We start from the raw sequence: 72089 nt of genomic DNA on the forward strand, positions 1-72089 counted from the left end.
GAGAGAGAGAGAGAGAGAGAGAGAGAGAGAGAGAGAGAGAGAGAGAGAGAGAGACCGAGAGGGGGAGAGAGAGAGAGGGCAAACAGAGCGAGGTCAAACGAAGGAAAGAACGAATGAAGGAGTGAAAGGGGGTCACCTCGGTGTGTCCGATCTGACACAGTGACACTGCTGGAGAGACCCACTCATCACACAGGGTAATTAACCACAACAGAAGGGGCTCCACGGATGCTGCTAACACCCCCGTCAACACCCACACAACTAGGCCACACACGACGAGTACGAGGGGTCTGGGTGGAGGGAGGAGTGGAGGGTGGAGGGTGGAGGGTGGAGGGGGAGTCAAGGTGCCCTCTCCAATGTGTACTTCTGTACATTTCTCTCCCTGTTAAGGACGTATTTTCTGTTTCGTAATAGATGAAAATATACTACGGCAAGAGTGTCAAGGTCCGCAGCACTGCTGGTTTTCATCAGTCATCTCTTCCTCTCTCAGGGACTGATCCAGTTCTGTGATTCAATATAACTCAATCAGCTACCAGTGACAAATGAAAACCTGGGACTTGAAGGCCCATATTTGAAACCCACCATAGCCATTTGAGAGTGAAACTGCTTCTTCCATAGCCTTTCTGTGCTCCACACAAAATACAGATCCACCTCTCCTCCCCGGTGGCCCTACTGCATCATCATTAATGCTGTGATCCCCGCTCTGTGTCTCTGACTGTGGGAGCAAATGTCATCACTCCAGACTGGATCCTGCCCACCGGCCTTTCTACTGCTACATCAATAATCTACTGTACTACACCATCATATTACAGACAGATCGGTACAGTCCCTTATTCGGGTTAGGAAATGGAGAAAGAGAGAGAGAGAGAAGAAGAGGAAAAATAAGGAGGTGTGAGGTGGGGTAGAGAGAGAAATATAAGGCTTTAAAGGGAAATTGAGTCTATCAAGCATTTTTGTGCAACGAATCTCCCCTCAATCTCATGTACAGTCCAGGGAGGCAGGAATAGTGTCAGTGCATTAGTCAGTGCAGCATGCAAGAGGATCTAGTTTAATACCATTGAGATGATGGATACACAGAGGCAGGCAGAAAGGGAGAAACTGTCTATTAAGCATTTCTTGGGCTTAGGAAACAGGAATTTCTAGTGTTGTAAATGAAAAGGTATGGAGAACAGTGGCTGTACATTAGCTCAACATCCATAAGGATATGGTAATAACCACTGAGCTGATGAATAGAGGATTACTGGAGATGATTAATGTGCTAGATGTCTGCAAGGGAGGGTGTTCATCATACGGCACTATGGGTGAAACCTTGAGGCTGCACACACACATGCATGGGAGAAGAACACACACACACATGCATACATGCACGCTTGCATACACGCATGCACACACACAAACAGACACACCAGTGTTGTAGTCCTCGAGACCACATATTGAGTGTCTTGGTTTTCTCTCGGTGTCATTTGTACTCGGTCTTGACTCGATCTCGGACAGTGAGGACTAGTCATTTCTTCCCGAGACCAGCCGAGACCAGCAAGGGAACAAAACTCATAATTATCAGCTTCCATTCAGTCAGCACATAAAACCGCTTCGCCAGGCCAAATATATACACTCCTTTCTTGAAACAGTAATATCTTAACAGCCTTCATATCTATTATAGACATGTTTGCGCAGTGGCAAATTTATAGGCCTTCAGTGTGTGACAGGTTCGTGATTCTGAAAGGACAGCAACCATAATACCAGCGCACTCATGCAGGAGAGTGCACTTTTTGTAAAACACAAAGGGCCAGTGGTGTAGTAATATATAATACATGCCATTTAGCAGACACTTTTATCCAAAGCGACTTACAGTCATGCGTGCATTCATTTTTACGTATGGGTGGTCCCGGGGATCGAACCCACTACCCTGGCGTTACAAGCGCCATGCTCTACCAATTGAGCTACAGAGGACCACCCATGGAGGGTATACGCAGGTATAAACCGTAAACACACTTTTCTTTCAGTGGGCATTGCTTATACTCACTTCTTAATCCCTACAGATGCGTATCGAAGTAGTGTATACGATTGATCAATTATGTATTACAATAGAGAAATCATGCACAAAGTAGCCTACACAATTGCAAAGCAGGTGAAATATATTCACATGAGCGCCGCACACATAGCCTAGTTTCATCGGAATATCATCTGCAGGCAGCAAGAGTGTTCAGCTCTCAACTGGTTTTGGCATGGAGCAGCTCACAGAAGAAGGACATCGGTAGCGGGTAGGGTAGGAAAGACGTTTCAATTTATGATATCTACCAGTAAATGCTAACTAAGGCAACAATGGGTATGCAAACCAGGTGTTGAAAAAGTTTAGTCCGAAGTGTTGGGGAGTGAGGCCCTGACTGGCCCACCCAATCAGATTGATGTGGTTTAAGCATGGTTGTGGATTTAGACCATCACATTTTTGTATTTTTTCTATTAAAAAAAGAATGATTTTGAAAAATCTATAAGAAAACTCATAAAAAAACATAGGAAAACATAGGATCTTTCACACAGAGTGCCTTTCCTTCGCTGGGCGGGCCGTTTTGGGAACTTTTTGGCAAAATTAGAGTACCCACTTCTCCAGGTACCACTACACCACTACATAGGGCGGATGGATTCTACGGTATCTTAGACACTTTAATCATGTTTACATATCTGCATTACTCATCTCATATGTATATACTGTTTTCTATACTATTCTACTGTATCTTAGTCCATGCCGCTCTAACATCGCTCGTCCATATATGTATATATTCTTAATTTATTCCTTACTTAGATTTGTGTCTATTGGGTAATTGTTGTGAAATTGTTAGATATTACTTGTTAGATATTACTGCACTGCCGGAGCTAGAATCACAAGCATTTCGCTACACTCGCAATAACATCTGCTAAACACCTGTATGTGACCAATAACATTTGATTTAATTTGATTTGGAAAGACAGCGGTCACACACAGCATGATGTTAAAGAATAAGCAGTCCATAAACTCGGACATAATAAGCCAGTAGGTCCCAATCATGACAATACAAAAACACAACCATTAAGTGGAACTGACAGCGTTTTAACTACTTTGCAGATATGAAACAAACAGACAATCATAATATCAGTAAAAAATATCAAATTCCCAGTTTATGCTACAAAACCTACCTTATAGGAGGTTTTAAAAATAGGTTCTACTTGACTCAACATTCCATGACATACACTAAGGCATTGCTGGCAGAATAGATGGATGCAGTTCAATGCATGATTAATATAATTCACCAATACATTTCTTGGTAGTCCAAAAAATATTGCTATCAGGTTGCAAATGACAGCTGGCCTGGTACATTGTTTGCTGCCTCCCTTCGGGATGCACTGTTTCAGTTTCAATGACTCGATATTCTGGACAAAAACAAACAAATGTAACTAAGGCTGGGAATGTCAATACAATCAAACTAGCAAGGGCAATGATCACAAGTCAGTCATAACATGGCTAATAGGCTAGCGTATCTATTTATGTAGCAAGCTAAAAACAAGGAGCCTAACGTTAGCTAGATAGCTAGTCATGTCATGCCATTGGAGGAGTGGGTGAGTGACTGACTTTTTCATATCATTTTTCGGTGGCTATACACAGCTAGGGATGAAGGTGTCATTTGGTTAGCTAGCATGAACTTGAACGACTGTTATACAGTTAGCATATCTCTTGCGTTCGCAAATTCACTCTGGCTATCTACTCCGATTTCAGAGCACTCTCGTCTGAGTGTGCAGAACAACTGATTAATTTACGAACGCGAACACCCGTTGAATATGACCGGTGTCAGTAAATGTAGGCAAAAAAAGTAATAGTTAGTCAAGAACGCTCCAGATAACATGCAAACAGCCTAACCAGCTCTGCTACGGCGAGTAAAATGGTCAGAGTGAAGTGTTCTCTCATTTGTGTCAGGAAGTAGCTAGCTAGCAAGCTAGACAACTTTAGCCAGTTAGCTTGGGTGCTTGGTTGGGACAAGCATGCATTGGCAGGCCAGCTGCAGAAGGACGAGGAGGCTACAATGCCCCATCGTTTATCAGTGCAATTTTGACGGCCAACTAGCTGAAAAGTTTGAGAGGGTTTATCTTATATTCCTTTGTTAGATTTGAGCTCATCTTGCTCTGGCTAGCATTGGTTTTTGATCTTGTTGTTGTTGATGTGCATAACTGAGGGACAGAGAGCCTACCTTTTCATGGTTGTTTGATCAATAGGACTGTAAAGTTCCCAAATGTAAGAGGACTCCTGTGGTGTTTACATATTTTCAGAAATCCATTCAGGTGTATTTTGTGGCTTTTGGCAAATGCGTTCTAATGATTTAAAGTCACGCTGTTGCAACTGCCTGTAAACACACAGTTCAGTTCAAAGTGAATGATGGCAGGCCCATGTGGCAAATTGCTTGTTTGTATAAAGGTCTACTGTAACTCTGATTGCTATAGTGCACCGGTCTGTGTAGACTCCGGTCCTGGACAAGACAGATGTTTTTATTCAGTTTTATTTACTGCAGTGTCTATTAATTGTCCAAACACACGGCCGCTTTCCCACTCTATATTGCTATATAATTTTCACAAATGCCTTAGTATTCGTAATTCCCCAAAATTCTAAGAATGAATGAAAACGTGAAAATGACCATATCTAACTGGTCGCTTGTCAGATATAAAAACATGAACAGATGTTAATAAGATTTAATGTTGCTAAAATGCTGTCAGTTCCACGTTAAATGCGAAAAATTCACACACATAAGTTATTTTCAAAGAGATGGCTAACAACAGCAAGCGCTGCAGCAGGTGTTATCAAAGTCGATGTTCAAATCAAATCAAATCGAATTTTATTGGCCACATGCGCCAAATACAACAGGTGCAGACATTACAGTGAAATGCTTACCTACAGCCCTTAACCAACAGTGCATTTATTTTTTAATAAAAAAGTAAAATAAAACAACAACAAAAAAGTGTTGCTCATTTGTTACCTTCTCCCTTTTCAAGAATAACTTCCATCAAGATAAAAACCCTGTTCCACTCACCAGATGATGATAATTTGAAACGTAACTTCTTGTTGAAAGTTATTCTTGAAACAAAAATAACAAATTAGCAACAACATCTTATTTGATAACACCTGCTGCAGCCCCTGCAAACTAGCCGACAGCAAAAGCTAGCTAGCTAGACCGTGTGAAAACTCCTGCTCACTATTGCGCAGTGACCTGTTGGCCTTCAAGAAGGCACAAGTTTCCATACATTTTGGTAAAAATAGTCCCATTGTCACTCCAAAACGTTGCCCTAATACAGTTGAATGGCATATGCCTTTATCTAGCTTCTGATGGCCTAGCCAATGGCTGATTTAGCTAGCTAGATTTATCTCCACAGAGACCAGCTAAAGAAAATCCTGATTGGATCTTTTTTTCTCTTTAGTGTTAACCCTTTCCTTTCCAACAAAAACTGAAGAGATTAAATCAGAACATCATTGAAAATAATAATATAATTAGCATTATTTTTATGTTATTATAATAATTATTTTATAAATCCTTAGCCCTTCTCTGAAGGCGTAGAAGGCCCATTGTTCCCCATTGTGTTTGGGTTAGTAATAATTTGTAGAGTGGCTCTATTTTCCCTCAGCATGCATTTTTTCACTGTTCTGAATGTCTAAAGAATCCATATGTTGTTCTGAAATATGAACACAGAAATACTGGGCATTTTGAACTCTTATTATGGTGGTGATTTGACAAAATTACAATCATGGTCTTGAATTGGACTCGCATTTTTCTGGTCTCGGTTTTGACTCGGTCTCGGACCCCTTGTCCCCCTCCCGGTCTTGACTCGGTCTCGCCCCCCCTCCGGTCTTGGTCTTGACTCGGACTCGATTTGCTCCGGTCTTGGTCTTGAATCGGTCTCGCTTCAGGTGGTCTCGAACACAACACTGACACACACACACACACACACACACACACACACACACACACACACACACACACACACACACACACACAAACATGAATCAACTTCATGCTACTGATATATGCTACTGTTGTGAGGCAGAGCCTACTGTGTGTTGGGCCTGGTCTTGTCTCAGCAGGACTGTTGTGAGAACATTTAACATGAGGTTACTGGCGACTAGGGTCATACGATACAGTACAGGCCAATGGCACAGACAGAACCTACACTCAAAACAATCACATTGCAATAGGAAAAACAAGTAATTGATAATCAGATCACAGAGAGAGAGAGATGTCTTGGAGTATATGTCCCTCAGTGAGACAAATACACAAATGAACAGTAGTGCTGTGGCCTTGATCAATGTTTCAGTGTGTGACCTGCCTGGCCTCAGTGATCCTCCTCCATGGTCTGTCCTGAGAGGCATGGATCTGAGAAAGTAGTTATAGCTCTGTTAGCTGATAACCATGCTGGTGCAGAGAATAACCCCCACTGAGCTATTGACACAAAGCTCTCTGTGGGGGGCTGGGAGTGATCTGGAGGACAGGAGGGGAGAGTGGGAGGACAGGAGGGGAGAGGAAAGAGTTGAGAGGGGAAAGAGGGGAAGAAAGGAGGGGAGAGGAGAGTGGGAGGACAGGAGGGTAAACAGGGAGGCAAGAAGGGGAGAGTGGAAGCAAGGAAGGGAGAGGGGGAGGCAAAAAGGAAGGTCCAAGGGGTTATTGAGGGTCTGGGATGATAATATTTGTGGCCACAAGAGAGACATCCTAGCAGGAACCCAGTTTCCAGAATGACCAATTTGAAGGTTTGTTAGTCTCAGTATAGAGATGGATTGTGGGAGGAGGAACAGTGGATCTGGTACTGAGCTAAACTACAGGGACTGCAGTATCACAGACTAACAGCTACATTTACTTCAGAGGCAATTTGTAAGTGATAAAAGTGCTAAAGATGGATGTAGAGATGGAGAGAGTTAGAGAGAGAGAGAGAGCATTTGTACCGGCGCTGTGATTGTTTTGGGGAATAATCGTTGATGCTTCTGCTTGGAAATGTATGTTTCCTGTCTTCTCACTCTTCCTCTATGGCAGTTTGCCAGCTGCGAAGAACTCCCTGACCAGTGTCTCTGGTTGCCATGGTGATATGACTGCTTCTGTTGAGTAGTTCTGAGACTGAGGGTGAGACATAATAACCGTTATTTGAGTGAGTGGGACGGTTCAATAACTAATTGTTACTTCTTTTATCCACCTTCCCTCCCGCAACGTTCTCCATTTTACCAGAAACGAAACTATCAAAAGACTTATATGGCTGTCAGCTGTTTGTGTGGGGAAAAAACTGGGAAGAGATTCTAACACACACACACACACAACACACCATCCCTTCTTTGGGAATAATTTATATCTGTATGCAATATTGATCTGATTGAGTCAATATACAGTATCTGATTGCATTGCTACCCCGACTCCTTGCTCCGGCTAAACGCTACGCCACACCCACGGATATTAGTTTCTTCGCCACAATGAGTCTGGATCTGAGTACCTCCCTGACCCTTCAACGAATGCGAACACATTCGGGGCCGTCTGATTGGTCTAAAAACGGATGGGTTGGGCCAGAGCCAGAACACACGTGGGTAAAGCGGCAGTTTGAAAATTCCTCATTCGTTGGCTTTGATACTCTGATTAGTTAGAGACGATCCAATCGCTGATTACTTTGTTTGGTACAAAGCCCCTCATGCTCCTCAGCACCACAGACGACTTCAATGATGGCACTCAGACTAAAGTATGCAGCGAACGGCAGAGCAGCGTAGTCATTTAGTGTGAGCCGTCAGGCTATATACAGTATCTCCCAATGTGGCTGCATTCTGTTGTTCTACGATTGAACGATTTCTATAAATCAGTAAACCGTTCATCTCAAATGCTCCCTATTCATGGAATACACAACCCCGACAACTTTTTGTTACCTGATGCAAAGAAAAAAAACAGAAAACTTGAGCGTGCATATGTCACAACTTCCTCCGAAGCTGCCTCCTCTCCTTATTCGGGCAGGCTTCGGCGTTCGTCGTCACCGGCCTGCTAGCCACTGCCGCTCCTCATCTCATCATTCCATTTGTTTTGTCTTGTTAATTACACACACCTGGTTCATATCCCCTCATCAGTACCTGTATAAGTGTTCCCTCTGCCCCCTTGTCTTTGTGTGTGATTGTTTATTGCGTCCTCCGCTGGAGGTGGACCTGAGCAGCGTTCCACGTCTCCTCCGCGCGCCGAAACCAGTCATCCAATGCAGGAGCTTCGGTCTGGCTCTGATGCCACGGTGCCAGAACCGGCTGATAACCTAAAACACTTTGAAATGGCGATAGGTTAGAGGAGGAGTGGCGGAGAGAGTTCTGGGCATATTCTGCCCATGGCAAGACCACTGACCACTCCCCCGGCCGGTCCTGGCAGTAGGACCACAGGAAACTACCCACATCCTGATTCACCCGTTCCACCTGCCCATTACTCTCAAGGTGAAACCCAGAGGTCAGGCTGACCGAGACCCCCAGACATTCCATGAATGCCTTCCAGACCCTGGACGTAAACTGGGGACCCCGGTCAGACACTATGTCCTCTGGCACCCCGTAGTGCCAGAAGACGTGAGTAAACAGGGCTTCCGCAGTCTGCAGGGCCGTGGGGAGACCGGGCAGAGGAAGGAGGCAGCAGGCTTTTGAAAAGCAGTCCACAACGACCAGGATGGTGGTGTTACCCTGAGAGAGGGGAAGATCAGTGAGAAAGTCAATACACAGGTGGGACCATGGCCGTTTATATTATTATTTATTGTGGAGGTTAGAGAAGCTCGGTGGAGCTCCTTGTATTTTGTGTCTCCGGGTAATTCCCTGTGTGCCTTGTTGTTTCCAGTGCACCTGTTTTGCTCACTGAAGTGTTTTGACGCATTACTGCATAACTCTGTGTTTCTGAATAAATCCTGTTATTCTGTGATTTACCCTCCTGCGCCTGACTCCTTAGAAACCACTCATAACAGCAAAACTATTCACCCCTCCAAAGTCAATACTTTGTAGAGCCACCTTTTGCAGCAATTACAGCTGCAAGTCTCTTGGGGTATGTCTCTATAAGCTTGGCACATCTAGCCACTGGGATTTTTGCCCATTCTTCAAGGCAAAACTGCTCCAGCTCCTTCAAGTTGGATGGGTTCCGCTGGCGAACAGCAATCTTTAAGTCATACCACAGATTCTCAATTGGATGGAGGTCTGGGCTTTGACTAGGCCATTCCAAGACATTTAAATGTTTCCCCTTAAACCACTTAAGTGTTGCTTTAGCAGTTTGCTTAGGGTCATTGTCCTGCTGGAAGGTGAACCTCCGTCCCAGTCTCAAATCTCTGGAAGACTGAAACAGGTTTCCCTCAAGAATTTCCCTGTATTTAGCGCCATCCATCATTCCTTCAATTCTGACCAGTTTCCCAGTCCCTGCCGATGAAAAACATCCCCACAGCATGATGCTGCCACCACCATGCTTCACTGTGGTGATGGTGTTCTCGGGGTGATGAGAGGTGTTGGGTTTGCACCAGACATGGCCAAAAAGCTCAATTTTAGTCTCATCTGACCAGAGTACCTTCTTCCATATGTTTGGGGAGTCTCTCACATGCCATTTGGCAAATTCCAAACCTGTTTGCTTATTTTTTTCTTTAAGCAATGGCTTTTTTCTGGCCACTCTATCTGTAAAGCCCAGCTCTGTGGCGTGTATGGCTTAAAGTGGTCCTATGGACAGATACTCCAATCTCCGCTGTGGAGCTTTGCAGCTCCTTCAGGGTTATCTTTGGTCTCTTTGTTGCATCTCTGATTAATTCCCTCCTTGCCTGGTCCGTGAGTTTTGGTGGGCGGCCCTCTCTTGGCAGGTTTGTTGTGGTGCCATATTCTTTCCATTTTTTTATAATGGATTTAATGGTGCTCTGTGGGATGTTCAAAGTTTCAGATATTTTTTTATAACCCAACCCTGATCTGTACTTTATAATAATAATAATATGCCATTTAGCAGACGCTTTTATCCAAAGCGACTTACAGTCATGCGTGCATAAATTTTTTGTGTATGGGTGGTCCCGGGGATCGAACCCACTACCCTGGCGTGACAAGCGCCGTGCTCTACCAGCTGAGCTACAGAGCACCACCGTACTCTCCACAACTTTGTCCCTGACCTGTTTGGAGAGCTCCTTGGTCTTCATGGTGCCACTTGCTTGGTGGTGCCCCTTGCTTAGTGGTGTTGCAGACTCTGGGGCCTTTCAGAACAGGTGTATATATACTGAGATAATGTGACAGATCATGTGACACTTAGATTGCACACAGGTGGACTTTATTATGTAACTTTTGAAGGTAATTGGTTGCACCAGATCTTATTTAGGGGTTTCATAGCAAAGGGGGTGAATACATATGCACGCACCACTTTTCCGTTATTTTTATTTTTTTGAATTTTTTGAAACAAGTAATTTTTTTCACCAATTTGGACTATTTTGTGTATGTCCATTACATGAAATCCAAATAAAAATCCATTTAAATTACAGGTTTTAATGCAACAAAATAGGAAAAATGTCAAGGGGGATGAATACTTTTGCAAGGCACTGTATCTTACATATCAACTAGGTGATGATGGCCAAGTAAATCTCACTATCTGCTTGTTTTATGAAGCCTCCATTTTGTGATGAGTCTACTTTGTGAGTCTACTAGTCTCCCTCATCAGATGTGTTCTGTCTATATTCTGTATATTTTACAGTGCGCACGTGCATGTGTGTGTACACTGTGCAGTAGGCAGGTTGTTTTCAGTTTAAACACTCTCAAGGGGGAAGCTGATATCTGCTGTGAGATGTGTTAATGTCCCATGAAATTACTCTGGTTCTGTCCTGATAAATGTCTCCTCTTTACAGGGATAGGTTTTTAAGGGTGGAGAAGGACACACTTCGTTGGAGAAATCTCAGTTGTTCTAGTTCCCTGCGCAGGGAAAACACTGGTCACTCTCTGAAACACACTCCCACTGTTAAATGGACCTCGCACTCATCATCATTACATTCAGCTTAAAGTAGAACTGACAGCGTTTTAACTACACAGATATGAAACAAACAGACAATCATAATACCAGTAAAAAATGTCAAATTCCCAGTTTATGCTACAAAAACAACTTTATAAGAGGCTTTAAAAATAGGTTATATTTGACTAAAAATTCCATGACGTTGAGTAAGGTATAATTCACCAATAAATGTCTTGGTAGTCCAACAAATATTGTTATCAGGTTTTAAATCACATTGTTTGCTTCCTCCAGCCATTCAGGATGCACTGTTTCAGTATCAATTACTCAATATTTTGGACAAAACGGACGAATGTAACTAAGGCTGGGAATGTCAATACAATCAAACTAGCAAGGGCAATGATCACAAGTCAGTCATAACGTAGCTAATAGGCTAGCTTATCTTTTAATGTAGCTATTCATTTACCAAGCTAAAAACACAGAGCCTAACGTTAGCTAGCTAGCTATCGTTTTTCTGTGGCTACAGCTAGAGATGCAGGTGTCATTTGGTTAGCCAGCAAGAAATGTGAATCACTTTGCTGAGACTGGTCTCATAGACTAGACGTAACATGTCTTATTTGTATATACAGTAGGCCTACTGTAGCTATGATTAGCTACGGTGCACGGGTATGTGTAGACTCCAGTCCTGGACAAGACAGATGTTTTTATTAGGTTTTATTTACTGCAGTGTCTATTAATTGTCCAAACTCATGCCCGCTTTCCCACTCTATATTGCCATTGAATTTTCACAAATGCCTTAGTATTCGTAATTCCCATGAATGTATGAAAACGTGAAAATGACCATATCTAAGAGCTCACTTGTCAGTAAATGTACAAAAGGTGTCATATTCTTCCTGGGGGTGTATATGAACATATTTTAATAAGAGTTAATGTTCCTAAAACGCTGTCAGTTCCACTTTAACAGCTTTTAATTAGCAAGTAATGATGCAATGTTAAGCCTCCTGCTTCTGTCTGTGAATGGGAATTCATGCTTTTTGAGCTGTGGGATAGGATTGTATTGTGTCATTATGTTACCATCTAGTAAATGTCCCATATACAGTATATTCAAACACAGGACCACCTTTAAAGCTTGTGATTCCTAGATTTTGAAAGCTGTGAGTTAGACTGTAACTCTTGAAGGACTGCTTAGATTAAAATTGTCAAGGCAAATCACCTGTGAAGCTTTGTCCTCATTTGAGACTCCCTTGTGACACAGTACAAAACCGGATAAAGGTTGTTCCTTTACCACACAGGACAGACATTACAGGAACCTATGCCTTCTGAAACACAACCTCTGAGAAACCCAACATCTGAGGACGTATACATCTCAACATACTGTACCACGGAAATGACAGGAAACCAAATGACAGGTGCAACCGACTTCCCCTACACAAATGAAGAAATGTCTACACAGTCTTGCCAAACAGTGCAACAAAAGCTTTGCTGTGTGTGTGTCTGTCTGTCTGTCTGTGTGACACAGGAAATGCTAGCTTTGTGTGTACACCCACTCACAAACAGACACTGGTGAGAGGCTTACGTTCCAATGGCCTTAAAAAACATCCACATCTACAGTACCAGTCAAAAGTTTGGAAACACCTATTCATTCAAGGGTTTTTCTTTATTTTTACTATTTTCTACCTTGTAGAATAATAGTGAAGACATCAAAACCATGAAATAACACATATGGAATCATGTAGTAACCAAAGCTGTCATCAAGGCAAAGGGTGGCTACTTTGAAGAAACTCAAATATAAAATATATGTTGATTTGTTTAATAGTTTTTATGATTCCATACGTGTTATTTCATAGTTTTGATGTCTTCACTTCTATTCTACAATGTAGAAAATAGTAAAAATGAAGAATAACCCTTTGATGAGTAGGTGTGTCCAAACTTTTGACTGGTACTGTACATTAAAAACATTCTCATCAGCTGTGTTTGGGGAATATTAGAGATCCAGTCCAACCCTGTAGCCCGGTACCCAGACTGCCCTGCTCAGTGTGTACAAATATTGCTTGGCACGGGATGGTAAGATATCTCACAGCAGAATTAAGGCTGTTTGGAAATGTGTGTTCTTTGACCTCACTTAAAGCGGTTCTCTATTGAGGTGCTGGCAATGATAGCAGCCATGTTGGACCTAGTCTGTTGTGTTGATGAGAGCAGGTCTGTGGCCTTGATGAATTAAGTCATTAAGACAAGCCTTGAGGCTCCTGGTAGAGGCCAAAGGAACAAACCCTATACAACCTTGGTGGATCTGACCGTACACAGAAAAACTGGGTTGGGTACTCTGTCTTTCTCTTTCGGTGCTATTTTCTAATGCACACACACACGAACACGTGCACACATACACATGTTATAAGCCAGTCAGCTGGTGCCTACAGGGAGGAGCAGGAGAAACAGAGTAGAATTCCTAATACACGAGAAAAACAAAAAGGCAATTATGAACAATTAGGGAAAGACAAAACAGCTCTGCTGCTTTACTTCAAAAGCCCCAGCATCCAGACACTGCCTCTGCTGCCTGGGGAGATATGCTGCTCAAAATCTGGCTTTGCTACCAACCAAAAAGTTGAAAAAACAAACATTGAAAGTGAGTTTTCTTTTGAAGGGAGAAACGATAAGAGTTTCTCAGCATGGTCTCTGTTTGGCAGTGACACAATGCACCCAGCTCTCAGTTCGAACTGCATGTAAACTATGACAGTCAGGAAGTAACCGTCAGCATTTTAGGGACTATCTCTGCACCACAGCACCCAGTTTGGGAGAGGGCGCATTTTTAATACATCACTTTGGCAGCTCAAATTGCTTTAAAAAGACGGGGTTCACACAATCTATCTATAACTGTCCCTCTTCATCACACACAGCACACATACACATATTGACGTGTTAACACACAACAATCTACATTTTGTATCACAGAAAGTCATTGCAGGTGGAAAACAAAGGTGAGAAAAGGTATAAGAGTTTGTGGAATGTGTGTGTAAGAGCAGCCCTGATATTCCCCACTACTCTCTTGCTGTGGTTGAACCCTCCTACCATACCTGTGTGTGTAAGAGCAGCCCTGTTATTCCCCACTGCTCTCTTGCTGTGATTGAACCCTCCTACCATACCTGTGTGTGTAAGAGCAGCCCTGTTATTCCCCACTGCTCTCTTGCTGTGGTTGAACCCTCCTACCATACCTGTGTGTGTAAGAGCAGCCCATTTATTCCCCGCTGCTCTCTTGCTGTGGTTGAACCCTCCTACCATACCTGTGTGTGTAAGAGCAGCCCATTTATTCCCCACTGCTCTCTTGCTGTGGTTGAACCCTACTACTATTCCTGTGTGTGTAAGAGCAGCCCTGATATTCCCCACTGCTCTTTTGCTGTGGTTGAACCCTCTTACTGTACATGTGTGTGTAAGAGCAGCCCTGATATTCCCCACTGCTCTCTTGCTGTGGTTGACACTGGCTTCCAGTTGAAGCTCGCATCTGCTACAAGACCATGGTGCTTGCCTACGGAGCTGTGAGGGGAACGGCACCTCCGTACCTTCAGGCTCTGATCAGTCCCTACACCCAAACGAGGGCACTGCGTTCATCCACTTCTGGCCTGCTGGCTCCCCTACCTCTGCGGAAGCATAGTTCCCGCTCAGCCCAGTCAAAACTGTTCGCTGCTCTGGCACCCCAATGGTGGAACAAGCTCCCTCACGACGCCAGGACAGCGGAGTCACTCACCACCTTCCGGAGACATTTGAAACCCCACCTCTTTAAGGAATACCTGGGATAGGATAAAGTAATCCTTCTACCCCCCCCTTTACTCCAACCCCCCCCCCCAAAAAAAAAAAAAAAAAAACTTTGTAAAGTGGTTATCCCACTGGCTATAAGGTGAATGCACCTATATGTAAGTCGCTCTGGATAAGAGCGTCTGCTAAATGACGTAAATGTAAATGTAATGTAAATGTTGAACCCTCTTACTATACCTGTGTTTCACTATTCCCCTCCTTTCTGACCAAAACCAGATCCCCCCATCTCAGTCTGTGTGGTAATTTCAGACACAGACACTTGTCCTCTGGTACGAAAGCAGAGGCACGTACGTCCTGGAGACAGCCAGCGAGACAGTCAAAGACATTCTACAATAACTGACCATCACATACAGTACTGTAATACAATGACCAAAGGACATGCAGAAAGCACACGGACAAAACTCACATTATCAGTGATGTCATTCATAACGTTCTACTCTCTAGTACACATAACCCTTCTCAGGGACACACTCAGATAAGCTCAGAGGCTCTGTGGCTTTATGACTACTTGTGTTGTATTATAAAATGTTCTGACTTACCAACCTGAGAAGCTTTTGTTTTCATAGTGTAATGTAGATACGTATTGTTCTGTTCTCATGGAGAGATGTGACTAGAGCTGGGGAATGATGGTATAACATGGTCCCATAGTACTATGGGCCTTTAGTTAACATGGTCCCACAGTACTATGGGCCTTTAGTTAACATGGTCCCACAGCACTATGGGCCTTTAGTTAACATGGTCCCACAGCACTATGGGCCTTTAGTTAACATGGTCCCACAGTACTATGGGCCTTTAGTTAACATGGTCCCACAGTACTATGGGCCTTTAGTTAACATGGTCCCACAGCACTATGGGCCTTTAGTTAACATGGTCCCACAGTACTATGGGCCTTTAGTTAACATGGTCCCACAGTACTATGGGCCTTTAGTTAACATGGTCCCACAGTACTATGGGCCTTTAGTTAACATGGTCCCACAGTACTATGGGCCTTTAGTTAACATGGTCCCACAGTACTATGGGCCTTTAGTTAACATGGTCCCACAGTACTATGGGCCTTTAGTTAACATGGTCCCACAGTACTATGGGCCTTTAGTTAACATGGTCCCACAGTACTATGGGCCTTTAGTTAACATGGTCCCACAGTACTATGGGCCTTTAGTTAACATGGTCCCACAGTACTATGGGCCTTTAGTTAACATGGTCCTACAGTACTATGGGCCTTTAGTTAACATGGTCCCACAGTACTATGGGCCTTTAGTTAACATGGTCCCACAGTACTATGGGCCTTTAGTTAACATGGTCCCACAGTACTATGGGCCTTTAGTTAACATGGTCCCACAGTACTATGGGCCTTTAGTTAACATGGTCCCACAGTACTATGGGCCTTTAGTTAACATGGTCCCACAGTACTATGGGCCTTTAGTTAACATGGTCCCACAGTACTATGGGCCTTTAGTTAACATGGTCCCACAGTACTATGGGCCTTTAGTTAACATGGTCCTACAGTACTATGGGCCTTTAGTTAACATGGTCCCACAGTACTATGGGCCTTTAGTTAACATGGTCCCACAGTACTATGGGCCTTTAGTTAACATGGTCCTACAGTACTATGGGCCTTTAGTTAACATGGTCCCACAGTACTATGGGCCTTTAGTTAATTCAGCTAGGTTTCCTTTCTCTTGATGGGATGGAGTTATTCATCCTGTCTATCTATCTCTCTCGCTCTCCCATACGCACACACGCACGCACGCACACACACACACACACACCACACACACAATGATCCTTAATCCTAATGCACCCTATCCAAAGGTAAGATCAAATATCTGCTGGCATTTTATATCTGATGGATGTTTGATGTGCGATATCACTGATAGAAGAGACTGTCAATCCAGTCAATGGAGGATCTAATTTAAGTTACCTGGTAACCGTCCAAGAGGATTGGTCCATCACTTTACATTCACGATAAACTAAATCTTAAATCCATAGACATTGCATTTACATTTTAGTCATTTAGCAGATGCTTTTATCCAGAGCGACTTGAAGTTAGTGCATTCATCTTAAGATAGCTGGGTTAGACAACCACATATCACAGTCACAGTAAGTAAATGTTACCCTCAATAAAGTAGCTATCAGCAAAGTCAGTGCTATTAAGATAAGACAAGTGCGAGTGTTAGTTCAAGAAGTCACTTACACGTCAAGTATGCATCGTTTGCAAGTAAGCATTCAGTACCTATCTCCATCTATTATTGTAGTGTAGGACTACTTGACAAACGTAGCATGAGATCCGATATTCATACCTGATTAAACACTGCCATCAACTTGGGGAATAGAAATAGCAGAAGAAAGAGACTTATTTACAGAGAGAGATAGAAGGAAGGAGACAGAGAGAGAGAGAGAGAGAGAGAGAGAGAGAGAGAGAGAGAGAGAGAGAGAGAGAGAGAGAGAGAGAGAGAGAGAGAGAGAGAGAGAGAGAGAGAGAGAGAGAGAGAGAGAGAGAGAGAGAGAGAGAGAGAGAGAGAGAGAGAGAGAGAGAGAGAGAGAGAGAGAGAGAGAGGGAAGGAAGGATTTAGAGAGAGTGAGAATTGAGAGAGAACACAAACCGACAGGACACTAGAAGGATCATGTTGGACAGTATGACACTGAGTGAGCCATATGTCTCTTTATTGATGAAATGCTTGACTGCTTATCCACAGCGCACAATCTGGGGTTAAAACACGCAATACTGAGTCTGCTCACTTTACAGTACGACAAAGAGGAAAGAGGGGCACTGGGGTTTTCAGAGTACGGTACATAAATATGAGTGAGTTTATACTTGCACATAGAGAGCCACTGAACAGTCCTCTGGTTATTTACAAGTTGCTGCCAGAGGGGTTGGGGGGCAAGGCAAAACACACAGTCTTGAAGGCTCTGCATGGTCAATCTGACATCTGAGGTGGCTGCGATGCAGCCTCTGCAGACGTCAATGCTTTCATACTTCTTGCGTTTAGCGGAGCAGGGCAGAGTTATTGTGAAGGAAGTTGTCAAGGAAGTGAGTTTGTATTTATACAGGATGTACCGCCCCAACCTACCATCATCCAATCATGTCAATGTGGAGCTATACGGAGCCCTCCGCGTTGTTACACAATTTGATAGGCGCAGGGCGATGCGGTAGGGAGCTTGATTTGGCCTCTGCATGGAAACAGGAAGTGGGAGTATCCTCCTGGCCGCTGAGGGCAGAGTTTATAGAAAGGAGAGGGAGGGACCAAGGCCATACAGGAGCCAGGGACTAGCTATACATTGTCTGTAGACACTGATTTAAGGCCAGTTTTGCGTTGTTTCCCAACATGGTGATTTGGGGAGGGGAAGCTGATCCTAGATCTGTGGTAAGTAATGTCCTGATACTCTACAGTGGCTTCCTCTCCTCAGCTACTGGACAGGTCAAAACAACATTGGCAGGAACTCCACCCAGTCTACTAGTGGAAAAGGGACAAATTCCACCATATTAAATCGACTATCCAGTCAGATAAATGGTTTACAAAGGAGAGAGAGCAAAGAAAGAAAGTATTTTTTAAAACACTGGGACACAGCAAGGGAGTAAGGTGTGTCTGGGGGGTGAGGAGTTGGGGGGCTGATAGTGGGAGCATCAGGTGGCCAGCCACAAGCGTTCGTTCACGTCTCTTAAGTTAAAATGGAGCTCTTTTAGCTAATGACACACTATAGTATACACACTGTACAATCACCACTGAGCTGCCACTGGGTCCACAGGGGTGGGGAGAGGGGCATCTGCATGTGGGGTTCAATACGCTAACATTCAATATTGAAATAAAACACAGGAGCAACACATACACAGACACAGACACAGACAGACCGACAGGGGTTAATGGTTCACAGTCACACAATGTACAAGGAACTTCACCTTTTTATAAAATCATACAGGATCCATATTATAAATGCCTTCGGCTATAATTCAAAACATGTTAAGTCAAAGAGTATTCTGTTCTTCTTGAACTGCAGAGAACACTGAGAGAAATAAAATGTAACCACGCATACAATGGTGGCGGAGTTGGTGGCACAGTTGTGTGTGTGTGTGTGTGTAATGTGTGTGTGTGTGTAATGTGTGTGTGAGAGAGAGCGATAGAGAGAGCGATAGAGAGAGCGAAGGAAAGAGCGAGCGAGTCTGTGTGTAAATGTGTGTGTCTGGTGGAGGAAAGGGTGAAGTGGGAGCAGAGGGGGGAAATCTTGCCTCCCTTCAAAGAAAACAAAATAAAAAGTGCAAAGGTAAAAGTGAATTCAAGTAATGTGTGCTCTGTCCACAGGAGAGGGGTGAAAGGTGGGAAGGAGGGGAGGGTCCTGTGGCCTCAGCGGAGCCGTCCTATTGGCTTTCCCTGTGCTCCGTCAGGCTGACGGGCGTGTCTGTGGGCGTTTCCCCACGGGCGGCTCTAGAGAGAAGCTCCACCCACTTGGCCTGTACTTCTGCATCCTGGGCGCTGAACAGCAAAGCCTGCTGGGAGTGACTCAGCTGGAACGTGTGCTTGAGCTCTGATTTCTCTGTTGCCGATGGCGCTGCCACGCTCACCTCAAACCCTGGAAGGGGTATGGCCCGTGCCCCGCGAGAGTCCTGAAAAGACACAACAAACAGGACAATCAGTCAAGAAGAAGCATACCAGTGCAGTTTTAATAATAATAATAATATGCCATTTAGCAGATGCTTTTATCCAAAGCGACTTACAGTCATGCGTGCATACATTTTTGTGTATGGGTGGTCCCGGGGATCGAACCCACTACCCTGGCGTTACAAGCGCCGTGTTCTACCAGCTGAGCTGTTTTCCCCTCTTTAATGCAGGGGCCTAGATTGTATTTCATAAGGCACTTTCATAAGCTCCCTCCCCCTCCTCGTTCCCCAGTTTCTATCAAATCATAAAAAAATGCTCATCTAACAATCATTAATCACTGATTTCTGAAGCCTTTGGGGCTTTCACCAAATTGTGCCAAAAAACGGTTCATTACGCTTTTAGTGACATCTACTGGTCAGCAATGAAAAACAGTGTTTTATGTTCATATACGATTTTTCCACAATATTCATCAAATCTCTGTGGCGCGGCGGTTAGTCTCAGGTCTTAGTAGCCTACTATCAGTTACCATACAGGTTTGCACCTTCCATCATGCTTCCATTTTTTGCTGTGAATCCCTTTTTTTGCTGGCAAAAACTGTAAATCTATGGCATAATTTTAGATGCTTAAGACAGAAGCTTATGCTTTACTAAATAAAACTAATTTTTTGCACAACAATGTGCAGAAAGTGTGGTTTCACATAAAACTATTTTATAAATAATATGACTTCTACGGTATTCGATCCCATTCCCTGTCGTCTGAGTTTTCTGGTCCCAGAGACCCCGACTCTACCTGATGAATTACCGTTCAGGTAACGTTCCATGAAAAAATCCTAACTACATTTTAAGTAGGGTGTCAAGTAGAGGTCGGTGTTTGAAAGCAGCTTGGAATCAAAGAATGCACCGGAACCATGGCGAAATCAGTGGGATCTCGCATTTAGCAACACAATTTGAATAACCATGTGATCAAACTAAGCTTCGGACGTCATTTGATAATATTACTTTGAAACGAGCATCGGTACATTGTGTCGGATCAGTAGTGCTTTGAAAACTGCATCGGAGCATTGGCGCTCCGGTATCAATCATCCCTTCACTAGCTTTCAGCCCCGGATATGTCTGCATACTGTACCTATACTATACAGGACAGTGGTGAAGCACCCTCAGGAGGGGGGGGGGGGGGGGGTTAGAAGGATAAAGTAATCCTTCTAACCCCCCCCCTTACCCCACCCCACCAAAAAAAAAAAAAAAAAGGTGAATGCACCAATTTGTAAGTCGTCTGCTAAATGACGGAAATGTAAATGTAAGTACTGTAGTTAGAGGTTTCCCCTAACAATTGACACAGGTTCAGTTATTTTCCATCCCATCAAGGGTTAAAATTCCACCTGGTGAGTCCCACCCACCTTTTGGAAGAGGCCCTCTGGTCACCTCTGGTCACACAGTGCAATAATATAGTAATACCACCATGGTGATGACTGTGTAATAATAGAGTAATACCACCATGGTAATGACTGTGTAATAATAGAGTAATACCACCATGGTAATGACTGTGTAATAATAGAGTAATACCACCATGGTAATGACTGTGTAATAATAGAGTAATACCACCATGGTAATGACTGTGTAATAATAGAGTAATACCACCATGGTAATTACTGTGTAATAATAGAGTAAGACCACCATGGTAATGACTGTGTAATAATAGAGTAATACCACCATGGTAATGACTGTGTAATAATAGAGTAATACCACCATGGTAATGACTGTGTAATAATAGAGTAATACCACCATGGTAATGACTGTGTAATAATAGAGTAATACCACCATGGTAATTACTGTGTAATAATAGAGTAATACCACCATGGTAATGACTGTGTAATAATAGAGTAATACCACCATGGTAATGACTGTGTAATAATAGAGTAAGACCACCATGGTAATGACTGTGTAATAATAGAGTAATACCACCATGGTAATTACTGTGTAATAATAGAGTAAGACCACCATGGTAATGACTGTGTAATAATAGAGTAAGACCACCATGGTAATGACTGTGTAATAATAGAGTAATACCACCATGGTAATGACTGTGTAATAATAGAGTAAGACCACCATGGTAATGACTGTGTAATAATAGAGTAATACCACCATGGTAATTACTGTGTAATAATAGAGTAATACCACCATGGTAATTACTGTGTAATAATAGAGTAATAACACCACGGTAATTACTGTGTAATAATAGAGTAATACCACCATGGTAATTACTGTGTAATAATAGAGTAATAACACCACGGTAATTATTGTGTAATAATAGAGTAATAGCACCACGGTAATTACTGTGTAATAATAGAGTAATAGCACCATGGTAATAATTGCTGTGTAATAATAGAGTAATACCACCATGGTAATGACTGTGTAATAATAGAGTAAGACCACCATGGTAATGACTGTGTAATAATAGAGTAATACCACCATGGTAATTACTGTGTAATAATAGAGTAATACCACCACGGTAATTATTGTGTAATAATAGAGTAATAGCACCATGGTAATTACTGTGTAATAATAGAGTAATACCACCATGGTAATGACTGTGTAATAATAGAGTAAGACCACCATGGTAATGACTGTGTAATAATAGAGTAATACCACCATGGTAATTACTGTGTAATAATAGAGTAATACCACCATGGTAATTACTGTGTAATAATAGAGTAATACCACCATGGTAATTACTGTGTAATAATAGAGTAATACCACCACGGTAATTACTGTGTAATAATAGAGTAATAACACCACGGTAATGACTGTGTAATAATAGAGTAATAACACCACGGTAATGACTGTGTAATAATAGAGTAATACCACCACGGTAATGACTGTGTAATAATAGAGTAATACCACCATGGTAATGACTGTGTAATAATAGAGTAAGACCACCATGGTAATGACTGTGTAATAATAGAGTAATACCACCATGGTAATTACTGTGTAATAATAGAGTAATACCACCACGGTAATTACTGTGTAATAATAGAGTAATAGCACCACGGTAATTACTGTGTAATAGTAGAGTAATAACACCACGGTAATTACTGTGTAATAATAGAGTAATAGCACCACGGTAATTACTGTGTAATAATAGAGTAATAACACCACGGTAATTACTGTGTAATAATAGAGTAATACCACCACGGTAATTACTGTGTAATAATAGAGTAATAACACCACAGTAATTACTGTGTAATAGTAGAGTAATAACACCACGGTAATTACTGTGTAATAATAGAGTAATAACACCACAGTAATTACTGTGTAATAATAGAGTAATAACACCACGGTAATTACTGTGTAATAATAGAGTAATACCACCACGGTAATTACTGTGTAATAATAGAGTAATACCACCACGGTAATTACTGTGTAATAATAGAGTAATACCACCATGGTAATTACTGTGTAATAATAGAGTAATACCACCATGATAATTACTGTGTAATAATAGAGTAATACCACCATGTAATTAGTGTAATAACAGCTTAATAGCACCAAGGTAATTAGTGTAATAATAGAGTAACACCATGGTAATTACAGTGTAATAGAGTAATAACACCATTGTAATTACAGTGTAATAACAGAGTAATCACACATGGTAATTATTGTAATAACAGTGTAATACCGCCATGGTAATTACAGTGTAATAATAGAGTAATAACACCATGGTAATTACAATGTAGTAATATAGTAATAATGCCATGGTAATTACAGTGTAGTAACAGAGTAATAATGCCATGTAAAAACAGTGTAGTAATAACATAGTAATAACACCATGGTAATAACAGTGTAGTAATAATCTAGTAATAACACCATGGTAATAACAGTGTAGTAATAATCTAGTAATAACAGTGTAGTAATAATCTAGTAATAACACCATGGTAATAACAGTGTAGTAATAATCTAGTATAAACACCATGGCAGTAACAGTGTAGTAATAATCTAGTAATAACACCATGGTAATAACAGTATAGTAATAATCTAGTAATAACACCATGGTAATAGCAGTGTAGTAATAATCTAGTAATAACACCATGGTAATAACAGTGTAGTAATAATCTAGTAATAACACCATGGTAATAACAGTGTAGTAATAATCTAGTAATAACACCATGGTAATAACAGTGTAGTAATAATCTCGTAATAACACCATGGTAATAGCAGTGTAGTAATAATCTAGTAATAACACCATGGTAATAGCAGTGTAGTAATAATCTAGTAATAACACCATGGTAATAACAGTGTAGTAATAATCTAGTAATAACACCATGGTAGTAACAGTGTAGTAATAATCTAGTATAAACACCATGGTAGTAACAGTGTAGTAATAATCTAGTAATAACACCATGGTAGTAACAGTGTAGTAATAATCTAGTATAAACACCATGGTAATAACAGTGTAGTAATAATCTAGTAATAACACCATGGTAGTAACAGTGTAGTAATAATCTAGTATAAACACCATGGTAGTAACAGTGTGAGCTGCAGCAGCCCCATCTGAGATCGGAGTGAGGACAGACAAATCCTGCTGACCCAAATCTACTGAGTACAGACAGTGGGAACACACATGACAAGGACACAGACTGTACAGTACAGGAGGTGTAAAGCACACTGACACACAGAATATCATTGATAGGATGAAAAATAACTGACCCTGTGTCAGTTGTTAGGGGAAACCTCTACCTACATATACAGGTGGCCTGGGCATTGAGACAGGATGTAGACAAGACAGTGGTACAAAGACACAAATAAACAGACAGACAGACTGGTACATAGACACAGATATAGACAGACATGGGTGTGTGTGAGGTTAACCCTTACCTGTCCGCTGGTCTGCAGGTAGAGCACTAGAGGATCAGTCTTGGTGACAGCCACCCAGGTCTTGTTCCAGGTCTTGCCCTTCTCCTGCACCTGCAGCTGGCCACACAGCAGACAGTTGTCCCCCGACAGAGACACCTGCTTCTGGAGAGACAGAAACACACACAGGAGGCAGAGTTAAAGGCACAATCCCAAAGTTGATCTACTGCAGTGGGTGCCAATACTCAAATAATATTCCACAGTTCAACACAAATACAGTAGCTCTTTCCCCATGCACAAACCAATGTTTGGAATTCACTTTCACTATCAATTCAAAGTGATAATCAGCCTGGACGTTTAAGGGGCACTCAAGGATAAAGGTCTGGTACATTCTCTTACATAACAAACCTAGTGTCCAGCATGTTGGACAGATTTATAGAGAGATTTGGACATGGACCAGTGTTCATGCTGCTGCCCCGCTGTTACTGATGTGGTGCTGTAGCCCCCTTGGTCAGAAATAATACCACTGCAGATCACTGCCATTACGGTACTGCTACTGCGATAGATATAGTGTGTGTGTGTGTGTGTTTGTGTGTGAGACAGTATGACCCCAAGACAGACAGCCAGACCGGCTCAATTGAACCAGATTAGACTGCTCAGCTGTTGCGTCATACACATGAAGTGGAGCAGAGAGACTGCTCACTCAGCAGAGTCTGCTGCTTTCCACTAAGCCCCTTAACTAGTCATGAGAGAGGGAGATCGTTTCTTAGTAGTTTCTCTTACAGCAGCATTGTGAGTTTGATAGACATGGATAATGATACTGCAATAAAACAATGATATTCCATTAGAAAGATATTATTCAGTGTTGCCTACAGGCTTTAAGACACAACGATCTGCTTCATCCAGTCTCTGTTATGTGCTGTGCTCTACAAGGCAGTCTGTTGAACACTAGTTCACGGTGACTCCTGGTACACACACAGAGATGGATCTTATTGAGCCGTGCAGACTATAGACTGTGTGTGCCACTGTTCTATCTCTCTAGTGTGTGTGTGTGTGTGTGATTGATAGAGGTGCACGATGCTCTGTGGGGCTGTCTGGGCTGAGCTCTGTCTTCTCTGTCATACTGGGGCGACTAAGGTAATTATGCCACTCTCCAGAGGCTGGAACTGAGACAGTGTGCCCGCTGCCAACCTCCATACTCCAACCCCCTTCTTCAGACCTGCTCTGCTGGGAGTCCGCTCTTGGCAGCCTGTCCATGCTAGCTTCTCAACAACACTGTGCCATATACAATAAGTATGATGTCTGATTGTCTTATGATATTTGTGAGGGGTAGCCAAAAGCAAGTCTCTGGATGGAACATTTGTTTAAATGAAGTTATATTCTACTCTTTTCTATAGTATAAGCTGAGAGTCGGTCCTCACCTCGGCTTTCCTCTTCAGCTCTACTGGGGCCCCTGCAGTCCCCTCAGGGCCCTGGCTCATCTCGAAGCACTCCGGACACACGCGACACGTCTTGTTCTCCAACATCTTAGAGCATTTACCACAGATGGCCTGCAGAGGGAGGGAAAGAGCAAAAGAGGAAGAGAGGGAGGAATGGAGGGAGAGAAAGAGATATTTAGACAACTGAAAATCAATTATACAGGACATCCACTGGTGAAAATGCAGCATACTGGCACTAACTGTTCCCGCCCCCTCCCTCCTCCCGCCCTCCTCTCCCTCTCTGTGCTCACCGCTCCACAGGATTTGCAGTGGTGCTTGCGCTTGGTGAAGTTGAAGCTCTCGTTGCAGCCTTTACATGTCTGCTTCTCCTTCTCCTTCTTCTTTGAACTTTTCTGGAAAACAGAGAAACACATACAAACAATGTATCAAGATCTGTCCAATCACAAGGTCATCTCGTCTCAATACATCTTTGTGTTACCTAAGTAACCCTGAAATAGTTGGGTGAAGGGGCCTATGAGGGCCCTTTCTCTCTCTATCTCGCCATTTGCCCACTCTCTCTGTTATCTCCCCTATTCTTTCTCTCCCACTCCCAACATCTTCCTCTATAACCGGAAAATGAAAATCGAAGCCCTCCTGTTGCTCTCTCAGACTGGGGCATCGGTAGCACCACCAGCCGTTTAGCACATTCGTATTGTGGGAGGGAGTGTGAAATTCACCCCCTGATCGTGTCTCATCTCTCCACAGACACCCCTCACCGCTACTAGAGAGTGAGCTAGTGATGCTATCCCCATAGAGAAGACAACTTGCTATATATACCTCTCTGCAGCCTACTGTGTGGATTATAGATCCACACAGTCTTGTTACCTCAAACAAAGACAAGACATCCAGGCTTTAGAATAGGAGAGATCAATGTACTTCTTGTTATGAACTCAGTCATTCATGGTACACTGAACTCACATTCTATTGCCCATTGTATGGTTTCTATTATAATGTGGTGCAATGCCATTGACACTGTAGCAAATAAATATACATTATCTTCCAATCAAAAGCATAGTCAGTAACACAACAGCAGGCTATAGAGCCTGAGGAAATGTATTGTATAAGGACGTTTGACACCTACCCTTTCTTGCAGTCTTTCACTGTCTGAGTCTATGGATGTGTTGCTCCAGGGACCCTGAGAAGAGAAGAACATGAATACACGATCAGAGTGACATATTTAACCCTGGGAGAGATGTATGAGTTACATTGAAAGTACATCCATTGTTATTACACGGCTAGCACTTAACTTCAGGTGTCAACATATCACTGACAAAGCACTCTCACACAGTGCCAGAGAATGGGAACAACAGCCTCTGAATATTACCTAAAGCTGCTGTGTGTGTTTGTCCCCACTAGATGGCAGCCAGGCCTCAGAGACAGACAATAGGTCTGGCATGTGTTCCTACTTTGGCCTGTGTCCAGGTCCAGCCAGCCCAAAGTGGGTCATTGGAGATTCAGAAGAGATTTGTGTACAGTGTGCATGGGGGCTTCCCCTATTAGGTCATGAGAGAGTGCCGAGGGAACTAAAGACAGACCATGACAGAGTGTGTGTGCGTTTGTGAGTGTGTGCGACTGTCAGACACTGAGAAGAAAGAGCTCCTTTATAAGTACGCGTGTGTGTGTGTTTGTGTGTGTATGTGTGAGTTAAGTAAGAGCTTCTTTGTGTGTCTGCAGCGAGAGGCACATGACACACACGGCTGTGTGTGTGTGTGCATGCTGTGTGTGTGTGTGTGTGTGTGCGCGTGTGTGAGGATAGCTGCTTTGTCAGACAAAGGCCTGAGTGTGACACACTTTCTGACCAAGCCATAGTACTTTCATATTGATATATACATGCATAGTGCAGGTTGACGCATGGCTTGACAGAGAGAAACAAAGAAACAAAGAAACAAAGAAAGAAAGACAGACAGACAGACTGACCGGTGAGTCTGGCAGGTGGTCTTCGTCCCTGGAGAAGGAGCTATTGAAGGCTTTGTTAAAGGTCTCACTGTTCTGCTTGTGCTTCTCTATGGTGGCCAGGATGACCTGGGAGTGGAGGGGATGGGGAAGAGGGAGACAGGAGAAGATGGAGGGGAGAGAAGGAGATAAGCCATTAACAGAGGCCCGCAGTTTCAGACAGTTAAAATATTCTTCACTGGTTTACAATAAAGGTGAAGAGGCAGTGAAGTCACTGATGTTATAATGGTAGAAATTCTACGACAACCTACAGCCCCTTCGGAGAGAGAGAGAAAGAGAGAGAGAGAGAGAGAGAGAGAGAGAGATGAGATGGCTGCTGTTTTACGGGCTCCTAACCAATTGTGCTATTGTTTGTGTTTTTTCGCGTTATTTGTAACTTATTTTGTACATAATGTTTCTGCCACCGTCTCTTATGACCAAAAAGAGCTTCTGGATATCAGGACAGCGATTACTCACCTCGTACTGGATGAATAAAAAAATTTTTGCGAGTCGGACGCAAAGGATTTACTTCAGACACCCAACAAGGCCCAAATCCCCGTCATTCGCAGGAGAAAGAGACGGAGATATCGGGGACGTAGGTCGGGGTGCCTTGTAAGGATCCAACGGCGAGTGGGTAATCTGCCTCTACCATCAGTCCTATTAGCCAACGTAAAATCATTGGATAACAAAATAGACGAGCTACGATCACGAATATCCTACCAACGGGACATTAAAAACTGTAATATCTTATGTTTCACAGAGTCGTAGCTGAACGACGACATGGATAACATACAGCTGGCGGGGTTTACGCTGCATCAGCAAGATAGAACAGCCGCCTCCGGTAAGACAAGGGGTGGCGGTCTGTGTATATTTGTAAACAACAGCTGGTGCACGAAATCTAATATTAAGGAAGTCTCTAGGTTTTGCTCGCCTGAGGTAGAGTATCTCATGATAAGCTGTAGACCAAACTATTTACCAAGGGAGTTTTCATATATGTTTTTCGTAGCTGTTTATTTACCACTACAAACCGATGCTGGCACTAAGACTGCACTCAATGAGCTGTATAAGACCATAAGCAAACAGGAAAACGCTCATCCACAGGCGGCTCTCCTAGTGGCCGGGGACTTTAATGCAGGGAAACTTAAATCCGTTTTACCTCATTTCTACCAGCATGTTAAATGTGCAACCAGAGGAAAAAACTCTAGACCACCTTTACTCCACACACAGAGACGCGTACAAAGCTGATTGTGGACTACAGGAAAAGGAGGACCGAGCACGCCCCCATTCTCATTGACGGGTCTGTAGTGGAGCACGTTGAGAGCTTCAAGTTTCTTGGTGTCCACATCACCAACAAACTATCACTGTCCAAACACACCAAGACAGTTGTGAAGAGGGCACGACAAAGCCTATTCCCCCTCAGGAGACTGAAAATATTTGGTATGGGTCCTCAGATCCTCAAAAAAGTTATACAGCTGCACCATCGAGAGCATCCTGACTGGTTGCATTACTGCCTGGTATGGCAACTGCTCGGCCTCCAACCGCAAGGTGCTCCAGAGGGTAGTGCATCCGACCCAGTACATCACTGGGGCCAAGCTTCCTGCCATCCAGGACCTCTATACCAGGCGGTGTCAGAGGAAGGCCCTAAAAATGGTCAAAGACTCCAGCCACCCTATGTAATAGACTGTTCTCTCTGCTACCACACAGTAAGCGGTACCGGAGCACCAAGTCTAGGTCCAAAAGGCTTCTTAACAGCTTCTACCCCCAAGCCATAAGACTCCTGAGCAGCTAATCAAATGGCTACCCGGACAATTTGCATTGTCCCCCCACCCCCTCTTTTACGCTGCTGCCACTCTCTGTTTATTATCACTTTAACTCTACCTACATGTAAATATTTCATAAATTACCTCGACTAACCTGTGCCCCCGCACATTGACTCTGTACCGGTACCCCTGTATATAGCCTCCCTACTGTTATTTTACTGATGCTCTTTAATTATTTGTTATTTCTTTGTATTTTGTATTTTTTTTTTACTTATCTATTTTTTACTTAACACTTATTTTTCTTAAAACTGCATTGTTGGTTAAGGGCTTGTAACTAAGCATTTCACTGTAAGGTCTACACCTGTTGTATTCGGCACATGTGACAAATACAATTTCATTTGAGAGAGAGAGAGAGAGAGAGAGAGAGAGAGAGAGAGAGAGAGCGAGAGAGAGAGAGAGAGAGAGAGAGAGAGAGAGAGAGAGAGAGAGAGAGAGAGAGAGAGAGAGAGAGAGAGAGAGAGAGAGAGACTGCCTGTTAAAGAGAGGAGAACAAAGAGAGAGACTGTGCTGTCGTCTGGACTGACCCTGTTATACAGAGATGACATCAGCCATGACATCAGAGGGCCAAATGTATCACGGACCTCTGATCCAGCCCAGTGGTCTGTGTCAGAGACTGGCCTCTCTACTGCACTAACAGAGTGTATGTGTGTGTGTGTGTTTGTGTTTGTGTGTGTGTGCGTGTGTAGTGGGCACTGTATTCACGTGTGAATAATAGACTCTGTGTATGCACAATCTTTGTGCCCCCCTCTCCAAAGTATAAAGACTACACATTCCTCTGTGTCCTTCAGATTGCTGAAGGGCTCTTCCACTCCTTTCCAAACACTCCCAGACCCACTGCCTGGCACACACCCCTCCCCTCCAGCCTATGAGCCCTTTTAAATCAGCTTTAGTCAGCTTTAATGGGCTAAATGAGCTTTAATGAGCAGCTTAATGAGTATGGCAGTGTGGAGGAAAGCCTCCCTAATACGAATACTGTTCCTAATACAGTGTAACTGTGGAGGCACAAATCCCCTATAAAACCCATTCCATGTTAGTGTTATGTTTCACAGAGTCGGAGTGGATGAATAAAAAAATATTCTGGTATTCCTGACCTGTATCCAGTCTTCCTTTTCCTCAGCCGTCCTGAAAAACAGAGGGAATGTTTCAACAACAGCCCTATAGCTATCAATACATCTATGTGTTCTAGCATGTGCCTGAAATGTTGTGTTTCCGTTACCAAAGGCACAGTTCTACAGTTCTCCCATGTAATCGCTCCATAGTTCTTACCTGGCCTGTAGCTCTAGTGAGCGCTGCTTGCCGATGATTGCGAACGTGTGGGGGAGGTTCTGCTTCACGTTCTCCTGCACCTGAAGCCGCAGAGGAGAACAGTGCCACTTTTACCTCTGAGGCACTAAAGAAGAATGTCCCTTCTATGCGTCACCCATTCAGAATGGAACAAAATAAGTAACAAGAGAAGAGAAGATGAGTGCCTTCTGTTACCTCCTTCCTGACCTCCATCCCAGCGATGTCGATCCTCTCTCTCACACTGAACTTCTGCGCCATCAGCCTCAGCTTGGGAACGCAGTACAGCACCATGTTGTTGAACTGCAGCACGGACACACAGAGAGAGGGGAAAACGGATGAGTATACACAGTAAACAGACACACACACACACATACACACTTTGATATAGTCATCCCATTCCTACACATTCTCTCCATTCCAACTCCTCCTGCCACTCACCAGGTAGAGGTATCGGTCCTGGGCCGTCCCATTCTTGGCAGACATCTTCTTGATGTGTCCTTCTTTGATGAGCTCGTTGGCTGGGTTCACAATGTCCTCCTCTCCCCCAAGTCTCTCATAGACCTGCAGCAGTTTGTTCATCTTCTCCTGAGGAACACCAAGGATAAGGAACCATGTGAAACACACACATACAGAGCAGATGGAACATGATACAATGATACATGTATATAAGTCAGGGGAAGCTATTGGAGGAGCTATTGAACTAAAACTGTTGAGACAGAATAAGACATGATAAGTCACACACCAGAGGGCAGAAGTGTGACTGTGTGTGTGTCAGAGACAGCCGTCAGTCTTCCGCAGGCTGTGAAACTAGTGGCAGGAAACGGCAGCTTCCTGTCTGCACTAAAGCACCCTGCCTCCCGCCCTCCCTGTACATTGTCGCAACCAACGCAGTTTGGACAGTGAAGGACGCTGGCTGGCTAGTTCTGCAAGCTATTCCCAAGGAGAGCAACCACTGCGATCTGGAGGACTATTCAAATGTGTTGTATTTTGTTCTTTGCACAGTCGTTTCATTATTTTGGACATGTGATGTTTCCTACAATTCAGTTTTTAGCTGTGAATGTGTAACATGTTTGATGTTTTAAGAGGACCACAATGGAAAAAAATATTCATCAACAAATGTTTCAATGCGTTGTATCCACGTTTGTGGTTGCATTGTGTTTTTAAATTGTCAAATAAATAAAATCAATGAATCAAACAAAACTCCCTCCCTCTCCCTCCCTCATACACTGTCGGGAACTACAACATCCCCACCATGAAAACCATAAAAAGTAGGAAAAGTATGTCAAAGAGATTCACAGGTGGAGGGAACAGAGAGGGCTCCAAGCAGAAAAAAACATAATCTTACCATTTTCCTGATGGCAGCATTGGAGTGGTTGGCTGCTGTGGATATGAGTTTCAGGGCCTCTATAAAACACACACAGACAGTGTTAGTGTTACTGCAGCAACTCTACATAACCATGCATCAGCCCTACACATTTGAAACACTCACTGTTTATACACTGAGTGCACAAAACATTAGGAATATTGAGATGCACCCCCTTTTGCCCTCAGAACAGCCTCAATTCATCAGGGCAGGGATTCTACAAGGTGTCGAAAGCGTTCCACAGGGATGCTGACCCATGTTGACTCCAAAGCTTGCCACAGTTGTGTCAAGTTGGCTGGATGTCCTTTGGGTGGTGGACCATTCTTGATACACGTGGGAAACTGTTGAGCGTGAAAAACCCAGCAGCGTTGCAGTTCTTGACACACTCAAACCGGTGAGCCTGGCACCTACTACCATACACCGTTCAAAGGCACTTACATATTTTGTCTTGCCCATTCACCTTCTGAATAACAAGTGACATCAATAAGGGATCATTGCTTTCACCTAGATTCACCTGGTCATGGAAAGAGCAGGCGTTACTAATGTTTTGTACACTCATTGTCTATACGACTCGTAGTAATTGCATTGAATACTGTGACAAATAGGTCAGTGTCTAGCATTTCACTGCAGCCAGCCTGTACACCATCATACTATAGGCCTACTGTAAATGACCATACATCAAACATATACAATGTTTGTGTTACACAGACAGGGAGACAGTGTTAGGCCTCTCATAGCATGTACATTACCCAACATCAGAGACACACATTCTACATTAAACACACACTGCATTAAAGTCATTAACTACATAAACAGAGCTGACGTTCCCCTCTACATGACCAGTCCTAGGAGAGTCCTGGGCCTCTACTAAACCGACTACTGACACCACGGTAGATTATGTAGGCTTTACCTAGACATTACTTCAAACAGGGACAATGTACAGTACAAGGTTATGGTAAGGTCACAAGACATGGAGCTTGTAGAGTGGCTAGTATGGTTCCTAGTGAGGGACAGACAGACAGACAGACAGACAGACAGACAGACAGACAGACAGGTAATGAGTGGTGAGCCGTGTGTAGGCACAGACAAACAGACAGACAGACAGACAGACAGACAGACAGACAGACAGACAGACAGGTAATGAGTGGTGAGCCGTGTGTAGGCACAGACAAACAGACAGACAGACAGACAGACAGACAGACAGACAGACAGACAGACAGACAGACAGACAGACAGACAGACAGACAGACAGACAGACAGACAGACAGACAGACAGACAGACAGACAGGTAATGAGTGGGTGAGCCGTGTGTAGGCACAGACAAACAGACGGACGGACAGGCAGACAGACATACTCTCTGTGTCCTTCCTGTCCAGTGCATCGTCAGGCAGTTTCTTTAGATAGTCCTTGAGCAGGAGTTCATAGCGAGGAATCCTCTGCACAGGCTCCAGCATGTGGTGCTGGAGAGTCAGGTTCCCACACACATCCTGCTTCTGTAGGGATAGCAAACACAGCAAAACACTTACACATACAGTACAGTAAAACAGGCCTACTACATACTGTAGGTACACTACACTGTAATGCACATTTAACAACAGCATACGTTACCATAAATAAACACTGATTCTGTGGGAGAGATGCCACTTACTTGTATGTTCTGGACCACACTCTTGAACTGTGATGACCGCTGGCTCCAGGTGTTGACCAGGTCCATAGCACGGTCAAAGTTCTTCACGTACTCTCCGTACATCTTCATAAACGGAGCCAGCTTCTGGAGGATGTCTCCAATACGTGGGTTTGAGTCCCTAACACACAGACCACACACCCGCCCACATGGCTTAAAACTCAGTCAATGTGCTAAAAAAAGGTTCATGGTAGATTTCCATGTCTATGTTTGTACTGTACTCTGAACTTAAGAGTATACTTGTAGTACACATTCCATTCAATGTAAAATTACAATATGGAATTCACAGAAATAGTAACCTACAGTACATTTACTCTATAATGTGCGCAGAATGTGACAGGTGGAATCGCTCTACATAATTTGTATGAGACTCAATAATCTCTAGACAGAGAAAGACTAGCGTTGGCACACACACACTTTTGGTACATTTCCTCCCAGCAGATGAAGACAGGCAGATAATGCCCCCATTCTACCAGGCTGGCTCACACACACACCAAACCTCCGCCCCCAACACAACCCACTGCCCAGCAACAACCCCCCCCCTCCCACTGCAACCCAGCTGTCAGAGTTCTGCAGCCAAAACACAACTGACCACCGCAGAATTATCACTATTCAGTAATGAGAGAGAAGAGCGAGAGAGAGAGAGAAGGATCTAAGCAGAAACCCAATATCACGTAGGTGTTGTTTGTAGAAGATTGAGCATCTTACTGCCCAAAGAGTCTTGATCTTACCACTGCTAATAGAACTATATAACGTTACTGAATCCCTATTACGACATTGTCCCTGGTCTCCTCACCATTCTCCAGTGATGCGTGTCTTGAGCTCAGGGAGCAGGAACTTGTGGTGAAAGCAGTAGATGGAGGATATGTTGGAGAAGATCCCCGTTATCACGTCTTGAGGGATTCCAGCTTCTGTCAGCTTAGTGCAAAATACCTACAGACAACAGGAGAATAATGGTAGAAATCATATTAAACACACAGTAATATTACTAACCACATTACTATAAATTATATAACAAACCATGGGCTCTTTGATCAAATAATATTGTTTTATAGGGGGATGTTTATGATGTTTACATCTGTCCGTCATCACCAGGTCCATGACCTTTCACGTCCTTGTCAGTCACCCAACCACAGTTGGGTTTCCATGGCAAACGGTACCACTGTGAGGGAGCAGAGGCTTGACAAAAACAGGAAGCAGCTCTGAGATTAGCCTACTGTCTGTGCCAGTACATCTCCTTTTGTCTGTAGTCATGTCTGTGATTGTCACCCTCAACAACAAATATGTATATCTCACACCAGATGTAAAACACTATGAATATGGCCCAACCCGGGAGGAGTAGGCCTTCATTAAGGACAAACTGTATGTGTGTATGTGTGTTTCCATAACTGGGTGTGTATGTGTAGCACATGGAGATATGTGAAACCTACTCCTCAGCCTTCAGTGTCCACATTTGCGCTGCTCAAGAGCTAGCGACCGGTAGAGGCGCTTGAGGGAGAACGGTGTTTGTGAAGCAGAGGTCCCACGTTCGAGCCAGGTATGTGCCGGATCGGGAGCAAGTGGTACTCGCTAAGCAAGCAGCCTGACGTCCTTTGCATGTGGTTGTGTTTTTCAGAGTACACAACCCCACTGTGTGTGTGTGTGTGTGTATACCTGGTCCAGGAGGTTGAGTCTCTTGACGTAGGCCTCCTCAGTGTGAAGGAGCTCTCTGGCGATGTTCAGTAACCTCTGGGTCTCTGAGCACTGAGGGAGAGAAGAGGACACAAACAGTCAGAACCATCCCATATAGAAAACACTCAACTACACAAACAGTCAGAACCATCCCATATAGAATACACTCAACTACACAAACAGTCAGAACCATCCCATATAGAATACACTCAACTACACAAAATAAACAGTCAGAACCATCCCATATAGAATACACTCAACTACACAAACAGTCAGAACCATCCCATATAGAATACACTCAACTACACAAACAGTCAGAACCATCCCATATAGAATACACTCAACTACACAAAATAAACAGTCAGAACCATCCCATATAGAAAACACTCAACTACACAAACAGTCAGAACCATCCCATATAGAATACACTCAACTACACAAACAGTCAGAACCATCCCATATAGAATACACTCAACTACACAAACAGTCAGAACCATCCCATATAGAATACACTCAACTACACAAACAGTCAGAACCATCCCATATAGAATACACTCAACTACACAAACAGTCAGAACCATCCCATATAGAAAACACTCAACTACACAAACAGTCAGAACCATCCCATATAGAATACACTCAACTACACAAACAGTCAGAACCATCCCATATAGAATACACTCAACTACACAAACAGTCAGAACCATCCCATATAGAATACACTCAACTACACAAACAGTCAGAACCATCCCATATAGAATATACTCAACTACATTAGACCTTTATCATACACTAAACATTTGCCTCCGGGCCTATGACCTTTGAGAGAGAATATCAGCAACATTAGGGCCTGTTGGTGAAAGCAACCAAACTCTAACCAGTGATTACATACAAAGATAAAAGTGGTCTGAAATGGGGTTGTCCGCTGGCGCTCTTTTCATCTCGGTTGTTGAGGGAAACTGGGCCAACCTCATAATGTGTCAGTGCATGTTGCAACAGTCGGCAGTCAGTGCTGCTTTACTGAGAGCTGAGTTAGTCACCAATACTGTCTTTACTAGTGGAGCTGAGATAACATGTAAGGTGTTGCGGATGTGTATTCAGTTGGACTACTTCGGGAACAGGGATTAACTTAATGGATGAAATGACATTCCTGTGACGTGACTGAGACCAGTCCTCAGTGTACTACATTGTGACATTGTGTTTTGCAACAGCCGTCTGGTACACACAGACATGCACGCACTAAACCAAGACATTTGAGGAAATTGTGAAACATACACTCTTAGAAAAAAAGGTGCTATCTAGAACCTAAAAGGGTTCTTCGTCTGTCCCCATAGGGGAACCCTTTGAAGAACCCTTTTCGGTTCCAGGTAGAACCGTTTTCTCTTTCAAGTATTTCATTTTTTAAGCAGAAGACAAAACTAAACATGTCACCTGGTGGCAGAAAAGCCACACAACATTAGTAAACAACAAAACAATACAAAACAAAACAATTGACAGCAAAAAGGAAGCAATACAAGTGAAAAAGTTTGAGTCCTTTTGGTTTCAGGTGGAACCCTTTTGGGTTCCATGTAGAACCCTTTCCGCAGAGGGTTCTACATGGAACCCAAAAGGGTTACACCTAGAACCAAAAACGGTTCTACCTGGAACCAAAAAGTGTTCTCCTATGGGGACAGCCGAATAACCCTTTTGGAACCTTTTTTCTAAGAGTGTACAGTAGAGATATGTCCACAAACAAGCACACATGCACATACTGTAAGCATGACACACACATGAACACACTCACACTCACTCACAAACACATACAAACACAAACAATATATCTATATATCTAATCTATTTCTGTAGCAGACAATGCTAAACACTGAAAGAAGAGAAATACATGTATTTCTTTTCCTGTTGCAATGTGCATCCCCAAAACCCACATCCTCTGTGACATTAAAAAGTTGTCAACATGTCAGCTATTAGTGTCAGAGAAGTAGTACATTTACATTTATGTAAATAAGTAGTACTGTTCCCTCAACACAACTTTCCTCTGGGCAGTAATGCTGACATCAGGAAACATAGGATACCAGAGATCCCTTTGCCCATTAGGCAAAGGGTGTGGGCTGCCAATACAGGGCGTGTGTGTGTCAGTGTGTGCTCATGTGTGTTTGGTGTGGTGCCTAGGTACCGGGAGTGTTGGGCTGTGCCCCATTATAACAATGCTGAGGGGATAAAAACAGTTCTGCTGACACCCATGATGACTGTACTGTGCCAACATACAACAACTCTAACCAGTTTCAGCTCCTACTCACACACCCGTCTCTTTCTCTTTCACACACTCCTTTTCATCACACTCTCTCACTATTCTGGCTCTCTATTTTTTCTCGACCTCCTTTTCTCCCTCTCTCTATTTTTGTCTGATGTTTCTTGACCTTCCCCCTATCCTTTTATTTCAGTAAATAGACAGTCTTTTTCTGGCAGGGGGTTTAATGAATACCGGTATGATGTGAACTTCTCTGTTTGATGTGTTGGTATCACACTCACACAGATCAATGGTGGAAACAGTAGCTGAGCTGAGTGCATTTTTCTGTCTGTTTCTGTCTGTCCTCTAGCTGCAGTCACCAGCTCCTGTTACAGCCCTGGGCAGGTATGCCTTTCCTCCACACCCCACAGCAGATCCATTATTAGATACGGCAACAGACGCTTGTGACCACCACACACACACTAGTGCGTCTGAAATAGTGTGTCTGTTTGTTTGTGTATAAAAAACACCTAAGTCTAGACAGCATGAAACTGACACAGATAAGAATAGACAGACAGACTACGGTTACTGAACTACGGACTAAGGAGATTGATAAGAATGTGTGTGTGTGTGTGTGTGTGTGTGTGACTCACCCTGTGTACCTCTGTGTGTGTGTCTGCCTTCTCCCCTCCCTCCGTCTCTCCACTGCTGACCTCATCCAGGTCACTGTCCTCGTCCTGCGTGGAGTCACGCTTGTTGCCCAGGGTTACGCAGCAGGACACGCTAGTCTCTGTCTCCGTGACGCTGTCGTAGCGCTCCTCCTCGTCGATGGCGTCCTCGTTGGGGAACACCTCGCCCTCCGCTGCGCATGATGGGCTGTCGATCCCACTGTCCCGGTTGGGAATCTTTCCGTTCTGCTCCGAGGAGTGTGAGTCCGGATTGTCATGGAGCTCATTGGAAGAGTCTCTCTCCTCCCTCTCCGCGTTGTCAAGGCAACCAACTCCATCACCGTGGACGACGTTGAGGTCGTCCTCTGTAGAGTCGCCGGGGCCGTCGATGCAGAGTGAGGCCAGGCACAAAAGTTCTGTCAGCTCGGTGACCTCATCAGTCCGCTCCGAGACGATAAGTGCAAGTTTGTCGGTTGGGGAGGGTTCCCCAGAGTCCTTTGCTCCTGCTGACCCTGAAGGGGCATGTGCTGTGGGGTCAGGGGCAGAAGGGGCTGGGGTTTTGGATGTGGCGTCCATAGTCAGGTACAGGTGAAGCTGACTCTTCGGAGGGACACCAAGAATTGGAACCCTGGGATATAAAAAAGAAACACTTCACAAAAGAACTGTGAAATTAAACCTTTCTCACGTTTCAGCCTTGGTTCGGCTGAAACCACAACACACCACCGGAACCTAACATTCCCACAGAGAGAAGTGTGAAACACAGGTTGGGTAACAACAGAAGAACATCAGAACATTCCGTGCAAAACATTCAAAGTCCTACTCATACTGTATAACAATAACCACATCATAAATCATCCAACGAAATATAATTATGTATGAACATCTGTCACACCTCCAGTTTTTTTACACACACACACACACAAACACATGCACAAAACATTCATCTGATGCGTCAACAGGGCGAGAGCAACTTGTGGAATACCCTACCCCCTGCAGGACAGTACAGTACCTGGAGTTCTCGAACCTCTCGATGAGCAGTCCCACACTCTGGGCCTCTCTCTGAGGCTGTGTGGCCAGGCCAGGGGGTGTCTGGCTGGGCCGCGGTTTGGGTGGAGGTGGAGGGGCAGGCAGAGGCCTGGAGGGGGCTGGGGGGATCCTCTTGGGCTTCTTGTCCTGTCCGAGGGCCAGCAGGTGAGGGGGTTTAGGGGGCACTGCAGGTCCAGGTCCAAGAAGAGGGGTGATGAAGGGAGGAAGAAGGAAGGAGAGAAAAAGAGAGAGACAAAGTCAGGTCACTGGCGTAACCACGGAAACAGTCCTGTTTCAAGTGCCCCGGTGAGTTCCGAGAGAGAAAGCCTCCATTACTGTATTCCAGATGGCTGCTGCTGCTACCTACTACAAACTACAAAACCACAGTCCAAATACCACCACAAAAAACAAAATACAATCGCTAAACTCTGAGAGTAGGTTCTCGAACGCAGCGCAGGAGACGGTTCTGCTGCTGCTTCACAGAGCTAAGACAGCTTCCTGATTTCAGAACAGGATATGGAGATGAGTGTGTCTAAGTCACTGTGGTTTCACAGACAGATAAAGAATAAACACGCACACGCAGTCGCACAAATTACAGGCAGAGAGCAGTCCAGAAATAGACTCCTCAAATGGCCGCCCACGCTATCAGAGGCTAAAATGCTACTGTTTGGCTAGCTACTTGTTATAATAAATAATAAATAATACTTGTTATAATACTTGTTATAATATATATAATATATAATAAATAATACTTGTTATAATAAATAATACTTGTTCTTAAAACATGGTTACTGCAGAATGCATTTAGAGGACAGTAGGCTTTCTTTATATATTTTATGCAGGCCAGTCTTTGCTGTGTGCTTGGTGTTGTATTAGGACTGAATGAGGAAGCAGGTATCTCTGTGAGGTGTCTCTGCTTCCTTCCTCTCTGAGTGTGTGTGTGTGCAGCTACAGCACAGCAGAGAATGGCAGGCCGTTTCGTGTGGAAACTAAACTGATGTATCAACAGGCAGATAGCATGAGGCTATAGTAGGACTAACAAGGAGTTTTTTTAGAGCCGTCCATGTGTCTATCTGACTGATGTGTTTGTGGGATAAATACTGTAAACGGGTGAAGGGTGACCTGACCAGGTGAAACTGGGGTCAGGCTGATAACACGACTTTACATTGTACCAACACCGTTAGTCAATGGTAATGACATTATTGATATTATGAACAACTAGTAGTAGTGCTGAAATGAGTGATAAACCAACACTGTACCTTGAGGTTTTTGGGAGGTGGGTGTGGCTGTGAGCTGGGGGCGGGGCTTGACTGCAGGCCGGCCGTGACATGGTCTGGGAGGGGGCAGGTCTTTCTTCGCCAGCCGTGGGGAACACAGGAAGTCCACCGATCCACACTGGCACTGTAGAGAGGAGGGAGGGATGTCTGAGAGAGAGAGAGAGAGAGAGAGAGAGAGAGAGAGAGAGAGAGAGAGAGAGAGAGAGAGAGAGAGAGAGAGAGAGAGAGAGAGAGAGAGAGAGAGAGAGAGAGAGAGAGAGAGAGAGAGAGAGAATATATTAGATTGACTGAGTGCATTACTTCCGTTCACACAACATGCAGGAACGCAACCTGTTCTGAAGGAACACACTCTTAGAAAAAAGGGTTCTGCGGCTGTCCCCATAGGAGAACCCTTTTTGGGTTCCAGGTAGAACTCTTTGTGTAAAGGGTTCTAATTGAACCAAAAGGATTCTACCTGGAACCAAAAGGGGTTCTTCAAAGTGTTATCCTATGGGTACAGCCGAATAACCCTTGTTGGTTTTAGATAGCACCTTGTTTTTCTAAGAGTGCAGTATTACTTTGCCAGAGAGGGAGCAGACAGCCCCTGCATCGATCCTGACACCAGGCCAGGGGAAAGAGAGGAGAGGCTTCCGCCTCAATGAGTCTACAGAGAGCTCTCTGATAGGCCTGCCTATATCTAATACATTTCTACACCCTGATCCTCAATCCTTTTAGACTGTCTGGGAGTGATACTGACCTGTGTGTCTCTTACTTTCTCTCTGTATGTCTGTGTTATCAGGCTGTGTTTTTGAGAAAGTGTGTGAGTGTGTGTCCCTGTATAAGCGCATCACAACCCACTCAACAGAACTACAAACAGATGCACTGTAGGACAATGAGGCCTTTAGCAGCTAGCTAGTTACATCAGGGAATTGTCTGTCAGTGATTCCAATCATGTGATGCCTATAGGGGCTCTTTGAAATCCAGTCAAGTGAATTAAAGTGTGGCCTTTGTAATGAATGCTGTTTTGTGTAATATGTTAGTATGGTCACATAATGTATTGTTTGTGTTTGCGATGAAAGAGGGGGAAGTGTGTGTTTACAGTATATAGTTTACAGTTTAGCAGACGCTCTTATCCAGAGCGACTTACAAGGGCACATCGACAGATTTTTCACTTAGTTGGCTCTGGGATTCGAACCAGCAACCTTTCGGTTACTGGCCCAACGCTCTGTGCCTGTGCGTTTGTGTGTACGCCTGTGTGTGTGTGTGTGCCTATATGCGTGCACCTGTGTGTGTGTGTCTAAGTACTGCTATGTCTTTGTTCCAAGTGCCCTAATCACAGCCTTTGTTTAGACTGGCTGTGTGTTATCGGATGTGGTTCTCCATTAGAGGACAACGATAACCCCAGCAGTAGATTATGATAATCACTATGTAAACTAGCATCCACACTGCTCCATCTCGTGCAGGCTTAGGGCCGGTATCTATTCACTCCACATGCATCTCCAAAGGATTAGTTTGGAGATGGTAGTGAGACCCCTGAGGAGCGCTTCCATGTCTAATTTGGTGTTTTCCAGCCAGTGAAGGCAGAGCTCTGTGAGTCTGTAATAGGTCCTGCTACGCTGTCTGCCCCCATGAGGTCCTGCTGCAGGCTGGATTCCCACCATGTTATACAATTTTACCAAACCACAAAGGGAGGCAGAGAGAGAGAGAGAGAGAGAGAGAGAGAGAGAGAGAGAGAGAGAGAGAGAGAGAGAGAGAGAGAGAGAGAGAGAGAGAGAGAGAGAGAGAGAGAGAGAGAGAGAGAGAGAGAGAGAGAGAGAGAGAGAGAGAGAGAGAGAGAGAGAGAGAGAGGCACTTGCTTTGGCAATGTTAACACACGTTTCCCATGCCAATAAAGCCCTTAAATTGAAATTGAATTGAGAGAGAGAGAGAGACAGAGAGAGAGAGAGAGAGAGAGAGAGAGAGAGAGAGAGAGAGAGAGAGAGAGAGAGAGAGAGAGAGAGAGAGAGAGAGAGAGAGAGAGAGAGAGAGAGAGAGAGAGAGAGAGAGAGTTTACATACATCTGTGAAAGACATCTTTTCACTTCAGAAATAAACAGTATCTGTAATACACACAGCCAATAATACGTGCAGCTACTTGGTCAATAGATGTACAGTAGCAAATCCTAAAATAGAGGCCAGTTCTAGTTCTCACTTCCCTACCGTAGCAACAGAAATGGGGTAAATGTAAAGGGGTTATCGTGAATTTGACAGTAATTTACAGGCAGCTGTACACCTACTGTAATATACATATGGTATCAAAGCAAGTACTGTGTAATGACACAGAGTACACTACTGTATTATAATGTAAAAAAGCAAATGCTACCGTAATCAGAATGAATGAATGGATGAATGAAATTCATTGAGGAGAGGGGTATTGTATTTCACAGTATTTTATAAGGGATTGTGCAAGCAGGTTAAAGTGTTTACACATTACAGCATATTAATTAATATTTGGTGTTTAATATCACTTGCACTTCTAGAGGCCTTAACAAAGGCTTCCAAACTGGCAGTGACTAAAGGGCAAAACCATTTGAGGTTTAAGACTAGCTGCCCCTCCAATCTGTCCCCTATACATTTTAAATTGATGGGGCACTATAACCACATAGAAGTTAAATTGGTACAGCATTCCCACTCACGGGTGCTACAAATATAGCCTCTTACAAGGCATGCCTCAAAATATGTTAATGAGCCAGAAACAACAATACCATGAACCCACTAGTGGTCAAAATGTTTTTTGGCGCTCCAAAGAACATTTCAGAGTTTTTTTTACGGTTGATAATACCTAACATTACCGTATAAATTACAGTTTTCTGTTACAGTGTAGAGTACATAGCATCCTACAGTCTCCTATAGAGGAAAGCTGATTTTTGCCATTCATCAAAAATAATTTGTCTTGAACATTGTAAAACAGACTCTGGTATCAGCTTTTCTACACCCGATCCTAACCATTATGGGGATGAAATTAAAGCAAGTGGTTAAAGGCAACAACTATCTACTCTGAAGTCGTTCAGCTAAACCACTGAGAAACTCTTTGACTCTAGACAGAGGTCAGGTCTTGGGAAAAACAAACAGTCTCTAGTATGCAGACAGTAATGAGACCGATGGTGCCGATGGTGCCATAGGGGTCTGGGCCTATGGAAACATTCCATAGTCATGGTTACCTAAGACCCGCAGATCCAACATCCTAACAGTAAACAGGAACTTGACGACACAGCACCGAGAGAGGAACTACTTCTACCCAACTCACCATAACACTCAACTTCATATACAACTTCATACAACTCTATACAACTATACAACTCTACACAACATTCACTTAAAACTCAACAGAACACTCCCAATTATACTACACCTCTATACGATACCGAAAACTCTTGAAGACCAAAGGTTGTTCTGTTCAATTGAACATTTTCAAGAAAATAATGATAGCGAAACAACAACCTAAATCTGATAAATAGACTGAGCTTATTTTAGGAGTGTTAAAGACAAGAAAATACAAGAACAAGAAAGAAAAAGCTACCGTCTGGTTGAATATTCTGCCTTTCCTTAGATACCAAGAATCCAGTGAACCATTTCAATAGGGAAATCCAACACACCTTCCTTGGTCAACAAAGTAACTCATATTCTCCCAGTGTGTGTGTGTGTATAAGACCGGAAAGCTCTCTGTGCCAGCTCCCTGCACACACACACCTGTAGTTAGGTGTGCTTTAGTCTAACTGCACCTATCTAACCTGCTCTACACACCTGCCCCTGGGCCCAGCTGATGTGTGTGTGTGTGTGTGTGTGTGTGTGTGTGTGTGTGTGTGTGTGTGTGTGTGTGTGTGTGTGTGTGTGTGTCTGCACTTCTCAGAAACAGAGACATTTGAATAGTAACCACAAACATGCAGATTATGTGCTTACTATTATGGCAACAGTAGGTAAACAGACTCCCTGATCACCCCTGTCTATGCAACAGTACAGGGCAGGAGCCCAGATCAAACACGACAACAATGATGGTCCACACACTGCATGAACACTAAGGCTATGGGAAAGATATGAACCTCTGTGTCTGTTACTTTGCACACTCCATCAGGTCCTGCTCAGAGTGGCAGAGTGGTATAGTTATGTGCGCACGCACGTGACTAAAAAGAGGGAAATTACAAATCAGAACCAAGGTTATTATAGTAAACTAAAACTAATCATGAAAAAAATATTTGGTAAACTGAAATAAAATAATTAACAAACCCGTTTGAAAAACTAAAATTATACTGAAACTATTATCTTTGACTCCAAAACTAACTAAAATAAAACAAAAACCATCATGAATTATGTTCAGTTTTAGTGTTTTGTTCTTCTAAACTTCGGGCAAATATTTAATGGGGGTTTCAATGGGAAATCCAAATCAGGTCTGAAAAAACAAATATAAAAACACAAAACTATAATAACCTTGATCAGAACATAGCAAACAACTACAGGAAAAACAGCCACTAAACAATGTTTGACACAAACTGAGTAAACTAATTAATTTGCTCACAGAGGGAGAGATGAGATTAACATTCTGTAATTATGAGAATCCATTTAACAGCAATTTAAGTGGATTTCCTCTTCTAAGGTCCAATCATGATGAGGAACAGAGAAATACAACAATTTGCTTCCAAGGACAACCATCACCACAGTGCCCTGGGGAGCAGTGGGTTGCCAGGACGACCTGACTTAGAAGGCCAACTCATCAACGACCATACCCCATCATTATGGACAGGCAAAGGATTGCATCTCCTAGGCAACCTGTTGAATCACCTGCCTGTTCCTTGAGAGTGGAGATGGTGATGTCACCGCCACACACTCCAGTCAGAAGAGAACAGGAGAGATTGGGATGGACTCAGAGAGCACAGAACAACACTAGAGAGAGCAGTAACCTGAAAGACAGCAGTACTGCTAGCGCTTAGGCAGTGGTAAGGTAGTGTGTGTTCGGATACACTGAGGTATTCTGACACTCTTAAGGTATTTGGACTGCGGATATGGAAGCATAAAGGTATTGTATGTGTGTGTGTGTGTGTGTGTGTGTGTGTGTGTGTGCCAGAGGTGACACACTAATATAATGCAACTCTATGGGTGACATAGAGAGGACGATGTGTTGAAATTTTTTTTTTTTGCAATCCTTGGTCTATCAGATTTCACCTCTAATGACAACCTTTACCCATCTCCTGCATGCACATGTACACACAGGCATTCACATGCGCTGAGAAGTGCAGACACACAATATTCACTCTTCCCCTCCCCCTTTCTCTTGCTGAACACTGAATGTTGAACACACACACACTGCTGCCAATCTCTGTCAGCCCTGAGGCGACCCTGTTGGAGTTGTTTATTACCCACCATCCCTAGAGTAAAGTCTTCCTGCCCCAGTGCTGTCTGGGAGATGGATCACTCCCGACGTGGGAGCGTCTCGTCCGTCAATCACCACTCCCCTGATCCCCCCCCAACCCCCATCTCCCAAACACACAGCTACCCCCACACCTACCAACACTCTGTCTCTCCCCTTCACTCTGTAAGTCAGTACGTCATTCTCTGTGCATCTCTCTCTATATCTTTCTCACAATCTCCCTCTTACGCTGTCTTATCTGCCTCTTCTTCTCTCGTAGACAGTCGTTCTATCCATCTCTCTGTCCACCTTTCCCCCAACTTCCTTCTCTCCACCTCATCCCTCCCTCCCTTTCTCTCTGACCCTGGCCTCTGCTGTCTGTTGTCCTGAAATACAGAGACAGACTGAAACAGACTATCTCCTCTAATGGCACTTTGATTTATAATGGCCATTGATCAGAGCAGTGTTACACAGGCATGCTAACAGAGACACACAGAGACACACAGAGACACACAGAGACACACAGAGACACAGTGGATTGCATCCAATCTACTTCTCCATCCTGCCACATTACGCTGACAGCCACACACTCACACGTATGCATGCCCAGCTGTCTAAAACTCAACAGTATGAACTGGGCTCTGTTCTAATTACCCAGTGGAGGCAGTAGAAAGAGAGATGAGTGCATTGGCTGAGAGGGAGAGGAAAGTGTAGAAATGGGGAGAGAAAGTGAAGACTGAAGAAGGGAGAGAGAACCATTATGTCCCCTGTTATATCCCCAGGAGCCTCTATGACAGTGGTTTCTCTCTCTCTCTCCATACTTCTCTCTCTCTCTCCCTCTCTCCATTTCTCTTTCCTTTCTGCAACTCTGAGACAGTAACGAGTGCTCTGACCTTGATGAGTCTCTCACATCTATTCGGCCAAACCCCCTTAATTACACACAGAGACCCATAAAGGAGCTCCACGGGAGACATGTACAGAGATAGAGAGAGACAGACTGGGAAACACATGGAAATACGCACAAAGAGACACACACAGAGGCACACAGATAGACAATGGAAAACACATTGATTGAAATACTGTAAATACACTGAACAAAAACATAAACGCAACATGCAACAATTTCAAAGATTTTACAGAGTTACAGTTCATATGAGGAAATCAGTCATTTGAGGAAATAAATAAATTAGGCCCTAATCTATGGATTTCATATGACTGGGAATACAGATATGCATCTGTTGGTCACAGATACCTTTAAAAAAAAAGTAGGGGCGTGGATCAGACAACCAGTCAGTATCTGGTATGACCAACATTTGCCAAATGCAGTGCGACACATCTCCTTTGCATAGAGTTGATCAGGCTGTTGATTGTGGTCTGTGGAATGTTGTCCCACTCCTCTTCAAAGGCTATGCGAAGTGTCTGGATATTGGTGGGACCTGGAACACGCTGTCGTACACGTCTATGCAGATCATCCCAAACATGCTCAATGGGTGACATGTCTGGTGAGGATGCAGGCCATGGAAGAACTGGGACATTTTCAGCCTCCAGGAATTGTGTACCGATCCTTGCGACATGGGGCCTTGGATTATCATGCTGAAACATGAGGTGATGGTGGCGGAAGAATGGCACGACAACGTGCCTCAGGATCTCGTCACGGTATCTCTGTGCATTCAAATTGCCATCAATAAAATGCAATTGTGTTTGTTGTCCGTAGCTTATGCCTGCCCATACCATAATCCCAACGCCACCATGGGGCACTCTGTTCACAATGTTGACATCAGCAAACACTTCTCCAGCGTGCCGGTGGCCATCGAAGGTGAGCATTTGCCCACTGAAGTCTGTTACAACGCCGAACTGCTGTCAGGTCAAGACCCTGGTGAGGACGACGAGCACACAGATGAGCTTCCCTAAGACGGTTTCTGACAGTTTGTACAGAAATTCTTCAGTTGTACAATGGATGTGGAGGTCCTGGGCTGGCGTGGTTACACGTGGTCTGCAGTTGTGAGGCTGGTTGGACGTACTGCCAAATTCTCTAAAACGACGTTGGATGCGGCTTATGGTAGATAAATTAACATTAACTTCTCTGGCAACAACTCTGGTGTACATTCCTGCAGCCAACATGCCAATTGCACGCTCCCTTAAAACTTGTGACATCTGTTACAAAACTGCACATTTTAGAGTGGCCTTTTATTGTCCCCAGCACAAGGTGCACCTGTGTAATGATTATGCTGTTTAATCAGCTTCTTGATATGCCACAGCTGTCAGGTGGATGGATTATCTTGGCAAAGGAAAAAAGCTTACTAACAGGGATGTAAACAAAGTTGTGCCCAAAATTATAGAGAAATAGGCTTTTTGTGCGTATGGAAAATTTCTGGGATCTTTTATTTCAGCTCATGAAACATGGGACCAACACTTTACATGTTGCGTTTATATTTTTGTTCAGTATAGTTTGAAAACACAGAGATTGATAAACACAGCCTGGCACCGGTACTGTACAAGTTAGACAAGCCTTGATCTATAGTATAAGGTCTGGCATGGTTTGCTGTTGGACTGATGTCTACTTAGAACCAGAGCTGTACTGCTTAGAACTGAAGGACAGGATTCATATTCACTAACTAGAGCAGATCTCTACACAAGCGGACACTGCTTCTTACAGCTCAAAAAAAGGGATCTCTATTATCTACACAGGGGAAAGGCTTACAGTGGAAATACAGTACAACAGATGCTCTAGGGACGCAAGGGACATAGAATATGGGCTAGAGCTCTTCCCAATTGATGGCAATTCAGCAGATTTCTCAGTCGAGTACAGTAGACTACAGTACAGTAGAGTGATACTGCTGGTTCAATCCGTGGCTTATCTATACACATACAGATGGAGAAGGATCCCATCCAATCACACAGGCTATAAGTACAGTAACAGCTGGCCTCCCTCAACAGATTACTACTTTGCTTCTGCCCATCCATTCATTTCTCTCCTCCTATCTGTTTGATTTAACCACACGACGTCAGACAGCACCTCTCTCAGACATTTAGACCTAAAACCAGGCTGTGGTTCTCCAGGAATGAGCCATGCCTCAAAGCCTCCATGGTATCATGGCTCCCCAAGCTGCGCTACAGAGGGAAGGGAACGGGGTAAGAGGGGGATCAGGGATAAGTCATCCTGCTCCTGGCCCTGTTAGTCCTAAACCAGGTCAGTGGGCACAGCAGTAGAGATAATCAACCCAGCTCACACATTAAGTCGGAGTATTTCACCAGCTCCCACAGATTAAGATGGAGGGATTTTGGGGGGATGAGAAAGAGGAGAGAGAGGATAGAGGATGAGACAGAAGGAAGGGGAGAGAGAAAGAAATAGAGAGTATGTTTAGAAGGGAGAACGAGGGAAGTGATAGAGGAGAACATTGAAGGGACAGAAAAATCCCCCTCAAGACAAGCTGTAGTTATTATAGAGATCTAAGTGACATGCGGACAATAATAAGCAGTGCTGACACAGACAGACACACACTGTAACAGGAAGCAGTATGTAGGATGCAGGCAGACAGGCAGTAAAAATAGGAAACTTTCACCTTCCACAAGAGGAGCTAGCACAAATAAGGCCTGACGAGTTAATGCTAGAGTGACATCCTCCTTGTGGAGTTGCAGGCTTAATGAAGCAGGGGAAACCAGTGGAACAGGGCATCGTCACGGTAACAGACCAGATGATCCATATTGGTAAGATAGCAGGTGGGTCAGGGAGACTGGGACTACTACCACAGCTGCCCAGTTTCACACTTAGCCTATATATACGGTTAGTTTTCAGCAGGCACTTTTTCAGAAGGACTAGATACTGTAAACACCATGCCTAAACCTTCTGAGCTGACCAGAAACCAACACTTCTACCCAAAGGTGTGTAGAATCTGTTTGCCCTTTAATGAGAAGGCCAGTCCTGTTCTCCTTCACACCTCTACAGGAGAGCAGTGTGGCGTGCAGACACCAAGTACTACGACAAAGCACTCTGTCAAACCAGTAACACACAGCCTCACACACAAACTGCAAGGCACCATCTCATGGGGAAAGAGAGTAAAAATAGAGCCCGGTGTCAGTGCACCGTTCATGTGGTGCGGTGTACAGGAGAGGTCAGATGTATGGGAGGACACAGATCCACCGTGGCGAGATGATCCTCTTCAACAGTGGCTAAAGGGCATCACAGCAGCCTAACATACTCACCAACACACTCCTACCATACGTGATGTCATATCAGAGCACTAAAAAGGTTACGGTGAGTCCACTGTTGCTTCCACGAACTGATGATGTTAAGATTAAGAGTGTGTGGTTGAACACAGAGATGAATCATCATGCATGCTGCTCACCAACCATGATAGATGGATATTACTGTGACTGGAAAACTAGTCCTTTATCTTACGGTGGATTGACATTAGTAAAGAATGTGTAGTACATTGTAGGGTGTCTACCCAGTCTGTCCAATTTCACTTCCTTATGTTCTAAAATACATTTTTACCAAGACAAATATGATTCTTCATGTTCTGAATCGTTCAGTGGGGTCTTTCTCTAACATATCATTAACATTATATCCAAAAAGTCGGATTTCGTAACCTAATACATCCGATAATAAGCACCGAGCTTTGTTGACAGAGCGCTGCACTTTCTCGAAACAACTTTTGAGGATTTTACATGTTGTAGTGGTTGTCTGCAAAGTTGTTTACACGGGTCACAAAAAGTCAAATTAATATGACACGAGCTGAATGACATGTAAAAGGCTTTGATAGTAAAAAGCTTGCGGTACGCTCAGTGATCTGTTGACATTTCGCAAGATACGCTTGTTGTTGTGATAAATCTTTGAAAAAGAACAGGAATTTCGCATTAATATTAAAAGCGTATACTAAAATATGGCATGTCTCAAAATCGATATCTATCTTACCGCTATATTGTTTTGTCCTCTGGATTCAAGAAGAAAGATGATGAGTTCAACGGCCTGACCTGGCTACTGGTATAATGCATTTACTTAGAGAGTTAAGTAGTTTAACTGCACAAATGGATTGATTGCACAAATCAGTTGACTGCATGTGTGGGTAACATGTGGGTAAGCAGACCCCGAAGCCACTGTGGCCCCTCATGATGAGTTCAGATTTTTTGTGGCCCACACCCCCATCAAAATTGCCCATCCCTGATCTACAGCTACTCAGACAGACACACATCCTCTCATTGGAAAGGAGAACACACACATGGCTGGTGGAAAACAACAGTCCCACCCTGACCACTGTCACTAGGGGAGGATGGTTGCACTTCAGTAAACCTGAATCATGGCCCTACCAACAACTAGCCTACTATAAAGAGAAAATTGCCTATCATTTAAATTGGTTATCCTTCATTATGTAGATTCTGAGACTTGATTCCCTCTAGGTTACAGGTCAATACTCTGTCTGCTAGGTTCTACTGACTAAGGGCTTCTGAAGTGTGAAAGTATTGATTATCTTAATATAAATTGACTGGTCTGATTTAACCAATCACTATGACGGATAGGACTGGCTTACTGAATGACCAGCAGGTGACAGCATGATTGATTAATTGATTGATGATTTTAAATGTGATTTTGAATGCTAATTAATGTATTAAAGTCCAACCCCAACTTCCCGCACCCAATGCCACTGGTTACACACGCACAAATGCCCACACCAACACACACTCAGTTCAGAGAGGGTTCACTACTACTCATTGCCTCTGCAGCTAAGCCTGGTCCTCTAAGATGTCAAACACTAAACTGAGAGTGAGACCACAAAATCCCTGTGACACTTAACTCATGTTAACATTGCTAACATTACACTCCCACTTTAACATTTTACAGCTCTCACTAAAGGTCCCACCGCTACCACACAATAACATTCTACTGTGACCAAAAACATAGCCCTACAAAGCAACTATTTCACATAGAGCCCCAAAGAACACATACCCCACACTTAGAACATTTCACAGACAACCTAGACACCTCTCACTGCCGCAAAATAACATTTCACTAAACCCCAAATTCTCTTCCACACTGTAATTTACTGGCTATGTAACTGTAGGGAGAGAGAAACGGTCTGTGTACGTGTGTGTGTGTGTGTGTGTGTGTGTGTGTGTGTGTGTGTGTGTGTGTGTGTGTGTGTGTGTGTGTGTGTGTGGTACAGCCTGCAGTTTCACTTGGAGACAGTTTATCAAGAGACCTGCAGCAGGAAGTGGCATTTAAAGAGGCAGTCATAGCACTAACATGTGATTCTGTGTGTTTGTGTGTGTTGATACTGCACTTATACAAATTAAGCCTGCTAGGTATAGAGGTGTTAGTGTAATCTCTGATTACAGTATACATGTACACTACCATTCAAAAGTTTGGGGTCATTTATAAATGTTCTTGTTTTCCATGAAAATATACATGAAATGAGTTTGAATAGGAAATATAGCAAAATGAATAGGAAATGTAGTCATTGACAAGGTTAGAAATAATTATTTTTAATTGAAATAATATTTGTGTCCTTCAAACTTTGTTTTCGTCAAAGAATCCTCCATTTGCAGCAATTACAGCCTTGCAGACCTTTGGCATTCTAGTTGTCAATTTGTTGAAGTAATCTGAAGAGATTTTCCCCCATGCTTCCTGAAGCACCTCCCACAAACTGGATTGGCTTGATGGGCACTTCTTACGTACCATACGGTCAAGCTGCTCCCACAACAGCTCAATAGGGTTGAGATCCGGTGACTGTGCTGGCCACTCCATTATAGACAGAATACCAGCTGACTGCTTCTTTCCCAAATAGTTATTGCATAGTTTGGAGCTGTGCTTTGGGTCATTGTCCTGTTGTAGGAGGAAATTGGCTCCAATCATGCGCCGTCCACAGGGTATGGCATGCCGTTGCAAAATGGAGTGATAGCCTTCCTTCTTCAAGATCCCTTTTACCCTGTACAAATCTCCCACTTTACCACCACCAAAGCACCCCCAGAACATCACATTGCCTCCACCATGCTTGACAGATGGCATCAAGCACTCCTCCAGCATCTTTTCCTTTGGTCTGCGACTCACAAATGTTCTTCTTTGTGATCCGAACACCTCAAACTTCGATTCGTCTGTCTATAACACTTTTTTCCAATCTTCCTGTGTCCAGGGTCTGTGTTCTTTTGCCCATCTTAATCTTTTATTTTTATTGGCCAGTCTGAGATATGGCTTTTTCTTTGCAACTCTGCGTAGAAGGTCAGCATACCGGAGTTGCCTCTTCACTGTTGACGTTGAGACTGGTGTTTTGCGAGTACTATTTAATGAAGCTGCCAGTTGAGGACCTGTGAGGCGTCTGTTTCTCAAACTAGACACGTTCATGTATTTGTCCTCTTGCTCAGTTGTGCACCGGGGCCTCCCATTCCTCTTTCTATTCTGGTTAGAGCCAGTTTGCGCTGTTCTGTGAAGGGAGTAGTACACAGCGTTGTACGAGATCTTCAGTTTCTTGGCAATTTCTCACATGGAATAGCCTTCATTTCTCAGAACAAGAATAGACTGACGAGTTTCAGAAGAAAGTTATTTGTTTCTGGCCCTTTTGAGCTTGTAATCAAACCCACAATTGCTGATGCTCCAGATACTCAACTAGTCTCAAGAAGGCCAGTTTTATTGCTTCTTTAATCAGCACAACAGTTTTCAGCTGTGCTAACATAATTGCAAAAGGGTTTTCTAATGATCAATTAGCCTTTTAAAATGATAAACTTGGATTAGCAAACACAACGTGCCATTGGAACACAGGACTGATGGTTGCTGATAATGGGCCTCTGTACGCCTATGTAGATATTCCATTAAAAATCTGCTGTTTCCAGCTACAATAGCCATTTACAACATTAGCAATGTCTACACTGTATTTCTGATCAATTTGATGTTATTTTAATGGGGGAAAAAATGATTTTCTTTCGAAAACAAGGACATTTCTAAGTGACTCCAAACATTTGAACGGTAGTATATATGGAAGTAGTGAGAAATACAGGAGAAGAGAGAGAGAGAGAGAGAGAGAGAGAGAGAGAGAGAGAGAGAGAGAGAGAGAGAGAGAGAGAGAGAGAGAGAGAGAGAGAGAGAGAGATAGGAGAGAGCTAGCAACTCCTTATTCGGTCTCTATACAGACATCATTATGTGTGTGTGTGTGTGTGTGTGTGTTTATTTAGTATGGGCTGCTATCACTGACAGGGAGGGATGAGACCAGTTTCCCCCTCATCCTCACCCCTAACCTCTCTCCAGCCTGGCTTCATAGCCCTCCTCCCTCTCTTTTCCTTCACACGTGTGGTGGGGTCCTCCATGTTGACAGTCAGAGTGGTCCTGTGGGGGAAGATAGATCAAGTTCTGCCTGGGTCTGGGGTTGGGATTGGGGTATCGCCCAGGACAGGACAACTAGCCCTGTCTAGACCACACCAGTACACTGATGGGAAGGGATGAGAGGAGTGGAGATAGAGATGGAGGAGAGCGAGGTGAAAGGGGTGAGGACAGAACAGAAGAGACCAGGAAGAGGATGTGTGCTAGAGGTGGGGTGGAGTAGAGAGAAGTGGAGGTGAGAGAAGAGGAGATGGAAGGGGTGAGGGTGGGTTTGCTGAGGGCATGACAGGGGGTGACACCCCCCACTGATCTCCTGTACTGATACACACTGGACTCTACCCAACAAACAGACACAAAGGTCACTGCACACTGCACATTAACTGGGCTTTAGTATCTTACTTTGACGTCATTACCTGTTTCATAAAGTCACTCAGCGTTTTGGGCCTCAAAATGGCAGCGTCAGCATGGGAACGTTCCAAAATTGAAGAGCTCTCGCCACGCACGCTCCTGTTTTCAAAACTATGCGGTGAATAATATGTGAGACTCAGGACTCAAAGAGGAAGGTTCAACATTTCATGTGACTCTTGTACTTGAAACAATAACAAAACAAGACTTGTGCATGTAATATCCCTGAAAAACACATCAAAAATCCCTCCGTTCATAGTGATAGCTAGCAAACACACACACAAACACAGTGCAGTGTGGGAAAACGTGGCCTTGGTTATAGAGCACAGTGTTGCTCTGCTATAGGGGGGAACTCTGGAGCCATTAGAGAGGAAATAGCGTCCTTTATTACCCTGTCTACTCTACACCTGAGGCATGTTAGCAAGCCCACAAGAGACATACCGATTTCCTGTTCACTCAGTCAAATCACGGAAACTGGCAAGGCCATTGGGCTCTTAATGAGAGAGCTGTCACCAGGGCCGGTCCTTGCCTTTCTGCCGCCCTAGGTGAGACCAAAAAATGCTGCTCCCGCAAAACTAGAATAGTCCCAGTAAGCAGAATGACGTTGAAAAGTCGTCTAAAAGATAAATTTTCCAGACTTTGAAGTTAGGTTCAATTTAGGTTCGGAATGAAAGGTGAAAAGACGTATTTTCCGGACGTTTAAAATACACATTTTCCAGGATGTTGAAAAGGCCCCAAAGACGTTGAAAAATACGTATTTTCCAGACTTTGAAAATATGTCCAAAAGGCATCAGCATTGGTCCGTGCTTACTGAGGTGTAGCCTACAGTGTTGCCTGAAATATAATTTTATGAACGCCCATCTATGTGATCAGCCTACTGTTTGTAAAACACCAAAAAGACGCCCGGACAGGACCAAAAAAAGACGTCGGCTCGTGCTTACTGGGGTGTAGCCGTGTACACCGTTTGTAAAACAAGCTGTTGCATTGGCTTTATTAGTCATGATTCCTGTGACTAATCAATTTGGCTATTTAAACTCTGAATATCAGCTACCCAATTTTGGGGGGAAATATCGTGAGCCTATTTGCAATGTGTTTACACAGCAGGAAATGCAGGAGTATTTTCATTTTCGCTATGATCAGCTTGTCAAAAACCACTGATCATGACAATGGGGTGAAACTCCTGGACAACAGTTGTGATTGTCCATTCCATATTGTCCATTTTACTTTGACCTGTTTTTAGGATATGTTGTTGGTTAACGTGACCCCGCATTTTTTATTTGATTCTGTGCCATTTAGGTTAGCCTATTGATGTAGAAAGTGTCCGTCTCAATACATTGTCATACATTTTATCTTCAGCCTGTAGGCTACAGAAAAGGCCACTTACCATTTCTACAATATCCTGTATCTGCTACATGATTTATGCTGGATGTTTTTTTTAACGGAGTGTTGGTGGAGCACCGCAGCGATGCGTCTCTCCAACAGCACCCTGGAAAGGCATGGCTGGGAACGCACAAGCAGAATATTTTGCGCCCCTGCCTTTGACAAAGTGGGCACTGCTTATCACAGGGCGGCATCAGCGCTCACCTAAAAATCCATATGCCACTGGTTGAGAGAAATTGTCATTGTTTCTGGGCAGAATTATGTGAGGTTTTATGTGTTGTTGTTGGAGGTGCATCTTGGTCAGTTTTGCCCTGCTAGAGCTGCCCCGGTCAACTGTAAGTGCTGTTATTGTGAAGTGGAAAGGTCTAGGAGCAACAACGGCTCAGCCGCGAAGTGGTAGGCCACACAAGCTCACAGAACGGGACCGCCAAGTGCTGAAGCACGTAGCGCATAAAAATCGTCTGTCCTCGGTTGCAACACTCAACTACCGAGTTCCAAACTGCCTCTGGAAGAAATGTCAGCACTGTTCGTCGGGAGCTTCAGGAAATGGGTTTCCATGACAGAGCAGCCGCACATAAGCCTAAGATCACCATGCGCAATGCCAAGCATCGGCTGGAGTGGTGTAAAGCTCGCCGCAATTGGTCTCCGGAGCAGTGGAAATGCGTTCTCTGGAGTGATTAATCACGTTTCACCATCTGGCAGTCTGACGGACTAATATGGGTTTGGTGGATGCCAGGAGAACGCTACCTGCCCCAATACATAGTGCCCTGTAAAGTTTGGAGGAGGAGGAATAATGGTCTGTGGCTATTTTTCATGGTTCTGGCTAGGCCCCTTAGTTCCAGCGAAGATAAATCTTAACGCTATAGCATACAATGACATTCTAGACGATTCTGTGCTTCCAACTTTGTGGCAACAGTTTGGGGAAGGCCCTTTCCTGTTTCAGCATGACAATGCCCCTGTGCACAAAGCGAGGTCCATACAGAAATGGTTTGTTGTGATCGGTGTAGAAGAACTTGACTGGCCTGCACAGAGCCCTGAACTCAACCCCATCGAACACCTTTGGGATGAATTGGAACGCTGGCTGCGAGCCAGGCCTAATCTCCCAAAATCAGTGCCCGACCTCACTAATGCTCTTGTGGCTGAATGGAAGCAAGTCCCCACAGCAATGTTCCAACATCTAGTGGAAAGCCTTCCCAGAAGAATGGAGGCTGTTATAGAAGCAAAGGGTGGACCAACTCCATATTAATGCCCATCATTTTGGAATGAGATGTCCGACGAGCAGGTGTCCACATACTTTTGGTCATGTAGTGTATGTGTAAAATCCCCAATGGAGAAAATATATTGCAGCAAACCAGCTGGGGTTGTTCCAATTACTGCCAGGACAGCTGACTATAATGGCAGCCATATCCTATTCCATGTGTCCATTGGCCAAATCAGACCCCACTTTCGATTTCTTTAGAGAGAACCACAGTGAAGCATCATGAGGACATTGCCATAAAGGGTCTCCTGGGATAAGTTTCACAGACCTGCAGATACAGCACACCTGACCACCTGCACATACTGTACAATGAATATACAGTACTGCCTGGGTCTGGGACTTTGGATAAAACAATTCTGCTAAGCTAGATGACCATATTAGTGGGATAGAGGAAGCCTATTGGTCAAAGCCAATGCCAGGCCAATGATATGTGGAGGATGTACATTTGTGGAGCTTTAGTCTGGGTGGAGAGAATTCCTCAAGGTAAACTCATAAAGGTAAGCAAAAAATGCAGAGCGTTTTTCAGGAAATTGCATCCCAAAACAAATGTGGTACCCATAAAAGCATTTAACAATCATATACTGTGGTAAATCTGGTGGAAAAACAGAACCATAATACTGTTTCCCCATTTCTATTCTTGCAACAGTAGCAACCACTAGCCTATCTAATAACAGAGCACAGCAGCATCATATGCAACAACTACAATTCATGGTAAACGAGAGAGAAAAAAAGAGTTTTCTTTGTGATGCATTTATGTGTACCTACACATTTACAGCTGAAGGTATCCCTGTCACGGGCCCATGTGTGAGCATAAGCACCGAGATTCCAGCTTTAAAGCAGCCTTCAAAAATGCTTCCTGATGTTAGTGTAGGAGGCCTTGACTCTGAAGTCTTACATCCTCACACACACACGCACATACACACACACAACGTGGCCTACAGCGGTGAGAGGGGCTCTTTGGGTTTGTTAAATGTCCTGTTATTCGCTCCTGGAACTCATCCCTCTTCTTCCCCAGACTGGTAGGAGACTAGAGGAGGGTACTACAAAGGCACAGCTCCAGCATCACTGATACCTCGCGGCTCCTGCTTTCTTTTGAAGTAATGAAGCTCTTTAAAACAGGAGACAGAAATGAGAGGAAAATGGCCTCCCCTCCTAGAGGAGGTGCAAGCTAAGAGATGTTAAAGAACCTCCTGGCTGCTAGCACTACAGAGACTTGGCTATCAAACACACACACACACACACACACACACACACACACACACACACACACACACACACACACACACACACACACACACACACGATGCTCTGCTGAACTGCTCTTTTATTTAGATGTAGGCAGTTTGTGTGTGTGTGTGTGTGTGTGTGTGTGTGTGTGTGTGTGTGTGTGTGTGTGTGTGTGTGTGTGTGTGTGTGTGTGTGTGTGTAGGTCTAGACTTGTTTAACTATACTTGTGGGGACCAGATGTCCCCACAAGAATTGTAAAACTTTCTTTTTTTGACCACCTGGGGACATTTTGTTAGTCCCCACAAGGTCAAATGCTATTTCTAGGAGGTTTAGGGTTAAGGTTAGAATTAGTGTTAGAATTAGGTTTAGGAGTTAGGGTTAGTTTTAGGGTTAGGGTTAGGAGCTAGGTTTAGGTTTAGGGTTAGGGTTAAGGTTAGGTTTTTGGGTTAAGGTTAGGGTTAGGGTTAGGGTTAGGGTTAAGGTTAGGGTAAGAGTACGGGTAAGGGTTAGGATTAGGGGTTAGGGAAAATAGGATTTTGTATGGGACTGAATTGTGTGTCCCCACAAGCTTAGCTGTACAAGACTGTGTGTGTGTGTGTGTGTGTGTGTGTGTGTGTGTGTGTGTGTGTGTGTGTGTGTGTGTGTGTGTGTGTGTGTGTGTGTGTGTGTGTGTGTGTGTGTGTGTGTGGTTATCCTCTTTCTCTGATCTGATGCTGAAGTTTCTTCTAGACACAACACATATGCTTCACTGGAGAGTGCGCCTAATGCTTTCTGACTGGCTAAGCAATTCTGCTGCTGTTCGCACAGGAACACACACACACACACATTGTATAATTAACAAAACCACTGACATACACGCAGATACACATTGACACATACACAAACACACTGTCCTCATGCTTCTTAGAATCCAACACGCCAAAGAATCTGAGGGAAAGTTCTCCAAGGGCTGGGATAGGCCAGGGCTGAGTGTTACCATGACAACAACGATACTCTTGAGCTCAGTCAGACACTGTGCCATCCACTCCCTAAAGTGGTACCTAAAATCGATGTCCGCTAAAACACCTCTTTGGACGTCGAAGAATATTTAAACCCTCAGACAGCCAAATCCACTGCAGACAGAGAGGAAATGCCAGGGCCAGTCCTCCAGTGAAGGACCCCAGGTGCCCTGTATATAGACCAGCCCAGGGTAATTACATCTGTGATACAGTAGCATGATCATGCTGACTGTTCAACCTGGTATTTGGGCGTGTGGTGAGGTGTAGCCAGCCAATTAGCTCTACTCCTCCTGTGCCTCAAGGCTTACCAAGGAGAGGAGATCAGACAACCACTGTCTGACACTCAAGGAGAGGTTCAAGCAATCTTCATATTCATCATGGTTAGAATCTTCAGTCATATTTATACTTAATAGCCCAAAATGTAACGATAACATATAATATGTATATAAAATCATGTGTAGAAATTGAACGTTTTAGACATATAAAGATGTAGATTATCAAAGGTTGGAGATATTGAAGGTTGTAGATATTGAAGGTTGTAGATATTGAAGGCTGTATATATTGAAGGTTGTAGATGTTGAAGGCTGTAGATATTGAAGGCTGTAGATGGTGACGGCTGTAGATATTGAAGGTTGTAGATATTGAAGGTTGTAGATATTGAAGGCTGTATATATTAAAAGTTGTAGATATTGAAGGCTGTAGATATTTAAGGCTGTATATATTAAAGGTTGTAGATATTGAAGGCTGTAGATATTGAAGGCTGTAGATGGTGACGGCTGTAGATATTGAAGTTTGTCGATATTGAAGGTTGTAGATATTGAAGGTTGTAGATATTGAAGGTTGTAGATATTTAATGCTGGTCCAGTGGTCAGTGTGACATAGCAGGATACAGGATATAGTATATACAGTTGAAGTCGGAAGTTTGCATACACTTAGGTTGGAGTCATTCAAACTAATTTTTCAACCTCTCCACAAATTTCTTGTTAACAATCTATAGTTTTGGCAAGTCGGTTAGGACATCTACTGTGCATGACACAAGTAATTTTTTCAACAATTGTTTACAGACAGATTATGTAACTTATAATTCACTGTATCACAATTCCAGTGCGTCAGAAGTTTACATACACTAAGTTGACTGTGCCTTTAAACAGCTTGGAAAATTCCAGAAAATTATGTCATGGCTTTAGAAGCTTCTGATAGGCTAATTGACATAATTTGAGTCAATTGGAGGTGTACCTGTTGATGTATTTCAAGGCCTACCTTCAAACTCAGTGCCTATTTGCTTGACATCATGGGAAAATCAAAAGAAATCAGCCAAGAACTCGGAAAAAAAATGGTAGACCTCCAAAAGTCTGGTTCATCCTTGGGAGCAATTTCCAAACGCCTGAAGGTACCACGTTCATCTGTACAAACAATAGTACACAAGTGTGGTCCTCTGTAGCTCAATTGGTAGAGCATGGCGCTTGTAACGACAGGGTAGTGCGTTTGATCCCCGGGACCACCCATACGTAAAAATGTATGCACGCATGACTGTAAGTCGCTTTGGATGAAAGCGTCTAGTAAATGGCATATTATATTATTATAAGTATAAACACCATGGCACCACGCAGCTGTCATACCGCTCAGGAAGGAGACGCGCTCTGTCTACTAGAGATGAACGTACTTTGGTGCAAAAAGTGCAAATCAATCCCAGAACAACAGCAAAGGACCTTGTGAAGATGCTGGAGGAAACAGGTACAGAAGTATCTATATCCACAGTAAAACGAGTCCTATATCGACATAACCTGAAAGGCCACTCAGCAAGAAAGAAGCCACTGCTCCATAACCGTCTTTAAAAAGGCAGACGGTTTGCAACTGCACATGGGGACAAAGATCGTACTTTTTTGAGAAATGTCCTCTGGTCTGATGAAACAAAAATAGAACTGTTTGGCCATAATGACCATCGTTATGTTTGGAGGAAAAAGGGGGCTGCTTGCAAGCCGAAGAACACCATCCAAACCGTGAAGCACGGGGTGGCAGCATCATGCTGTGGGGGTGCTTTGCTGCAGGAGGGACTGGTGCACTTCACAAAATAGATGGCATCATGAGGAAGGAACATTATGTGGATATATTGAAGCAACATCTCAAGACATCAGTCAGGAAGTTAAAGCTTGGTCGCAAATGGGTCTTCCAAATGGACAATGACCCCAAGCATACTTCCAAAGTTGTGGCAAAATGGCTGAAGGACATCAAAGTCAAGGTATTGGAGTGGCCATCACAAAGCCCTGACCTCAATCCTATAGAAAATCTTTGGGCAGAACTGAAAAAGCATGTGCGAGCAAGGAGGCCTACAAACCTGACTCAGTTACACCAGCTCTGTCAGGAGGAATGGGCCAAAATTCACCCAACTTATTGTGGGAAGCTTGTGGAAGGCTACCCGAAACATTTGACCCAAGTTAAACAATTTAAAGGCAATGCTACCAAATACTAATTGAGTGTATGTAAACTTCTGACCCACTGGGAATGTGATGAAATAAATAAAAGCTTAAATAAATCATTCTCTCTACTATTATTCTGATATTTCACATTCTTAAAATAAAGTGGTGATCCTCACTGACCTAAGACAGGGCATTTTTACTAGGATTAAATGTCAGAAATTGTGAAAAACTGAGTTTAAATGTATTTGGCTAAGGTGTATGTAAACTTCTGACTTCAACTGTACATGTACAGTGGGGAGAACAAGTATTTGATACACTGCCGATTTTGCAGGTTTTCCTACTTACAAAGCATGTAGAGGTCTGTAATTTTTATCATAGGTACACTTCAACTGTGAGAGACGGAATCTAAAACAAAAATCCAGAAAATCACATTGTTTGATTTTTAAGTAATTCATTTGCATTTTATTGCATGACATAAGTATTTGATACAGCAGAAAAGCAGAACTTAATATTTGGTACAGAAACCTTTGTTTGCAATTACAGAGATCATATGTTTCCTGTAGGTCTTGACACACTGCAGCAGGGATTTTGGCCCACACCTCCATACAGACCTTCTCCAGATCCTTCAGGTTTCGGGGCTATCACTGGGCAATACGGACTTTCAGCTCCCTCCAAAGATTTTCTATTGAGTTCAGGTCTGGAGACTGGCTAGGCCACTCCAGGACCTTGAGATGCTTCTTACGGAGCCACTCCTTAGTTGCCCTGGCTGTGTGTTTCGGGTCGTTGTCATGCTGGAAGACCCAGCCACGACCCATCTTCAATGCTCTTACTGAGGGAAGGAGGTGGTTGGCCAAGATCTCGCGATACATGGCCCCATCCATCCTCCCCTCAATACGGTGCAGTCGTCCTGTCCCCTTTGCAGAAAAGCATCCCCAAAGAATGATATTTCCACCTTCATGCTTCACGGTTGGGATGGTGTTCTTGGGGTTGTACTCATCCTTCTTCTTCCTCCAAACACGGCGAGTGGAGTTTAGACCAAAAAGCTCTATTTTTGTCTCATCAGACCACATGACCTTCTCCCATTCCTCCTCTGGATCATCCAGATGGTCATTGGTAAACTTCAGACGGGCCTGGACATGCGCTGGCTTGAGCAGGGGGACCTTGCATGCGCTGCAGGATTTTAATCCATGACGGCATAGTGTGTTACTAATGGTTTTCTTTGAGACTGGGGTCCCAGCTCTCTTCAGGTCATTGACCAGGTCCTGCCGTGTAGTTCTGGGCTGATCCCTCACCTTCCTCATGATCATTGATGCCCCACGAGGTGAGATCTTGCATGGAGCCCCAGACCGAGGGTGATTGACCATCATCTTGAACTTCTTCCATTTTCTAATAATTGCGCCAACAGTTGTTGCCTTCTCACTAAGCTGCTTGCCTATTGTCCTGTAGCCCATCCCAGCCTTGTGCAGGTCTACAATTTTATCTCTGATGTCCTTACACAGCTCTCTGGTCTTGGCCATTGTGGAGAGGTTGGAGTCTGTTTGATTGAGTGTGTGGACAGGTGTCTTTTATACAGGTAACAAGTTCAAACAGGTGCAGTTAATACAGGTAATGAGTGGAGAACAGGAGGGCTTCTTAAAGAAAAACTAACAGGTCTGTGAGAGCCGGAATTCTTACTGGTTGGTAGGTGATCAAATACTTATGTCATGCAATAAAATGCAAATTAATTACTTAAAAATCATACAATGTGATTTTCTGGATTTTCATGCTTTGTAAGTAGGAAAACCTGCAAAATCGCCAGTGTATCAAATACTTGTTCTCCCCACTGTATGTCCTAAATCCTTGAGGGCTTTACTCCTGGATCATTCACATTGAACACAGGTCAAAAGGTCGGTGAGTACACGAACGCAACAGTCCCCTGCCTCGCACAGCTGGCGCCGGTCGTCATGGAAACACTTCAACTCCATACGACTCAAGACAATCCCCTTAGTCAGCTGAAGGATGGTGTGCCGAAACCCAGAGAGTGAATAGACACAGTAAGATACCTCCAAAATAGTAATAATAGTGGTTCAATTAGCTTGCTGTTATGGCTGGGTAATCTTTCGGGATAGTGTGGGATGTGGTCATGCCCTAGATGGTTGTGGACAGCTGAATAAGGTCAGTGGTGTGTTACCTTGTTTCAAAATGACCTCTTCCTCCTGCTGATCGTTAACTGGAATGGGACCGGGCGTTGTAAAATCATCAGAAGGACATTTTTAACCGCTGCCATTACATTTGAAAACCCCCATAAATGATCTAAACTGAGGGAGGAAGGGACAACTCTTACCTCATCAGTCAAACACCCAGTAATATAGACACACTGAGCAGGAATGTAAACGGTTAACGTAGTTCACACACTCATTCCCACACTGCTCAGCTAACATCACTCTTTCAAGGAACGCGAGGGCTCGATTCTGTACCTATATTATCCATAAGTATGATAGATGAATGGTAAAAACAAACGAGGACAGAGTAACAAACCAAAATACACCCAGCACATTAGTATTCACTGAGTTTATCAGGAAGTGTATAGGAGATGTTGTGCCCACTGTGACTATTAAAACCTACCCTAACCAGAAACCGTGCATTCGCGCAAAATTGAAAGCGCGAACCACTGCATTTAACCATGGCAAGGTGACTGGGAATATGGCAGAATACAACCAGTACAATGGCTGTGGCTGCACTCACTCCGCAAGGCAATTAAACTGGCAAAACATCAGTATAGAGACAAAGTGGAGTCGCAATTTAACGGCTCAGACACGAGACGTATGTGGCAGGGTCTACAGACAATCACGGACTACAAAAGGAAAACCAGCCACCGACGTCTCGCTTCCAGACAAGCTAAACACCTTCTTCACCCGCTTTGAGGATAACACAGTGCCACCGATGCGGCCCACTACCAAGGACTGTGGGCTCTCCTTCTCCGTAGCCGATGTGAGTAAGACATTTAAGCATGTTAACCCCCGCAAGGCTGCCGGCCCAGACGGCATCCCTAGCCGCGTCCTCAGAGCATGCGCAGACCAGCTGGCTGGTGTGTTTACGGACAAATTCGATCTCTCCCTATCCCAGTCTGCTGTCCCCACATGCTTCAAGATGGCCACCATTGTTCCTGTACCCAAGAAAGCAAAGGTAACTAAACTAAATGACTATCGCCCCATAGCACTCACATCTGTCATCATGAAGTGCTTTGAGAGACTAGTCAAGGATCATATCACCTCTACCTTACCTGTCACCCTAGACCCACTTCAATTTGCTTACCGCCCCAATAGATCCACAGACGATGCAATCGCCATCACACTGCACACTGCCTTATCCCATCTGGACAAGAGGAATACCTATGAATACCTATGCTGTTCATTGACTATAGCTCAGCATTCAACCCCATAGTACCCTCCAAGCTCATCATTAAGCTCGAGGTCCTGGGTCTGAACCCCGCCCTGTGCAACTGAGTCCTGGACTTCCTGACGGGCCGCCCCCAGGTGGTGAAGGTAGGAAACAACATCTCCACTTTGCTGATCCTCAACACTGGGGCCCCACAAGGGTGTGTGCTCAGCCCCCTCCTGTACTCCCTGTTCACCCATGACTGCGTGGCCAAGCACGCCTCCAACTCAATCATCAAGTTTGCAGACGACACAACAGTAGTAGGCTTGATTACCAACAATGATGAGACCGCCTACAGGGAGGAGGTGAGGGCTCTGGGAGTGTGGTGCCAGGAAAATAACCTCTCACTCAACGTCAACAAAACAAAACAAAGGAGATGATTGTGGTCCTCTGTAGCTCAGCTGGTAGAGCACGGCGCTTGTAACGCCAAGGTAGTGGGTTCAATCCCCGGGACCACCCATACACAAAAAAATGTATGCACGCATGACTGTAAGTCGCTTTGGATAAAAGCGTCTGCTAAATGGCATATTATTATTATGATTATGACTTCAGGAAACAGCAGAGGGTGCACCCTCCTATTCACATCGACGGAACCGCAGTGGAGAAGGTGGAAAGCTTCAAGTTCCTTGGCGTACACATCACTGACAAACTGAAATGGTCCACCCACACAGACAGTGTGGTGAAGAAGGCGCAACAGAGCCTCTTCAACCTCAGGAGGCTGAAGAAATTTGGCTTGGCACCTAAAACTTTTACAGATGCACAGAAAATAGCATCCTCTCGGGCTGTATCACCGCCTGGTACGGCAACTGCACCGCCCGCAACCGCAGGGCTCTCCAGAGGGTGGTGCGGTCTGCCGAACGCATTACCGGGGGCAAACTACCCACCCTCCAGGACACCTACAGCACCCGATGTCACAGGAAGGCCAAAAAGATCATCAAGGACATCAACCACCCAAGCCACTGCCTGTTCACCCCGCTATCATCCAGAAGGCGAGGTCAGTACAGATGCATCAAAGCTGGGACAGAGAGAATGAAAAACAGCTTCTATCTCAAGGCCATCAGATTGTTAAATAGCCATCACTAGCACATTAGAGGCTGCTGCTGCCACCCAAGCACACTGGCCACTTTAAGAAATGGAACACTAGTCACTTTAATAATGTTTACATATCTTGCACTACTCATCTCATATGTATATACTGTATTCTATAATATTCTACTGTTTCTTAGTCCATGCCGCTCTGTCATTGCTTGTCCATATATGTATATATTCTTAAATTCTATTCCTTACTTAGATTTGTGTGTATTGGGTATATGTTGTGAAATTGTTAGATATTACTTGTTAGATATTACTGCACTGTTGGATCTAGAAGCACAAGCATTTCGCTACACCCACAATAACATCTTTTTAACACGTGTATGTGACAAATAAAATTTTATTTTATTTTATTTATTTGAAATAACACCAGCAGGGAGACTGCAGGCAGCATAAATTGTCCCCAACGTTAAAACATGCAGGCTAGCATGAATATTTCAACAGGCTAAAATAATTAGCCCATATTCAGCAGACAGCTTCTACCTCATACATCCCCGCACACCCCCTCGACCCAGACAGAGGTTCAGAGAAAACACACACACTCATATACACACACATACTTACAGACGGTCTGAGACGGACATTACAGACATCACTACAACTGGCTGTGGCTGCACAGATAAGCAATGTGCATAAACAGAGAATGTGTAAACACAAGTCAGTGAAATAACCACATACACTTGTTTATCATAAATTAGAGTGTTAAAAAATGTCCACTTATGCAAACACACACACCCACAGTGAAACTCACCAGCTAAGCACAGGCTGCCATCTGCACTCTATGTTATCCTGAAATCTCTGTAGGCTCACTCTTCTCCAGTCTGACACACACCACACACACTAACACCAATCACAAGGGTCCAGTTTAGTCCAGCAGCATGTCCTTGCAGCCACGGGGTTGTTGTGAGAGAAGCCTGGATGGGTCTATTACAGTAGTAATGTGGTTCTTCAGTCAGTCAGGCAGCATGACTCTCCTACTCCAGGCTCTCACAGACTCACTCCGCCCAAGCCTCCCTCTCTCTCTCTCTCTCTCTGTCTCTCTCTCTCTCTCTCCTCCTCCTCCTCCTCCTCCTTCCCCCACTCTACAAATGCACTATCCCAGCCCCAAAAATGTGCTCCTGTCCTCCTTCTTTCTCTCTCTCTCTCTCTCTCCCCTCGTCCCCCTCTCTCCCATTCAGCCGAGCGCTGGTGAACAATGCCCCCACCGCCGCAACTCTCAAAGCCGTTCTCAGCTGCCAATAATGCCTATCCACCATCACCATGGAAACTAATGAAGGCCCGGCTGGATGGGGGGGGGGGGGGGGGGGGGGGTCTAGAGAGTGAAAGGAGGGGGAGAGGGAGGGCAAGTAAGAGAGAGAGAATGAGGAGGAGAGATAGAGAATGAAGGGAGGGAGGGGAGTGGTTGAATGAAAGATGGGGGAAGTGTGTGAGTGAATAGGGGGAAGGTTTGAGAATGATAGGTTTAGGCAGTGCTGATATACAGTACATATTTTATTGTTAAAGGGGAAATCCTAAAGTATAACTACAGAAAGAAGCAGGTGACATCGCCCGACTCCCGCACGGAACCTGCCATGAATAGTTGTGATTTCCATGGAAACGGCATCGAAGTAATCGCTGTTCCTAAATCACAACGTCGAATTAGAGGAGAGGAAGCGAGGGGGGATGGATGAAATTTAGTCAAGAGACGCACTTGATGTGACATTGAGCAAATTTAGGAAAGAGAGTCAAACGCTAGCATGAGAGCCTGTTGATTTTGTGTTGATCCTGCCTTTCTAGGCTGTAAATGTACTGTGGTAACCTGTATTAATATACATACCTCATCATCTACTGTACTGCTGCTGTCTGAAGCATGCATGGTGATTGATATTCTCATAGACTGAATTCTGGATCATACTGGAGTTGTGGATCAGCTGCTCCTCTCCATAGTACTAAAGCAGGGTGCTGAACCCAACACAACTACTTAGATAAAACCGATCTAAGGAAAACAGACCTAATCTTCTATTTAGGAGTAGATAGCAGGGCAGCAAGGTGGAAAGGATTGTTGAAGAGACGCTTTTACTCTTCACACAGAAGAGAGGAACACTGTGAAACAGAAAGGAATTCAAAAACTTCCCATCATCCTTCCTGCTACATCCCTTTGGCTTATGCAACACTGGTGAACAGGGACGGTGTGTGTGTGTGTGTGTGTGTCACGGTTTCGGCCGAGGCTGCTCCTCCTCCTGGTTCGGGCAGGCTTCGGCGGTCGTCGTCCCCGGAGTACTAGCTGCCACCGATCTATGTTTCATGTTCGTTTGGTTTTGTCTTGATGTTGTACACCTGTGTCTAGTTAGTCCTCGTTAGTGTTCTATTTAGTTCTCGTTGTGTGTGTCTGTGTTTGTGTGTGATTGCCCATTCTGTTTTCGTGTTGGAGCTTTGTTCTTCCCTCCAGTGTTTTGGAGAGGTTTGTTTGCACATGTTTGTGCGCCGTTTATTTGACGCCTGTGTGCGCCGTGATTTTCGCCTTCGGGCTATTATGTGCTTTTCTCTTGTGGATATTGCACTAAAGTCTTTTGGACTGTACCTCTGCCTCCTGCGCTTGATTCATTCACCACACCCACCTTCAGCACCCCTGACAGTGTGTGTGTGTGTGTGTGTGTGTGTGCACGTGCGTGCGTGCGTGCGTGCGCAAACGTGTGTCTTGGGAAAGTAGGGCTGAGCTAAGTTGGTCAACCCTCCCTGGCCTATATGTGTACCCTCTTTCCTTATGTCCTACAACCAGGCCATTCTCACCAACTAAACCGCAATCTATTGCACTCTACTCTCATCTACAACTGTAGTCAGATTCATTATATCTTCACAGTGCAGTGTAGGGGTTTATTCTGATCAAGTCACCGATACGCACACACACACACACACACACACACTGACGGATGCACACACACATGCACGTATACACACTGTGAAGAACACCAGTCTAAATATTCTGTTCTTCATGCATACGCTCCACTGACCTGAGCACAGCATCTGTCTCACAGCTGCCTGAGGGGGTCAACACACATGCATGAAATAGCACTAGTTTTGACCAATAGTGCTCAAATAACACTAGAACACACATTGCATACACAGACGGACACACAGAGACAGATGGAAGACACTACTTCTAATTTGAGGGAAGATTATATTCCTTTGGCAAGGTCTGACACTGTGAAAAAGTCAAGGTCGGCCAACTTGACAGTGTGTGCGTGTGTGTCTGTATGTGTGTGTCTGTGTGTGTGCTCTCGCAGAGAACAAGGCACATGAAGTCCTGCAGCAAACCATCCCCATTACAACCTGACTAACTGACTAACTAACCCCCACTCAGACACACTTTCCACTGAATACACACAAATCCCCCCTCACACACTCACATGCAGACAAAAACATTTAAACAACACTTCCTTCGAGAGCCTGCCAAAGTCAAACCCCCCCCCCCCCCCCCCCACTAAGGACATACAGTGGGGAAAGAAAGTATTTAGTCAGCTACCAATTGTGCAAGTTCTCCCACTTAAAAAGATGAGAGAGGCCTGTAATTTTCATCATAGGTACACGTCAACTATGACAGACAAATTGAGAATTTTTTTTCCAGAAAATCACATTGTAGGATTTTTTATGAATTTATTTGCAAATTATGGTGGAAAATAAGTATTTGGTCACCTACAAACAAGCAAGATTTCTGGCTCTCACAGACCTGTAACTTCTTCTTTAAGAGGCTCCTCTGTCCTCCACTTGTTACCTGTATTAATGGCACCTGTTTGAACTTGTTATCAGCATAAAAGACACCTGTCCACAACCTCAAACAGTCACACTCCAAACTCCACTATGGCCAAGACCAAAGAGCTGTCAAAGGACACCAGAAACAAAATTGTAGACCTGCACCAGGCTGGGAAGACTGAATCTGCAATAGGTAAGCAGCTTGGTTTGAAGAAATCAACTGTGGGAGCAATTATTAGGAAATGGAAGACATACAAGACCACTGATAATCTCCCTCGATCTGGGGCTCCACGCAAGACCTCACCCCGTGGGGTCAAAATGATCACAAGAACGGTGAGCAAAAATCCCAGAACCACACGGGGGGACCTAGTGAATGACCTGCAGAGAGCTGGGACCAAAGTAACAAAGCCTACCATCAGTAACACACTATGCCGCCAGGGAATCAAATCCTGCAGTGCCAGACGTGTCCCCCTGCTTAAGCCAGTACATGTCCAGGCCCGTCTGAAGTTTGCTAGAGTGCATTTGGATGATCCAGAAGAGGATTGGGAGAATGTCATATGGTCAGATGAAACCAAAATATAACTTTTTGGTAAAAACTCAACTTGTCTTGTTTGGAGGACAAAGAATGCTGAGTTGCATCCAAAGAACACCATACCTACTGTGAAGCATGGGGGTGGAAACATCATGCTTTGGGGCTGTTTTTCTGCAAAGTGACCAGGACGACTGATCCGTGTAAAGGAAAGAATGAATGGGGCCATGTATCGTGAGATTTTGAGTGAAAACCTCCTTCCATCAGCAAGGGCATTGAAGATGAAACATGGCTGGGTCTTTCAGCATGACAATGATCCCAAACACACCGCCCGGGCAACGAAGGAGTGGCTTCAAATAAGCATTTCAAGGTCCTGGAGTGGCCTAGCCAGTCTCCAGATCTCAACCCCATAGAAAATCTTTGGAGGGAGTTGAAAGTCCATGTTGCCCAGCGACAGCCCCAAAACATCACTGCTCTAGAGGAGATCTGCATGGAGGAATGGGCCAAAATACCAGCAACAGTGTGTGAAAACCTTGTGAAGATTTACAGAAAATGTTTGACCTGTGTCATTGCCAACAAAGGGTATATAACAAAGTATTGAGAAACTTTTGTTATTGACCAAATACTTATTTTCCACCATAATTTGCAAATAAATTCATTAAAAATCCTACAATGTGATTTTCTGGAATTTTTTTCTCTCAATTTGTCTGTCATAGTTGACGTGTACCTATGATGAAAATTACAGGCCTCTCTCATCTTTTGAAGTGGGAGAACTTGCACAATTGGTGGCTGACTAAGTACTTTTTTTCCCCACTGTACCTACTTCCAGAGACAGGGGACCTGATACTGAACACTACAGATTAATAACTAAAATTATGTTTAAATAGCTCATATAAACCGATGAGATGTCGCCATGGTGACGCTGCCTGTCGCTGGGTGCACTCAGTACACCCTATGGATATGAGCCGGAAGCAGGACACTGGGCTGTCGTCATGGAGACCACGCTCACATTCCGCAGAATGTTGACAGAGCACCAGGAGATTTACAAACCCTCTCCAAAAGTAGAGACACAGAAACACACTGCCGAGCAGGCACGCACAGATACAGACTAACACACAAATGCCCACATTCACACTCATATGAGCAAGTACAAATACATAACGTGAATGCAGAACGCAAATGCCTGTGCAAGCAAGCACGCCCGCACAGACACTCACACACAAACACACGCACGTGCCATAGCCTATCCTGTGAGGACAGACAGTGTTTCAGTGAACACAGGCTTATCTCTGAATGTGTGTGTGAATCTCGCCAATGTCAGAGACACAACATGCTGCCTGGCTTCTGTTCTG

The 72089-nt window shown here is 44.0% G+C and overlaps 1 protein-coding gene across 1 annotated transcript; it reads right to left on the bottom strand.

The window, feature by feature from the left end:
- Positions 1 to 17373: 17373 nt before the first annotated feature.
- LOC311147593 (FYVE, RhoGEF and PH domain-containing protein 3-like) lies at positions 17374 to 46584 on the bottom strand (the record flags this gene model as incomplete). Its single annotated transcript, XM_084184334.1, has 20 exons — positions 17374 to 19353; positions 24220 to 24360; positions 25617 to 25745; positions 25925 to 26026; positions 26755 to 26808; positions 27591 to 27695; positions 30517 to 30547; positions 30692 to 30771; positions 30905 to 31009; positions 31148 to 31294; positions 32055 to 32113; positions 33427 to 33565; positions 33721 to 33877; positions 34553 to 34689; positions 35410 to 35499; positions 38305 to 38947; positions 39329 to 39605; positions 40605 to 40746; positions 46451 to 46459; positions 46555 to 46584. 20 exons carry the CDS (start codon positions 46582 to 46584, stop codon positions 19108 to 19110), a joined length of 2823 nt encoding a protein of 940 aa, XP_084040460.1. The 3' UTR covers positions 17374 to 19107.
- Positions 46585 to 72089: the final 25505 nt, after the last annotated feature.

This window comes from Coregonus lavaretus, assembly GCF_964263955.1.
Source record: "Coregonus lavaretus genome assembly, chromosome: 20".
NCBI classification, from domain to species: Eukaryota; Metazoa; Chordata; class Actinopteri; order Salmoniformes; family Salmonidae; genus Coregonus; species Coregonus lavaretus.